General features: G+C 33.8%; 8 protein-coding genes across 11 annotated transcripts; 4 read left to right on the top strand and 4 right to left on the bottom strand.

Moving 5' to 3' along the window:
* Nucleotides 1–22,962: 22,962 nt before the first annotated feature.
* Nucleotides 22,963–24,809, top strand: LOC126738110 (glutamate receptor ionotropic, delta-2-like). The gene is made up of 6 exons (XM_050443260.1): nt 22,963–23,059; nt 23,350–23,591; nt 23,652–23,752; nt 23,818–24,004; nt 24,362–24,518; nt 24,581–24,809. Exons 1-6 carry the CDS (start codon nt 22,963–22,965, stop codon nt 24,700–24,702), a joined length of 906 nt encoding a protein of 301 aa, XP_050299217.1. The 3' UTR covers nt 24,703–24,809.
* A 1,084-nt stretch (nt 24,810–25,893) lies between these two features.
* Nucleotides 25,894–28,627, bottom strand: LOC126738389 (L-2-hydroxyglutarate dehydrogenase, mitochondrial). The gene is made up of 8 exons (XM_050443697.1): nt 28,352–28,627; nt 27,644–27,819; nt 27,441–27,590; nt 27,181–27,371; nt 26,995–27,127; nt 26,723–26,927; nt 26,258–26,478; nt 25,894–26,179 (listed from the first exon to the last, which is right to left on the bottom strand). The coding sequence occupies exons 1-8, from the start codon at nt 28,465–28,467 to the stop codon at nt 26,010–26,012; spliced, it is 1,362 nt and encodes a 453-aa protein (XP_050299654.1). The 5' UTR covers nt 28,468–28,627; the 3' UTR covers nt 25,894–26,009.
* Nucleotides 28,628–31,136: 2,509 nt separating this feature from the next.
* LOC126738940 (uncharacterized) lies at nt 31,137–34,640 on the top strand. The gene is made up of 5 exons (XM_050444436.1): nt 31,137–31,455; nt 32,877–32,999; nt 33,149–33,247; nt 33,724–33,807; nt 34,386–34,640. The coding sequence occupies exons 1-5, from the start codon at nt 31,447–31,449 to the stop codon at nt 34,569–34,571; spliced, it is 501 nt and encodes a 166-aa protein (XP_050300393.1). The 5' UTR covers nt 31,137–31,446; the 3' UTR covers nt 34,572–34,640.
* A 1,593-nt stretch (nt 34,641–36,233) lies between these two features.
* On the bottom strand, nt 36,234–37,929 carry LOC126738337 (NPC intracellular cholesterol transporter 2 homolog a-like). The gene is made up of 4 exons (XM_050443609.1): nt 37,714–37,929; nt 37,528–37,641; nt 36,882–37,057; nt 36,234–36,502 (listed from the first exon to the last, which is right to left on the bottom strand). Exons 1-4 carry the CDS (start codon nt 37,787–37,789, stop codon nt 36,419–36,421), a joined length of 450 nt encoding a protein of 149 aa, XP_050299566.1. The 5' UTR covers nt 37,790–37,929; the 3' UTR covers nt 36,234–36,418.
* Nucleotides 37,930–38,849: 920 nt separating this feature from the next.
* Nucleotides 38,850–57,345, bottom strand: LOC126738332 (transcription factor SPT20 homolog). Of its 2 annotated transcripts, XM_050443602.1 has the most exons (18): nt 57,197–57,345; nt 55,345–55,472; nt 54,866–55,290; nt 54,638–54,803; nt 53,419–53,769; nt 52,467–52,652; nt 52,245–52,386; nt 51,229–51,467; nt 49,970–50,035; nt 49,776–49,899; nt 49,244–49,461; nt 48,928–49,185; nt 47,398–47,658; nt 46,356–46,463; nt 45,996–46,203; nt 45,650–45,774; nt 44,864–44,957; nt 38,850–44,588 (listed from the first exon to the last, which is right to left on the bottom strand). In XM_050443602.1, exons 2-18 carry the CDS (start codon nt 55,381–55,383, stop codon nt 44,479–44,481), a joined length of 3,120 nt encoding a protein of 1,039 aa, XP_050299559.1. In that variant the 5' UTR covers nt 55,384–55,472; nt 57,197–57,345; the 3' UTR covers nt 38,850–44,478. The 2 variants fall into 2 exon arrangements, with proteins under 2 accessions (XP_050299559.1, XP_050299560.1); XM_050443603.1 differs by having other exon boundaries at nt 38,850–44,957.
* LOC126738333 (L-2-hydroxyglutarate dehydrogenase, mitochondrial-like) lies at nt 57,195–62,531 on the top strand. Of its 3 annotated transcripts, XM_050443604.1 has the most exons (7): nt 57,407–57,525; nt 57,590–57,731; nt 59,045–59,396; nt 59,493–59,669; nt 60,245–60,588; nt 60,646–60,772; nt 62,222–62,531. In XM_050443604.1, exons 2-7 carry the CDS (start codon nt 57,637–57,639, stop codon nt 62,474–62,476), a joined length of 1,350 nt encoding a protein of 449 aa, XP_050299561.1. In that variant the 5' UTR covers nt 57,407–57,525; nt 57,590–57,636; the 3' UTR covers nt 62,477–62,531. The 3 variants fall into 3 exon arrangements, with proteins under 3 accessions (XP_050299562.1, XP_050299561.1, XP_050299563.1); XM_050443605.1 differs by lacking the exons at nt 57,407–57,525; nt 57,590–57,731 and adding an exon at nt 57,195–57,335; XM_050443606.1 differs by lacking the exons at nt 57,407–57,525; nt 57,590–57,731 and adding an exon at nt 58,890–58,988.
* Nucleotides 62,532–62,784: 253 nt separating this feature from the next.
* Nucleotides 62,785–65,973, top strand: LOC126738335 (phenoloxidase-activating factor 2-like). Its single transcript, XM_050443607.1, has 5 exons — nt 62,785–63,153; nt 64,220–64,591; nt 64,646–64,932; nt 64,988–65,137; nt 65,735–65,973. Exons 1-5 carry the CDS (start codon nt 62,960–62,962, stop codon nt 65,920–65,922), a joined length of 1,191 nt encoding a protein of 396 aa, XP_050299564.1. The 5' UTR covers nt 62,785–62,959; the 3' UTR covers nt 65,923–65,973.
* Nucleotides 65,913–69,195, bottom strand: LOC126738336 (exosome complex component RRP43-like). Its single transcript, XM_050443608.1, has 6 exons — nt 68,976–69,195; nt 68,746–68,920; nt 67,659–67,816; nt 67,302–67,438; nt 66,269–66,389; nt 65,913–66,208 (listed from the first exon to the last, which is right to left on the bottom strand). Exons 1-6 carry the CDS (start codon nt 68,990–68,992, stop codon nt 65,974–65,976), a joined length of 843 nt encoding a protein of 280 aa, XP_050299565.1. The 5' UTR covers nt 68,993–69,195; the 3' UTR covers nt 65,913–65,973.
* Nucleotides 69,196–69,723: the final 528 nt, after the last annotated feature.

Genomic DNA, 69,723 nt, shown 5'->3' with positions numbered 1-69,723 from the left:
CTCGCAGGGAGCAGTTTGGTGACACATAGACGGAATAAATAAAATTTTGACCTATCTGAACGCATACAAAATTTTCTGTGCTTTCGACTTTACAGATTGAAACTAAATTTTGGCTGGCTCTCGAAACTTTAATCACAGCATTTGTTCCTGGTGAGTTTGACTTGTATGTATACCTACCACTTAGTTTGGACTTGTTCCTATTTGGTTCCTGGATACACTGGATATCGCATCCTAGTTTTTGGGCTACTGCGTCAGCCAAGTTTTCTGAAACAATTTTTCGTGCCGTATTTCCCTGTAATATTTTAATGTTCGGTGGTTTGAATTTATCGTGGGCTGTAAATACCGTTTGCGCCATAATTAAAATTTACCAAAGAAGAATTTGGTTTTGGTTACAGTTAAGTATAAAGGATCACAGGTACGGTTATAGGTAAGTATAAAATATAAAAAGTGTAAATATGAAGACTAGATTAATTATCACAGATGCTTTCCTTTCTATCACAAGTTATTTTATCACAGCTATTTAGAATAACATTTCCGCTATTCTTTCTTCGCCTTTCGTTGGCTAAGGCCTTCTTAAAACTCTTACATTTACTTGCGCCGGCCTGATGTCCGTCTTCATCACATGAGGGACAATATTCCTTTGTTTCCATGCAATCTGCTCTCTTGTGTCCTGTGCCTCCGCATCGGAAGCATCGATTACTCATGTTGATGTCTTTTCTGTTGCATGATTTTATTTCGTGGCCATATTCCCAGCAATTGTAACATCGGCTTATTTTTATACGTTCTTGAATTTTACATTCCGTCAGTCCAATTTTAATTTTAGCGCATTTTGCTAGTTCTGCCGACTCAGATTTAGGGAACAACTGCTGTTTGTCCTCCGAATGGGTTTTTATTTAGTGTTATTTTTACATCTTCGCAGTTTTTTATGATTTTTTCAACGGTAAGCGCATCTTGTACCTCTTTGCTAGTAGTTACTATATCCAGATCCCTTATAAAGTACGTTTCCCTGGGTTCTCTTCTCGTGGCATTTCTTACTTTTGTGTCTCCCAATACTTGAACCCAACCCAACCCAACCCAACCCAACCCAACCCAACCCAACCCAACCCAACCCAACCCAACCCAACCCAACCCAACCCAACCCAACCCAACCCAACCCAACCCAACCCAACCCAACCCAACCCAACCCAACCCAACCCAACCCAACCCAACCCAACCCAACCCAACCCAACCCAACCCAACCCAACCCAACCCAACCCAACCCAACCCAACCCAACCCAACCCAACCCAACCCAACCCAACCCAACCCAACCCAACCCAACCCAACCCAACCCAACCCAACCCAACCCAACCCAACCCAACCCAACCCAACCCAACCCAACCCAACCCAACCCAACCCAACCCAACCCAACCCAACCCAACCCAACCCAACCCAACCCAACCCAACCCAACCCAACCCAACCCAACCCAACCCAACCCAACCCAACCCAACCCAACCCAACCCAACCCAACCCAACCCAACCCAACCCTTTTTTTTTTTTTTTTTTTTTTTTTTGATATAGCGATGGGAATGCCTTTACGCAGACCAGCACCCGATGTTGGAGGTTTTTTTGAGCTGGTACTGTGGGACTCGGTTGGCTCCGCCAGACCAATACCCACTAAACCCACCGCTGGATGTAAGCAATCTGCCAGTCATCCCTTCTCCGGAAACCGCCGCTAGGCATTACTTCGGAGGACATTCTTAAGGCTTTGTTTGTATGTCAAGTTGCTCTCCTGTGTTCTTCTTTCTCTTTTTCCCTCATAATCTCCCTTAGCATTGTGGCGATGGCATCCCACTTTTGCTCACTCTCCAACATAAGTAGGTTGACATTTTCAGCTGTCACGATAGTTGCGCATACCATATTTGCTCTGATCCTGATTTCTTCAAATCTTAGGCATCCAAAGCAGGTGTGTGCCGGTGTGTCGATTTCTGGGCAAAACCAGCATGTGTCGTCATGTGTTTTGCGTATCTTCGCTAGATAAGTTCCGAAAACTCCGTGGCCCGTCAATGCTTGCATCAGATGGAAATCTACATGGCCCCATTTGCGACCAGTCTTTTATGTTAGTGATGAAAGTTTTGGCCCAACCATCATATTGCTCCCATCTACGTTGCCATTTTGCGTAGAGTTCTTTTCTAATTTCCCTGCCAAATTGCTTTCCTCTATTGTGTAATTCTACTCTTTCAGTGACTAGGAGACTAATGGGCGGGGTTCCAGCTATTGCCAGAACAGCTTCAGTGTTTACCGTTCTGTAGGCAGAGGTGATCAAAATTGCGAGTCTTCGGTTAACATTTTCCAGAATCTTTCCATATTTTTTAATTCTTATAACATCACCCCAAATTGGAGCAGCGTACAAAATTGAACCCAACCCAACCCAACCCAACCCAACCCAACCCAACCCAACCCAACCCAACCCAACCCAACCCAACCCAACCCAACCCAACCCAACCCAACCCAACCCAACCCAACCCAACCCAACCCAACCCAACCCAACCCAACCCAACCCAACCCAACCCAACCCAACCCAACCCAACCCAACCCAACCCAACCCAACCCAACCCAACCCAACCCAACCCAACCCAACCCAACCCAACCCAACCCAACCCAACCCAACCCAACCCAACCCAACCCAACCCAACCCAACCCAACCCAACCCAACCCAACCCAACCCAACCCAACCCAACCCAACCCAACCCAACCCAACCCAACCCAACCCAACCCAACCCAACCCAACCCAACCCAACCCAACCCAACCCAACCCAACCCAACCCAACCCAACCCAACCCAACCCAACCCAACCCAACCCAACCCAACCCAACCCAACCCAACCCAACCCAACCCAACCCAACCCAACCCAACCCAACCCAACCCAACCCAACCCAACCCAACCCAACCCAACCCAACCCAACCCTTTTTTTTTTTTTTTTTTTTTTTTTATAGAGGTTAAGGAAAATCTGCGAGCAGACCCCCCAGGCATTGTTGTTCGGGCGCCTGAGGGAGTGTGGGGATGGGGGGCCTGTCTTGGCATGTACCCGACCCACTAAAAACCCTTTCCTCTCTTCGCATTTTGCGTTTTTCTTCTGGGACCGCCCTGAGGCATTACTTCAGAAGAGATGCGGTATGTCATACTGTCATACTGTAGTCCGTTGTTTTACATTTTGTTAAAATTTTTGTCTTATTTTGTTCTGAAAATGTTCCTATACTTCCGAATTTTCATTCATTTTTTCTATTTTTTCCTTTTGCTTCATTATTTTCTCTAGCATTTCCGTTACAGCCGTCCAATCATTTTCACTTTTTAAAAGTAGGTTTGCTATTGTCTCCATAGTAATATCACTGTTACATTTCCTCCTTGCCTCCTCTCTTATCTCTTCAAACGCATTGCAAGAAAAGAGCGTGTGTTCAGGAGTGTCCTGCATTTTGCAGATCCAGCAGAGGTCATCTTCCTGTTTTTTTATTTTGTTTAAATAGGTTTTAAATACACCGTGTCCTGTAATTGCCTGAGTCAGGAAAAAATTAATGTTTCCGGTCCACTCAGTTTCTGTCCACCTTTTTACATCCTTGATAAAAACCTTTGCCCATCCCCTATATTCCATCCATCTGTTTTGCCACTTTCTTAGTAAAATTTGATAAGCTTCCGTTTTGTATGTAGGTCCGTTTTCATAGACGTTTACCCTTTCCTCTACCCTTAAATCCATGGGTGGCAGTTTTGAAAGAATCTCGGCGGCTTCTGTTGACACCGTTCTATAGGCCGAAGTTATCATAATTGCCAGATTTCTGTTTATTCTTGTTAAAATGTTGTTGTAATGCTTGTATTTTAAAACTCTATGCCATGTTGGGGCCGCATACAGAATAGCCGAGGTTACTGTGCTAGCGATTGTCCTTCTAATGCAAGCTTTGGGTCCCTTTGTTTTCGGCATTAGCCTGTACAGTAGATTTATCATTTTAAAAGCTTTTTCCGAGATTTGTTTAATATGTGCTTTTGATTTTATATCCCGGTCTAGAGTGACCCCAAGATACTTTACTGTGTTAGTCGTTTCAATTTTGTTTCCCTGTATGTATAAGTCAATATTTCTTATGTTTCTTTTGCCGTTTATTATAATTGTTTCTGTCTTTTGTGTGGCCGTCCTAATTCCCATGCTTTCAAGGGTCTCTATTATTCTATGTATTGAATAATAGGCTTTATCTTCTACTATTTCAGTACTTTTACCCCTGACAATAATTGCCAGGTCGTCTGCGTAAGCGATCAACTCAACACCCTGTTCCTGCGCAAGATTAACAACCTTATTGTAAAAAATGTTCCATAGGGTCGGTCCAAGTACCGACCCCTGTGGAACTCCACATGTCATATCTATTATATCTCCATAGGGGGTGATAATTTTGCGCTCAGACAAATAGGATTTAACAATTTTCGTCAGATACGACGCAACTTTTCCTGTTTCCATGGCCTCAATTATTTTGTCCCAGGGTGCTGAGTTAAAAGCATTTTCTATGTCAAGGAGAATCATAAGGCAGATTTCCCTATTTTTGTATGCTTTTGTTCTATTTTTTTCAGATATTTCTTTAATTTTTTGTATTGCATTTATGGTAGATCTGCCTTTCGTAAAACCATATTGATTTTGACTTACTAAATTTTTTTCCTCAATTTCTTGGCATAAACGGTTTTTAATAACACGTTCAAATAATTTTCCCGCCATGTCATTTAGGCAGAGTGGCCTATACGCAGTATTACCTAGACTATCTTTTTTGGGCTTTTCTATTAAAACAAGCTTAGCAGTTTTCCATATATTTGGAAAAACGCCCTTCTTGAGGCATTGGTTAAATGTTTTTGTAACTGGTCCAATGTTGTGCGAGACCCACGTTACTAGGATTTCCGGGGTTATAAGGTCAGGCCCTGGTGCCTTTTTTAACTTTGTCTCTTTTATCGCCCTCAGAATTTCCGACGAGTCAATAGGTGGAAAATCTTCCTCTATATCTTGAGTCGCATGCTGCCATTTAATTTTGTTTTTTTGTGGAAATAGTTTTTTTATTTGTTCGTTTACTGTTTTTTCATCTGGTGTTTGTTTTTGTCTTAGATTTAATTTGCACGTAACAATTTTATAAGCTTTTCCCCAAGGATCCTCGTCAAGTTCTCTACACAGGTTATTCCATTTTTCAACTTTACTTTGCCTTATTTCTCGTTTAAGATTATTTTTAGCGATTTTTTGTTGGTCTTGGATATTCTGGATTTCTTCGGTGGAAATAGTTCTGGCTCTAGCTCGTATGAGTTTTCTTCTCCACTTGATGCACTCTTTTCTACTTTCGGCAATTTTATCATTCCACCAGTAAACTGGTTGGTGTTTATTGAAGTTTGACTTTTTTTTAAAGTAAGTATTGCAATCCCTTCTTAAGATTTCCATCATTTTTTCTGGAGTTAGATCAGAAGTAAAGTTATGTTTGCATCCCTGGCTAAATTTTTGTAGGTTTTCTGTAGTTACCTTCCATCTGTATGTTTTGGGGAGATTCCATTTTGTTTTTGTTTCAGAATTTACTTTTATTTCGAACTGTATGTTGTTGTGATCGCTATAGTTCTCTGTAGTTTCGTCCACTCTCCAGTTGTCTATATCGTTAATAATATGCATCGAGGCAGCGGTAAAATCTATGATCGAAGTGCCAGAGGTGTTTGAGAAGGTAGGAGTGTTTCCGTGGTTGAGAATTACTAATCCATTGGCTGTCATTAATTCCTCTAGTATCCTTCCTCTCTCGTTAGAGTCTCTTGAACCAATCAATGGCGTTTTTGCATTTAGGTCACCACAAATTATCAGCTTATTTTTGTATTTTCTTACTTTTGTTTCGATATTTTGTATAAGTGTCAGGTAATCTTCCAGGGTCCCGTTTGGCGAAAAATAACATGACATTATTACAAAGAATGATATGTCAATACATACATATCCCTTTCCTTTTTCAAAGCAGTTTATTTTTATCCCATTTTTAACGTAAATAAAACAATCGCTATCATTATCACAATAGAATGCTTGTGACCTCATTTTATTGGGTTCCTGTCCAATGACAAAATCTAAGTCTTCATCCGCGATTTCCTTCATCAGTAAATCATGTGCGTTTTTGCATCTATTTAAATTTATTTGTAGGACTTTAAATGTATTTAGTGGATTGAATTTTGTGGATTTACACTAGCTGATTTACTAATTGTGCTTGCCTGGACTCTTCTTGCCGGGCTTTTGCCAGATGTTTCCTAAACACACCGCACTTTATGGTTCCCGCTCTGTGCCCTTTCATTTCGCATAATGGGCAAAAGGATTCATTTTCGCACTGGTTAGCAGAGTGCCCTTTTTTCCCACAATTAAAGCAAAGTCCCGTCTTATCACTTCCTGTGCAGTTTTGGGAGATATGGTTATACTCCCAGCATTTATTACATCTGATGATCCTCACTCTTCGTTCGATTCTGCATCTGACAAGGCCTATTTTTATAAACCCCGTTTTGATAAGATTGTCAGCCTCGTCTCTATTTAGTGTTACTGTTACTACCTGTGTGTTTCCGCTGGCAGGCCTAAGTTCACTAATTTTGTAGTCCATGTCATCAATATTGGGTATTTTTTCTTTCAGTGCAGATAAGACTTCTTCCAAGCCAGTTACAGCATCAATGTCTCTAATGTGAATACATTCTTTTTTTTTTTTTTCTTCGAGTCTCCAAATTTTATTCCCTTCGTTTTTGTCTTCCAGTGTTTTTTGTATATTTCTTAGTACCTTTTGGTCTTTGTCTACGGTTATAATAAGTTTTCCATCTCTAGTACTTCTCATTGTCTGAATGTTCTCCCTATTTTGACTCTCCAAGAGTGCATTTTTAACATTTTTTATTGTGTCTTGAAAGTTTGTGTTTTTTCCCTCAACGATTAGTGCATATGTTTTCCTTTCTTTTATTTTTATTTCGTTGTTTTGTTCTTTAGTTAAGATGAGTATTTTTGTATTTGACCCATGAAAAACAGCTTCTGCCATTTTCCTAAGTTTAAGATGTTCAATTTTGTCTAATGCGTGCATCAGAATCGTTTCGTCGTCCCTGCACTCCTCCCTCAGTTTTAATAAGTGTAGGAAGATATTTTCCTCACTTTCGTTATGTGTTATTTTAATGATTTTTGTAATTGTCTGTCCACAATTGTTTGTGTTATTTGTTTTAGTTCGGATCCGACTTCTTTGTTCCAATACACCAAAGTCTTCAGTTATCTCTTGGAGCTGCGGATATTTTTCAATAAAGATTCTTTGAATCCCCTTTTCCATGTTTTGATCAGTGTTACTAACCCACACCGTTTTGACATGAATATCACTGTTTGTTATAGGACTTCCTATTTCGATGGCTGTATTGGTAAATATTTCTTCGTGCCATATTTCCTTCGCTATCTTTGTATACTCTTCGTAGCTATTGCATATTTCAATATGTTTTATTTTGGTTGGTTCTTCCTTCTGTTCCGTCTGTACATCTGCATCTTTCGTTACTTTTTTGATATTTTCGAATTTATTGTCTGCAATCCAGTTTTTAATTTGATCTCCTTCCAATTTGTTTATTTGTCTTCTTAGTTTAATGATATGTTCTTTTATTTGTTTTTTTGTGTTTTGTTCCACATTTTTTTCTAATTCTGTAGTGATTTTGGCAAGGTTTTGAATCACTTCATTTAAAAGAGAAGCGCCCTCGCATTCTTTTTTCTTATTTACCTTTGTTAATTCTTCTTGGTCTGGTGACGTATTTATTCTTTTTCTTTTTTTGTGTTCTTCTTCGGTTATTTGGGTCTTGTTTTCTTGTTCAGTTAATTTCTTTTCATAAGAGAGCTCCTCATATCTTGGCGGTGACCTTGCCAAGCTTTTTCTTCTTCCAAAGTTGTTCAGGAGCTCTTTTTCATAGGCGATTCTATCGGCATCAAATGGGTGATTGTCCCCCCCAGAATCCTCGGGACGGTCCTTTTGATAAAAGGAGTGGGATTCCCCGGCATCGCCGGAACCCACCTGGGGTACTATATCCTTTGTTTTGTCTCCCATTTTAGTGCAGTGTATACCTCCTGCCAGGTACGTCCGTTTTCTTTGCCAGGTCATCATAGTTTAAATCCATTTTTTTTTTTTTTTTTTTTTTTTTTTTTTTTTTTTTTTTTTCTAGGTAGGATGGTGGACAGAAAGGGAGCCTCCTAGCCCTCGTTACCTAATAGCTTCGGAGGGGAGAAGTGGTTGCTGCCAGGCAGCGAAAAAACCGTGGGAGAAAGGATGGCGTTTAAAGGGTAAGTAGGGTGAGAGTTTTGGAAAACATTTTTTTTGGAGGCGCTTCGATGAGGCGCCTGAGCCGTCCTTTGCAGACAGACGTCCAACCCTGCGCGTTTGTTGTTCAGGGCGGGACGGCTGTCTGAGCCCCCTCCACCACCGTCAAGGTCTAGCAGCTCCTCGAGGGGGAACCCAACCCAACCCAACCCAACCCAACCCAACCCAACCCTTTTTTTTTTTTTTTTTTTTTTTTTATAGACGAGGAAAATGCCTTTACGCACGAAGTGTGGGACTCTTCTGTACTGGTTAGGTACAGCCCTACCCACTAAAAACCTCGTCTTTTCTATACAGCCTTTGAGACATAACTGGGAACACCTATCTGGTTTGCATCAGCCATGGCTCAGCTGAGATCTTGTTTGCTTCTATTTATTTTTATCTTTGCCTGTCTTGTAGTTGTCTTTCTTCCGCTTCTTTATTACCCATCACGGCCTTGACCATACCATGTACAATTGCCCATTTGTCCGAACTTTCCATCATTGTGTCTACCATGTTTTCCGGGCTAAGAGCTGTATTTAGTTTCTGCTGTGCTTCTTCTCTTTCTTCCCTCCATCTGCTGCAATGAAATATTGTATGTTCGGGCGTATCTTCCTGCTGACAGTATATACAAATATTGTCCTCTGTTTTCTTGATCTTTTTAGTGTAACTTCTAAAGGAGCCGTGGCCCGAGAGAACCTGTGTAAGGAAGTACTCCGTTGTCCTATGCCTACAGTTCACCCACTTTTCTAGATCTGGTATTAACCTCCTTGTCCATTGGGCTTTTCCGCTGTCCTGCCTCCATTGCTCTTTCCATTGTTCCATTGAATCCATCTTAGCCTGCACCCTGCCTATTCCTCTATAGATGTTGGTTCGCTCCTTGACTATTATGGATAACGGGGTAATTCCCGTTATCACTTGAATGGCTTCTGAGGAAACTGTCCTGTAAGCACAGGCCACTCTCAGCAGGGCTTTCCTCTGTTCCGCCTCTATCATGTTCCTATATTTCTTTAAGCCCAATATACAGCCCCAGATGGCGCAACCATATAGCAGTATCGACTGCGTTACGTTATATAATAGGAGTCTTTTTTCATACATAGGTCCTCCTATGTTTGGCATTATCTTTGCCAGGGCAGCGGTTCTGGCATTAGCCTTTTTGGTTGTTTTTATGACGTGCTCGCTGAAATATATGTCCTTGCCAATCAGGACCCCCAAGTAATTTATATATGCCTTTGGCTCAATTGTCACATTTCCCAGCTTAAATTTTATGTTAGTTCTATCACGTTTTCCATTTAAAATCACCGCCTCAGTCTTATTCTCCGCCAATTCCAAGCCTCTGCTCCTCATCCACCGACTGACCTTCTCTAGCGCCGCATTCGTCTTCCTAACAAGCTCCTCTCCCTTCTTGGCCGCTATTACTAGGGCCAGATCGTCTGCAAACCCTATGGCCTCTACATTTTCCTCATGTCTAAGGCATAACACTGGGTTGTAGAAGATATTCCAAAGGTTTGGGCCCGCCACCGACCCCTGTGGAACTCCCGCTGTGAGTTTCCTTTTGACTCCGTCGTATGTTAAGATTCTGTCGTGTAGGTAATCTTGTATGACATTTATTAGGTACGGTGACAGTCCTATCCTTCTCATCTCCTTGATGATACCGTTCCAGGGTGCTGAATTGAAGGCATTTTTAATGTCTAGAGTTACCATCACTGACCAGCGATCTCCGTTTACCCGATCTGCTCCAAATTTGGTGTTTCGCGCTGTTTGCATCGCTCTTCCCAATGCCTGAATGGTTGATCTGCCTGTTCTATAAGCATATTGCCGATCCGATAAACCCCTTTCGCCAATGTCCTCTAGTTCTTTCACTATTCTAGATTTGATAACCTGTTCGTATAATTTGGCTATCGTGTTCGTAAGGCACAATGGTCTGTAAGAGTTTGGTACATCTGACTGTTTGCCTGGTTTTAAGAGCAGAACCAATTTCGTGAGTTTCCATGCCTTCGGGAAAGTCTGTCTTGTCAAGAGTTCATTGAAAGTTTCTAGGAATAGCTTTGGAGCATTTGCTGCTATATACTTGACAATCTCTGCGGGTATGCTATCAGGACCCGGCGCCTTCCCAGTCTTGATTTTTTTCGCTGCTTCCTTAATCTCATCTTCGGAAAAGAGGTTTGGTGCCTGACCGAGCACCTTAATGTGGTTGTAGACTTGCGTCGGGAACAGTGCCTCTACAACCTCGTTCTTTCTTTCTTTTGTGAATTGTACTGGTTGTGTAGCTCCCTTAAAATGCTTCGTTGCAATCTTGTATGCCTGTCCGTACACGTCATCACTAAGCTCTTCACAAAGCTCCCTCCAGAGTCTTCTTTTTTCTTTGTTGATACTGTTTTTAAGTTGCTTTCTAGCTGTCTTGTAACTGTCCACCGTAATTTGCCACTCCTCAATAGTTTTCCTTCCATTTCGCATAGCCTTATTCATCCTACATAGTGTTCTTCTTGCGCTTATACATATGTCCCGTTGTGCTCTTATGTCTTCATTCCACCAATATGTTGCGTTTTGTCTGTTCGGGCCCATTTGTCGCGGACAGGCATGATTGTATACTCTCTTGAGTGTGTTTGTTAGGTCTGATGCAGTGGTGGGCAGTTGTATTTCCATTAAAGTATTAGTCATATCTTGAAGTTTCTGTTTGTCTATGTATATTTTGTTTGTTAGTTGCATCTTCTTTCTATTTTTTGTATTAATTTCTATAAGAATGTGTCTATGTGGCGATAGAGGTTCATTGTCTAGGACTCTCCATGCTTGTACTTTGCTTATAAGATTCTGTGTCACAAAAGTTAGATCGATATGCGATTCAGTGTCTCTTCTTATGAATGTAGGCGATCCGTCGTTTAGTACAGTCAATCCCAACCTGGCTCCTGCCTCGATCAGATACTGTCCTCTCGCGTCATCCTGTGGTGAGCCCCATTCGCAGGATTTCGCATTGAAGTCACCCAGTACCATGATTCGTCCTCTCGCTTGGTTTACCATACCCATTATCACGTCAATTTGTTGCTCATATCTCTCTTTGCTTGTATTTGGTGATATATAACACCCGATTATGGTAAACTCTTCTAACTGTATCGCCACTGTTCCTTCGCCTTTACTAATTTTGTGCGCTCTTATTTTCCAATTAGTAACCTTTATCGCCACACTTTCCGACTGATCCACCACCCAATTTGCCTTTCTTACCAACTTCTTGTTTGGTTCGCTGGCCACCACTACATCTATCACTTCTTCTTCTACCACTTTCGCTGCCATATCGTGCGCTTTTACCGATCTGTCCGCATTTATTTGCAATATCTTTATGGTAGTCATTTATGCGGTGAAAGTATCTTCGCTAGCCGCCCCTGTATTCTTATCACAGTCGATTATCACGTTCGTTTCCTTATCACAGATAGACATCACATTAGTTTTATCACAGCTGTATTCGTTTTCTATCACAGACGTTTTATCACAGTCGTTTTCGTTTTCTATCACAGTCATTTTGTCACCGTTCTTTTCCGTTGAATTTTCATACTCTTTTACCCCTTTCTCAAGCGTATCATGTCTTTGTCTAGGGTAGTTTTGTCCTCTAATCGTGCTTAGGGCCTTCCTGAATATCGTGCATCTTCCTGTTCCCATTTTGTGTGGTGCTCCGTTACACAGCGTACACTTTGGGGCATTCTGGCAGTTGTTCGCCACGTGGTCATGACCTCCGCAGTTATAGCAGAGGTTTCTGCGGTCCGGCCCTTTGCAGTTTGACGCGAAGTGATCATACATCCAACATTTCGTGCACTTCGGTATATTATGATATCTTTGTATGCTGCATTGTGACATTCCTATGTTTATATAGTTCTTGAGCTTATCACCAAGGTTTCTTTCAATTCTCATGGTTGCGTTCTGCATTCCCCCGCTTGCACTTGGCCTAAGTTCCCCTATCTTGAAACGCTCTTCTGATTCATTAACCCCCGTAACTCTTTGTATTGCTTGTACTACCTCTTGTCTGTTTGTGACTATGTCCATGTTTCTTATGATGTAAGTGTCCCATTTTTTCCTTTCTGTTATTGAATGTATTTTAATATCGTTATTGTTGTTATTAGCTTTTAAGATGGCTTCTATGTTTTTGACTGCTCTATCATCTTTTTCCGTTTCTATTATTACCCTACCGTCCTGTGTTTGTCTTACTGTCTTTATTATTCTTTTTTCTTCCGAATTTTCCAGATTTTGTTTAACTCTCTCAACTATTTGTCTGTATTCTCTGCCTTTGTCTTCTACTATTATTGCATATGTCTTTTTGTTTTGATTTTTACTCTCATTTATGTCTTGTATGTTGTTTGTCGATGTGTATATAATTGCTTGCTGCTTTTGTCTATGAAATATCACCTCTATCATCTTGTGCAGGTATTTGAGTGGGAGCCATTCTACGTGGTGAAATGCCACATACTCAATTTCTGTTGTTTCCTCTTGTACCCTTTTTATTTTTTCGAAAAGTTTTTTTGTGTTTTTATCTGGGATTGAGATTTTGATCACCTTTTGGTTCTGTCTTGTTTCGTTCTGAGACGCTATCCTGCTTGAGACTTCTAAAGTATCATATTGGTCCGTAATCTCTGCTAGTTCCGGATACCTATTTCGGTATGCAGCCTGAATGGATTTCTGCATTTTAGGGTCTTCTGGGTCGACTATTACTACTTTGGTGACATCATTCTTCGTGTTTAGTGGGCTGCCTACTTTTATTTCTGCGTTACTAAAGACTTCCTTTGCCCATTCTTTTTTTGCCATTTGTTCAAAAGTCTCAAAATCTTCTGTTCCGTCCAGGTATCTCACAATCTTAGCATCTCTGTCTTCTGTCTGTGTTGCCACTTCAGTCGTTTTCTTTTTGTGGTCCCCCTTAAAATGTCTCTCTTCAACCTGTGTATCTTTGTCAATCATCATTCTCTCAATGTCACTAAATCTGTGTTCATCATACCATTTCTGTATAACGTTACCCTGTAAGTTGTACACCTGTCTTCTTAGTTTAACAATAAGTTCTTTTATCTCTCTTTTCGTGTTCTGCTCAACATATTTATCTAAGCTCATGGATATGCTCGTGATGGCTTTCATGGCCTCCATGATTACATAGGCCTCTGGGCTTTCTCGTTTTTTGTAAGGACTCTGCGCATCCATTGAGCTTATAGACCTGTCCAACATCTTCCTCTTTCTATCAAAACCTTCACTTATCGAATTTCTTCTCTGTAAGCCTTCCATCGTTCCGAATTTCTTGATCATCCTCAACGCACTCTCCGTCAACTCTTTCTTTTCTCTTGTGTCTAATGGTTGATTGTCCCCCCCAGAATCCACGGGACGGCCCTCCTTAACAGAGGGGTGGGATTCCCCGGATCCACCGGAACCCACCTGGGGTAGTATATTTTCGTTTTTGTCTCCCATATTGCACTTTGCAGATTTATACCTTCTGCAAGGTTTTAATTTTGGTTTTATTTTATTTATTGTTTTTCTATTTTTTGGTTTTTTAATTTTTAATTTAATTTTAAGTAAGAAAGTTTAGTTAAATTTAATTAACCTCACTTCAATTCAATTTAATCTACTTTGTTTCTGTTTCTTTCAGGTAGGAGTGTTGGAGAAAAATAGGAGCCCCCTAGCCCTCGAAACCTAATAGCCTCGGGGGGGAAAAAAAGTGGCTGCCACCATGCAGCAAGCCGTAGGATAAGGATTACGTTAAAAGGTAAGTAGGGTGAAAATTCAGGGTAACATTTTTGGAGGCGCCTCCATGGAGACGCCTGAGCCGTCCTTTGCAGGCAGACGTCCGCGCCTAAGCACTTTACGCTCATGCACGGACGGCTGCCTGAGCCCCCTCCACCAGCGACAAGGTCTAGCGGCTCCTCGAGGGAGAACCCAACCCAACCCAACCCAACCCAACCCAACCCAACCCAACCCAACCCAACCCAACCCAACCCAACCCAACCCAACCCAACCCAACCCAACCCAACCCAACCCAAACCCTTTTTTTTTTTTTTTTTTTTTTTTTTTTTATGGGGTGTAAAATACCTTTACGTAGACTTGTTATCAAGTACTGTGGGACTCAGAGTCTTTGATGGTTTAAGATCTCCACTACCCACTAAACATCACCCCGTCCTGCACCTCCTCGCTCCGGCACTGTTTCCTAGGAAATATTCCTCAGAGTGAGGGTGCTTTCGTCTTTTTTCTCTCTGTTTAACCTATTTCTTCCCGTTCTTCCTTCTCTTTTATTTCTACCATTTTTTCCATCATCTTCTTTATATAATTCCAGTTTTCTCTATTTTTTAACATCGTCTCTATTAAGTTATCCTTTCTTAGGATTGTGTCTGTTTCTATTTCCGTACTCGTTCTTAGCCTTGAAAATCTTTCGCAATGAAACAGCATATGTTCAGCGTCATCCATTTGTGCGTCTCCATACATGCAAGTTGGTGTTTGTCTTTTTTTGTATTTGAATAAATAGCTCCCAAAACAGCCGTGCCCCGTCAGGAACTGTGTCATACCATAAACCACCTGTCCGTGTTTCCTATTCGCCCACACCCTGATATCCGGCATCAATTGTCTTGTCCATTTGCTTTTTTCATTCGATTGTTCCGTTGCCGCTGACCAGTTTCTTTGCCATCTCTCTAGCGTTAGTAATCTTTCCTCTGAAGCTATTCTGGATTTTTCTACTTCTGTTGGATTCTCTGCCTTATTTCTTGCATAGATATTAGCTCGCTCTTCTGCTAAGAGGGTAATTGGTACTAAGCCTGCAATAGCTAGAGCTGCGTCTACGCTGACTGTGTGGTATGCGCTTATGCACCTCAATGCAAATTTTCTTTGGCACGACAGGAGTTTATTTTTATTTCTAGCAATTTTCGTGGCTTCGTGCCATGCGGGGGCCGCGTATAGAGCAATGGACTGCATGGACATAGCCATGACTTTCCTTTTGAAGCTGGATGGGCCTCCTATGTTTGGAAGGAGCGCTTTTAATGCCTTTGTTGTTTTCTCAACCTTTTCAGTGACTGTATTAATATGTGAGCTGAAGGTCAGGCAGTAATCCAGTGTGACTCCTAGATATTTTACGGTCTTCTGGGGAATTATGTCATGGTCGTCCATCTTAAATCTGATATCTCTTCGGTGTACGTAGCTCCAAGAGAATACGACAGCCGATGTTTTTTCAGGTGCTACGCTTAGTCCGTTTTTTGTCATCCAGCGGCTAATTTTTTGTAGTGCCCTGTTCCCTGCCTCAATGGTTTGTTTAACTGTTGCCGCTCTAATCAGCACCGCTAAATCGTCTGCGTAGCATACGGTTTCTACAGGGATATCGACACATTCCTGCATGACGCTGTCGTACATTATATTCCAAAGGGTGGGTCCTAGTACGGATCCCTGAGGAACTCCGGCCCCTACGTCACTGATGCTTTCCCTGGTTATTTGAATTTTGCGATTTTCGAAGTAGGATATAATCATGTTTACTAAATAATTGTCGATACCTCGTCTTTTTAATTTTGTAACAATAATGTCCCATTTAGCCGTATTGAACGCGTTCTTAACGTCAATACAAATTAAGCTCACAATCTCTCTGGGGACCCTCTTGACCTGCTCTATAATTTTTTTTATAGGATCTACTGTGGATTTTCCTTTTGTGAATCCAAATTGGTTCGGGTTTAGTCCGCCGTTTCTCTCGATTTGAGTCTTTAGTCTCTCATTGAGGATGGTTTCGAATGTTTTTCCCATAATGTCCAGGAGGCAAATGGGTCGATAAGTTTTTTCGTTTTGTTCTTCTTTTTTTGGTTTTTCCAATAGAATTAGTTTTGCTTTTTTCCATTTGTCCGGGAAATAGCTCGCCTTTATACATTTTGTGTATAGGGAACAGAAAAAATCTTTATTTTCATTAATTAGGGTCTTGACGTGCTCTGGTAGCATCGTGTCCGGCCCTGGGGCTTTTCTTATTCTTATTCTTCCTGCAGCGTACGTCAGTTCTTCTGCTGTAACTGCAGGTGGAGTGAAAGACGTTTCGCAATTTAATTTTGCGATTTCCTCCGGGGGACTGGTGACGAATAAATTATCAAATATCTGTTTTTTGTTTTCTTCAGTTAATGCTATTTTTGGTGGTTGTCGCTTCATTTGCCCTTTTATTATTTGATAAGCTTGTCCAAATATGTCGTTTTCTAATTTGTTGCAGAGTTCTTTCCATTTGTTTTTTTTTGCCTTTTTTATTTTTTTTGTTAATTCGCGCCTGGCCTCTTTGTATATAGTTCTGAGAAGTTCTCTATTTTCGTCATCTCTTGTTTCTCTCAGGAGACTTCTTCTCGCTTCTCTGGTTTCTTGGATACTGCGACTAATTTCTTCGTTCCACCAATATGGGAGTTGATAATTTTCGTTTGTTCTTAAACGTTTTCCTGCTTTTCCGTATATTTTGTGTATTTTTTCTATTTGTTGGTCTATGTCCATTCCAGAGTTGTTCCTTTTTAGTTCTTCGAAGCCTTTTTTTAGCATGTCTGTGTCTGTGTAGTTTATGTATGTGTGCTTTCTTTCTTTATTTCCGATTTGAATGAATATATAGCGATGGTCACTAAGGCTTTCTTCGTCCAGTACTTTCCAAGTAACCCCTGCTTTGAATATGTTTTCTGAGACAAGGGTTAGGTCTATATACGAGGATCCGTTTTTGCGGGACAGAGTTGGGAGTTTTCCGTCATTTAGGATAATTAGACCTTGGGACATTATTGTTGTATGTAGTAACTCTCCCCTCGCGTCGGTTTTGTTGCCTCCCCATGCCGTATTTTTTGAATTGAAGTCTCCACACACAATGACTCCCTTTGATCTTTGGGACAGCTTTTGCCTTACATCAAGAAAGAGTGTGTTAAGGAATTCTTCGAAGGTCTGGATGGAACTGGCTGGTGATATGTATACAGAGTAGACAAAATTGTTGCCTGTCTGGATGCAGGTAAAGTTGTCAAAACTCTCCATCCTTGAAATAAGCGTTTGGTTTCTGCTTGTTTTTGTGATTCTTATCAGCGTATTTATATCGGGTTCATTTGATTTGTAGGTATAAGGTCCACTTATTTTTGATTTCTTCTTGTTCGGTTCCTGTATACATAAAATGTCGCAGTCCAATCTTTGAGCTATCGCTTCTGCCAGATTCTCTGCAACAACTTTTCTTTGCGTATTTGCTTGTAGTATTTTGATTTGTAGTGGGGACATTTCTTAGTATTGGCAGAAATTTTCACAGGTATGTTTTCTAGCACCAAACAGAAGTTATATCGCACAGGTAAGTTTTCTACTAGGAAGTAGGTATACGTTTTCACAGGAAAGTTTTAGAGATTTATCGCAGGTAAGTTTCTTTAAATATTACAGGTAGGTTCAAATAAGTAAAAGTTTTATACAGGTAAGTTCTAAAGTTTTAAAGTTTTTTAGGTTCTAGAGTTTATATCACAGGTAGGTCCGAAAGACTAGTATCACAGTCGCTAGTCCCCGGGTTATTGCAGGTTCTATCACAGTCGGTTGTTCTATCACAGGTGTTTTTAACAGTATTATCGGTTTGATTACTGTCATGTATCGTGGAATTATCATAGTCGTTTATCCGAGTCTTTTCATTCTCACTGCTGTGTATTCTTTGGTTCTTAGCGTATGATGATCTTCTTATGGTAGCGAGGGCCCTTTTGAAGGCTGTACATTTCCCTGTTCCATACTTGTGTCCCTTTGTATCGCACAGGGGACAAAATTCATCCTTAACGCATGTTCCTGACTGATGACCTTCTTCTCCACACCTGTAACACAAGTTACTCCTGTTTGGCCCATCGCAGTCCCTCACGTGATGTTCGTAGGACCAGCACTTCGAGCATTTTGTAACTTGCAGCCTTTTTTCTATATTCCAGTTCGCCATGCTTATTCTTATGTATCGATGCTGTGCTAGTATTGACGCCTTCTCCTTACTTATGTTAATAGTTGCTGCAAGGGTGTTATCACGATTTGGCCTGAAATCGCTTATTTTTATTTCGTCTTCATTTAGATCCCCAACTTTTCCCTCTATTGCTGTCCTAATCTCGTTTTTCGTTGTGGTAATCTCCATGCCTCTTACGTGAAAGGTCTCATTTAAGTTTGTCTCCCTCACTCCACTAACACGAATTTTAGCATTTGTAAACTTTTTATTTACGGCTTCTTTGATGTATTTCACTGCCTCCTTATTTTGTTCAGTAACGATTATTAGTTTCCCTTCCTTTGTAGTTCGTAGGGATTTTATTGATTTGCTTGCAGCTGTATTTATTAAATTTGTTTTAATACCCGTCACCAATGTCTTTATGTCTTCTTTATCTTCAATTATTAGCGCACACGTTGAGCGCTCTTTATTTTTAGTTATTTCAGCCTCTTTTACATTTGCGCTTGTCGTGTATATCGTCAGATTTGTATCCGTATCGTAGAAAATCATTTCACACATTTTTCTGAGAGTCTCCAGGTTACATTTCTTGATATGATGTAGAGCTACGTGTTCATCGTCTGCGGTATCCTCTTTAAGCCTGATAAGTTTTTCGAAAAGGTCCTCTTCAGTGCCCTTTAGTGATATTTTTACAATTTTCTGGCATGATGTGTCCACCCGGTTTGTGTACTTCACCTTCGTGATTCGCTTTACCACTTCATATTCTTCCCCGATTTCACGTAGTTCGGGGAATCGGTTTCTGTATAGTCTCTGTATGTATTTGTCCATAGGAATATCATCATTTTCCACAAGCACTACTTTTACCGTGGTGTCTTTTGTGCCTAGCGGGTTTCCTATCTTAGTTTCTGTTCTGTTGTAGCATTTATTTGACCATTTTAAATTTTTATATTGCCTCCATGAGTTTAAGTTCCTTTCTTCCGGCATTTGGGTAAGTATATTCTCCTTTCCCGTCATCCACGCTCCTGTTTGTGTGCCTATGTTTCTTGTTTGTGTTCCTCCCCCTAGGTCTTGTGTATTTGTTTGTGTGTCTGCGTCTAATATCAAAACTTCTGGTTTGCTGTACCTATGTGCCTGTAGCCATTTCTGGACTGCGGCTCCTTGTAGTACAGCTACCTGACGTTTTAGTTTGATCGTTAATTCTTTTATTTCTTTTTTTGTGTTTTGTTCAATGTAGTTTTCCATTTTCTTGGAGATTTGTGTAATTGCTTCTAGTGCATCATTCACTACAAATGCCTCCGGGCTTTCCCTTTGTTTGTATGGGCTTTTTTCTTCTTCCATTGAGAGCTCTAGCCTCTTTCTTTTTGCCTGCTCACAGCCTTCACTAATTGAGTTTCTTCTTTGCAAGAATACAGCTGTCAGAAATTTATTTTTCATTTCTGCTGTCTGTCCTTTGTCTGTGTTTATTCCAGTATCTTTGCTAAGTATCCGAGCCTGGTCTCCTACCCCTGATACTTGACGGTTATTGGCTGACGGTCGGGGAGGGCCCGCCCTAGCACCCCCATCACCGACCGGAACTGGGGATCCGACCCCCTGCTCCGTAACTTGGATTCCTTTGTTTGTATCTGTCATATTTTTGTTTGTTTTTTTTTTCCGTTTCCAGCCGGGTCATTATAGGATAGGTCCAATTTTTTTTTTTTTTTTTTTTTTTTTTTTTTTTTTTTTTTTTTTTTTCCTTTTTAGGTGTGGAAGGATGGGGAAGAAGAAGGAACCTCCTAGCCCTCGTTTCCTAATAGCGTCGGAGGGGAGAAGTGGTTGCTGCCAGGCAGCGGACCGTGGGAGAAGGATTACCTTAGAGGGTAAGTAGGGAAGAATTTAGGGAAGCATGTTTTGGAGACGCCTCAGTGAAGCGCCCGAGCCGTCCTTAGCAGACTGACGTCCATCCTTGCGCTTTTGTGCTCAAGGCTGGACGGCCGTCTGAGCCCCCTCCACCAGCGTCAAGGTCCAGCGGCTCCTCAAGGGGGAACCCAACCCAACCCAACCCAACCCAACCCAACCCAACCCAACCTAACCCAAACCCAAACCCAAACCCAAACCCAACCCAACCCAAACCCAACCCAACCCAAACCCAAACCCAAACCCAAACCCAAACCCAAACCCAAACCCAAACCCAAACCCAAACCCAAACCCAAACCCAAACCCAAACCCAAACCCAAACCCAAACCCAAACCCAAACCCAAACCCAAACCCAAACCCAAACAACCAACCAACAACTATGGATTATGTTTAAAGCATATTTTATCAGGTTTTTTTAGGTATTTTTATTGGATGTGCAATAAACTCCTCGTGCAAGTTTTCTTTCTTTGAAACTATATTGATTCAGGTTAAGGATTATCACACAGGTAGTTCGTGCTTCCTTGGTATAACTGCTGTAGTTTTTTCCCAAAAACCAGATGTATTAGCTCACTAGCCAACTACAGAGTACTATACAGAGGTAATGCTTACACAACTTAATTTTTCGGACCTGTTTATGATCCTTTATGATTTTCTCCTTTCTCTTTACTTTGTATATCTGGTCGTCCTGAAGAAGCCAAAAAGCAGAAACGCGTGGCGGCAGCTACCACCTTGAGTTCTTCTGGTACCTGACTTATGGAGTTTTCCGATAAACCTATTTTAAAATACTTTGTATATTTGTGAAAAGACAAAATGTATTACGGGCATTTATCAAATTCATAACATTATAAATCTCTAATAAAATAAAAACTTACGCCAGGAAAATAAATAGCAGTTGATTTTCATATAATAAGTAGGTATTTAGCACCTTAAATATCGATGTGTACTGTTTCTTTGTTTCCCTTTCTTATAAAAAAATAAATAAATACTTCAATCAATCTAGTTTAACATTACGAAGAAACGATATTAGAAAAACTACTTTACTAAGATAACTAATAATATTAAATTAAAATAAATATGAATATTTATAAATGGATGACTTTCATACATCTAATTCTTTTACGAACAAGTTTAGGTATTGAAAAGCATTCATCGATTTTGAAAATAGTTCTTAAATTGGGACCACACTTTAAAATATCTTTTTTTGGTTGTGATAATATGGGTACGTTTCCTGGGAGTGCTTAAACTTCATTTAAAAATAATATATAAATTCACTTTTTAGATCCAAACTCATTCTCAAAAATGTTATCAAATTATACGTATCTTAATACATGTACGAACAAGTTTGATAAATATTTTTCAGTAAGAACCTGGCATCGCCAATTGTTTATAATCGATTTAAGTTGTGAAAATATCCCAATCATAATTAAAAAAGTAAGTATGTACCTATTTGTATAAAATGTAAATTTTTGGTAAAACTTTCATATAAAATGAAATCATCTTATTAAGCTGTTAAGTGTTTCATATAGAATAATTATTTTTAGGCCAATAATGAAAACCTATATGCATATCCATTCACGTGGCTAGTAGTCTATGAAAATAAATCCTTACAGCATTTGATGAAAGACATATTTTATAATCTTAACATATTGGTTGACAGCAATTTTTATTTAGTGGCGTTACACGAAAATAGAACTGTCTCACTTTGCAAAATTTTTAAAAGTCATAAATTATCTAAAAGTTATCGAATTGAGAACTTAACTACTAAATTACTTGACGACCAGGAGAATATCATGAACCCGTTAAGAACAAATATTGGAGTAGTATTAAATGTGTCTTCTGTTCTTAGAGTAAATGATAGTTTTAATCATTTAACGGATAAAAGGTAAGACGATTTATGTTTATTATCAAGAGATTCCCCACAAATGTATTATTTAAAAAGTCAAAAAATTTTGATATCAGGGAACTATATGCATAAAACTTATTAATGTTTACTTACAAAAAATAAATAAATCTGAAACTTCTTAGGATTTTCTCCTGTTGATGTCGATCTTAAAGAGTCGCTCATTGATCCTCTCGATCACCTTGTGTGGCCCGGAATATGGGTTGTCCAGGCAGGTTGTTTTGGTGCATCTTGCCCTAGGAACACGTGTGAACAGATCATTATGGACGAAAGTATAGGACTTACACAAATAGAAATTTACCATCCCTAGAAGCTGACGGAATTTCATGTTTTCTGGTTGGATTGAACTCCTATTAACACCAAATGACTTGGAATAAGGTTTGCTATGTATCGGTTGGAAGTGTGAAATCACTTTATGGAACTTGTCTCTTGTTTTTTACCGTATCTCTTGATTTTCGCTTGCCGTGGGGTATACTTATTTGTCACCAGAAGGTTAGTTATGTTCCCTATTGCTCGGATTGTATCTAGTCTAGCTAACGCTGTGCCATACTTCAGCGTTGGAGGTAATCCGGGCGCTATGGAACTGTGTATATCAGTTGCTCGCACCTTGAAGTAGGATACCTTAAGGCTTGCACGTAATTTAAATATATTTTGAGACAATGCCTTTTCCTAATTATCCGCATATTTTCCCGATTTTGACCTTACTCTAGTTAAATTAAATAATCTTTTTCTTACATTTCCATACAAGCTGCAGGCTTCTGTAATTAATTCGTTTGGTGGTTATAAGATATTTTACTTTAAATTTGTATTATATTGTGCACTTTTATTTTATGTATAATTACATCCTTAACGATTTTAGGTTTCAAGTCTTTAGTTATGATTCTTATATGTACACAAATTTTAGGGATGGACATGTAGATCCAACAAGCAAGATAAATTTTAGTTTACTGCCACTTATGGCTTCTAAATTTAACATAAGTCTAAATTTTATGTTTTCTGATAAATGGGGCACCGAGATTAATAAAACCTATGGATTTTCAGGCTTGATGAGGGACATTATTACAACAAAAACTGCAGAGCTTTCCGGTGAGTAAAATTGGGGTAAATAGGTAATTTTTAATTTACTCAATCTAAAAAAATATTAAATATTTTAAAGTGTAATTCATTAGTTTCTGTTGAATTTTTTAGTAGTAAATTCTCAATTCATAAAATTGTATTTTTAATTTATTTAAATTTTATTATTGAAATGATAACATACAATAAAAATTTAAAAAATATGTTTTTGATCTATTAATTAAAGCTGATTTAGACTTAATTAATAGCTTGATAGATATGCTATCAATTTATGGTTTATTCCATCCATACACTGATTTCAGGTGCTCCTCTTTTTATGTTCAAAAAACGAGTACCCGTCATAGACTACGTGGCAGTAACTACACCTACAATCATAAAATTTGTTTTTCGTCAACCCAAGTTGTCTTATATTTCTAACCTGTATATTTTGCCTTTTGCCAATGAAGTTTGGTTAGCATTATTTGGATTAACTATACTTCTGATTTTCACCACTTTTGCTGTTAATAAGTGGGAACGAAAATTAGATAAACTTTCTACTGCTGAGGTAGTTTATTGTTGTTAAATGTGCAATAATATTGGTAAAAAACGTTCTTATAATTATTAGGACACCGACTTTTTAACCAAAGAGGGTGCAATATTTACTGACGCAGCATTTTTAACCATGAGCGCTTTTTGTCAACAAGGTTTTAATAATTTGCCAAAGAGGTAATCATTAAAAAAGAAATGACACAATATACACACATTACATTATTTCTTATTCTTATTTATAGAACTCCAGGAAAACTTGCCACGCTTATAGTATATTTATCGTTGATGTTTATATTTGTATCATATTCTGCTAAAATACTAGCGTTGCTTCAATCATCCTCAAATAGTATTACCAGCCTAGAAGACTTACTAAATTCGAGAATGTTGTTGGGTGCTCTGGAAACCGATTACCATAGAATTTTCTTTTCAGTAAGTCAAAAAATTTATTGATTTATTGTTGCAAATACAGTAGATTTGCAAAGTAAAGATAAAAACTGCCACATCTTGCAACATATAAAATTATTTAACAATTATTACCAGGACCATTTATATTAAATTTCTTTTTATGGTGTAACACAAAAAGCTATACTAAAATACTTCTCTATAAGAAAGACGGGAAAATGCGAACGATAAATATGAAAAAGCTTATATTTGTACTTTTGGTACTACATAATCGATTGTTTTATTGTTGGCTAAGACATCGTGTATAGATCAATATTAATATCACAATAACTTTTCTTCATTATTGTTATTATTGTAATAACAATACATATATCGTTTTGCTAGACTGTAAAAGAGCCTTTAAGGAAAGCAATAGTTGAGAAAAAAATTGCTCCACCTGGACAACGCCCCAATTACCTGGATCTAGAGGAAGGTATAAAACGTGTTAAAGCAGGACAATTTGCATTTCATGTGCAACTCGGGGCAGCTTATTATGTGATAAGTAAGAATATTTTATGTTTTTATATTCTGTCTACCTAATATTCATTTTATTCCTTAACTTAGGCAAAACATTTATAGAACAGGAAAAGTGTGGTCTTCACACTATTGACTTTTTTAACTTGGGAAATCCATATATCGCTATTCAAAAAAACTCGTCATATAAGGAATTACTTAAAATTGGGTAATCACCCAATCTTTTACAAAAATATGATTGTTTTTTAAATGACATTGTTATTTGTAGATTTCGGCTGGTTCAAGAGATTGGCATTCAAAAAAGGGAAAACAATCTCATTTATACCAAAAAACCGATATGCTCAAATGCAGGAGGAGAATTCATAGATGTAACGATTATTGATATTTATCCTATAATAGTTTTCCTTCTGGGAGGATGGTTACTTTCCATATTTATTTTTATTCTAGAAATGTATTATTATTACAAAACGCATTTCCCGAAGGAAAATTCCAATTACTTTCAATTTGTAAGCAACAAATCACATAACTGATAAATAAGCATTTCGACAAAAAACACGTATTTATATGAGACATAAATTTACAATAAGAAAAGCACCTGCACAGGATGTAGTTATATTATTACCTATTACGCACGCTTGAGTGGGGGCGAGGCGAACAATAGTTAAGAAGGAGATATATGACTTAGTGGAGATAGAAAGAGAGAGTAGGAGCAAAAGAGAACTGTGCGCGCGCATATTCTCTTTCTCTCTTCCTCTCATAGGCAGTGCATAGAATATATACAGGGTGACAATTTCAAAACGCACCAGCATTTTATATTGTCTCTACCAATGATAGTATGAAAATTAGGCGAAACATGCCAATTTACACATCAAGGGAGACAATTTTTGAGGCATTTGTTGTCGTGTTACATTTAACCCTCTGCCCCCAGTGCAACCCCTAAAATTTGAAATGGCAACGCTAATTTCTTTTATCATTTTTGTATTTCTTATAAAATTCTACATAAAATACATTAATTTTTTTTACAGTCGTGACTTAACCTCACAAATAAGTGAAATGCAATGTAATATCTAATTTTAAAACAGATTGTACTCATCACCTCATAGCACTTCTGTGAAAGTTTTCATAAATAATTTCTATAGTTTTCAATTATTAGTGTCGTTTCTTAAAATGGGTTACACTAATATTGCTGAACACGTAGAAATGATTTTCATTTATGGTGCTTAAAATCGTTGCTTTTCAACAACGGCGGCCATATTCAAACGTTAACTGTATCTTGGTTATCGGTTTTCGGATTAAAACAATTTGGTTAAATCGTAATATTTTGTAGCGAAGAATATTCTGTTGCTCTGTGTCCACTATTTTATATAACACCTCGGGTATAAGGATACTACGAAATACTAAGATGTGAGAAAATAATTATTATTACCATCAGTTTAAGCTTAACATAGTCTCATACATTTCAAATGTGTTTCTTAAATATTTTTAAAATTTGAACTTATGACATTGCTTCTCTAAAGACTTAAATTTTAAATTCTTCTTCAATTTTATCAGCCATCATTTTGGCGATGGCTAAGGAACTCGTAGCACCTGGACTAGGCGCATTTCGGCAGTGAAGTATTCTGCTTCCAATGGAACTAGAATCCTTATTGCCTTTGTACATATCAAAAACAAAGTCTTCAATCAGATTACCTAAAAAATATTACTGTTTTCTTAAACTCAACTATCGTTGAATGAGCTTAAAGATGTATTCTTAGTTTTTACACATACCGTCACGATCTAACGCCTGAGCCCTGACTCCTGCGGGTCCTCTTTTAACGTCATTCCGGGTTATTTCAGGGATAAATTTTTGCAAATGTTTTACTTGTAATGAAGGAAAGGCTGATTTCAGTACTTCCTCCGTACCAGCAAGAAGGTATTTAAATGAAAGCTTTATAAATCCGATGTAAGTTACTGCATCGTATAATTCAAAGAGGTTTATATCGGCCCACCTGCGAAAAAAAAACACTCTAATCCAAAATTAACTATGATTATACCATACATTTTATATTAAAATACGGAGAATATAACTTAAGATGCTTATAAAAATTTAAATACATTCTATAAACGTCCTGAAAGTCATTATAAAACTTGAATATTTATTTAGATAGGAAATCCCTCCTAATTAGGAAATTGTACAGGAAACGTACCTGTACAATTCATTTTTTTAATAAAGATTTACTAAATTAAGCTTACGTATATCCTTCTCGTTTCATGGCAGGTACAGCATTTGGTCCTAACCAAACACTACCATCCATTCTAGGAGTAAAATGCACTCCCAAAAATGGGAAGCTTGGATCTGGTACAGGATAAATATTGCCCTTCACCATATGGGTCTTCTTAGGGTTGAGTAATAAGTATTCACCCCTAAATGGCACTATTCTTGGATTTCGTGGACAACCTTATATATTTTTAAACAGAAATTATTTAAATGTTCAGAATCTTAGATATTTTAAATCTTATATTACCTGACATTTCAGCTAGTTTGTCTGACTGAAGACCCCCGCAGGTAAGAACATATTTGCTCTTAACGCATCGTCCATCTTTGGACTGAATTATTACGGGATATAATTTATCTTCTGACGTTTTAAAACTACTAACCTATAGTAAAGAAAAAATATGTTTATTAAAATATTTAAAGAAGACGTCCTTGCCTCAAAATTGAGATGTATTTGTCCTCCTTCTTGTTTAAAATCTTTCCCAAAATTGCTGGTCACCAAACTATAGTCAATAATTCCAGTATGTGGAGACCAAATGGCCTCTAGCCCCACACAAAATGGTTCTATCTTTTTAATTGCATCGACTCCTTTAATAAGCTTTATATCGGGTACTTTATTTTGTGTAGCTAACAAAAATATGTGCACAAATTACTTCTCCATTTTATAAGTAATACCTTAAATTTATCTTACCTTACCTCTGTTATACAAGTCATGAAGCCGTTCAATTTCTACCTGATTTGTAGCCACTATGAGCTTCCCTACTTTTTTGTATGGAATGTTTTTCTCATCACAATATTGGTACATTAACTTCATGCCTTCTACACACAGTTTGGCTTTAAGTGATCCTATAATTACTTATTATCGTACCGACCCGCAAAGAAATTATTATTAAACAAACCTGGTTTATAATAAATTCCAGCATGAATAACCCCACTATTATGGCCAGTTTGATGTTTTGCCAATTGATTCTCTTTTTCTACAATAGCCATTTTTAAATCTGGATGCCGACATTTTAATTCTCGTGCAGACGCTGCCCCAACAATCCCTCCACCCACTATAACTATATCGTATTCCCTAAAAAAAAAATGTTTGGAAAATCAATACGGGAGTTCGAGGAGATTCTGGACAGAGAGAGACTTTGGACACGGTCAAATTTCCCACTTAAAAGTAACTGAATGCCGAAAATTAAGCTGGGTTGCATTGGACGAGGAGGTCCGGTTAACCGGCCTGCAAACTCACCCGATATGACCTCTCCAGATTTTTATTTGTGGGGTTCTTTAAAGAATGCCGTTTTACAGTAACGACCTACGACGAGATTCGTCAAGCATGTGCTTGATAATTGACTTCAAGGTCAAAATGGTTAAGAATTTTTTTAAGATGTTTAATTAAAACAGAAACATAGATAGATATTGATTTGACATCAAGGTTACGATCACAAAGAGTGAAAAATCATTAGGTATAAATTAATAACTTAATCATTAAAAATTTATTTAAAACAATATTAAGACGTTGTAATGTGGCTAAACAATTTTACATATTAGCAATTGATGAATGATTAGGATTATTTTAGTAAACATTAATTTACATAAGAAATAATTTAACTTACGTAGGAACCTCTGTTGCCATTGTTCTTTGTACCGTTTTTCCTGTTTCGCACAGCACAAACCGGGATTTTCCGCTGATGATAAACAGACCACCAAGAAGTCGACTTATTTGTGCCATGTTTAAAGAACTACTAAAATACTTGAAATAATTGGTATGCAGTAAATATACTTAATGTAAAATAAGATTATTATACACTCATAACCTAATTTAAAAAATCATAACAATATAAATGTGGGTGTGGCTAGTGTCCGATCAATTGCCAGTAAGCAAGTCGATCGAGAGCGCAGCATTATGTCGTTGCCAGCAACCTATTCGTAATCCGCGCCCGCTGTTTTTGAATCAATATAATGCAACACCCACTCAAAGACAGTTTGTAGAGGTGTTATTGTATAATGCCGAAAATTCCAAGAGATTTTATTAATTTTTCGTCCAGATATTAACATTGAATAAGTATATGAGGAGAAGCGTCGCCGCTGGGAGAAAGTTGAACAATTTATTATTCCTCATTTCTTTGAGGTTTTCAATTTCAATTGAATAATTATATCGTTCGAAAAAAAAAGTTACGAAAAATGTGTATAAAGAAGGCTACATAAAATAGTTAGTGATATGGTCTCTTTGTTCAATATTAATTGTGTAATATTATTACTCTCATAATAAATACCCAAGCGGTACACCTCTGCCTCTGAGCATATTACGCCGCTTAGCACCGCGGATAAGTAAAATAATTCGTTGAAGTAACTTTCACATTTCTCTTTAATATACAATTATACGGATCTTTTGCCTTAAACGTGTTATTGACATTAATTAAATAATGGAGCTTATGCAATCAGAGGCTGGTTAAAAGAGAATTATTGTCAGTTTATAATACGTAACAACATTAATAGGATATTACTTCCTTAAGAATGTGTTTCTGTTGGTGGTACATTTATCAGATGATGCGGATAGCTATTAAAAATTTCTTACTTGTAATAATTAAAAATAAATTCGAGTTCGAAGAATGTCACTTATTACTTATTTAATATGCTAGGTCATATTTTAAGCAGGAGTACCTTTTTTACTAAATTCTCCATAATAGTTTATGTAAAAAGCGTGTAAAATTTCATGAATAAAAACGGGATTGTACACAGGAGTAACCTACAACATTTTTTTGACTCGCAATGAAAAAAACTTGAGAGGGAGGGATTACGTCTTGGCACTTGGATAACACTTTGGAAATCCTGGATGGATTGAAGATCTTTTCTGACTAGACCTGAAAAGGGGCAACTTGAGTTGGCCCCTGAAGATCAAGAAAAGACGGCTTACTTCACGGTCGATGCTAGATTATGGCAATTGAACGAGATGCCATTTGGATTCGGCTAATCCCCTACCACTTTTGACCGGCTGATCGACTTTAAGACGACTGTCTTAAAAGACTTGCCTGGTTTATCTTCATGACATTATTGCGGTAGGAAAATCGTTTGAGGATCACATGAAAAATCTAGAAGAGCTGGTTTCAAAAAGCTGTGCAGTATCTACGTCACATCGCTTCCAGTCAAGAAGTTGCGGTTGACAAGGCAAAGGTTCAGACTGTCAAAGATTAGCCAGTTCTCAAAGAAGAAAAATTATGCAGTTCCTACATACGCTATGTGAAGTATGTATTTACAAACATCGCAAAACCAAAGGCCAGGCTGACAGAAAGAGAACGAAAATTCCAATGGTCCCAAGACTGTCAGGAAGAAAGGAACTGCACCTATCCTGAGGTACCTCCTACATAAGGGAAAATTTGCATTATTTGGATACTGACGCTAGCAATGTAGGCATAGGAGCCGTGCTGTCCCAAATCCAGGAGGGCCAAGAAGAAAAAGTCATTGGCTATTTTAATGAAACGCGGTGCAAGCCAGAGTGTAACTATTGCGTCATTCGTCTGATGAGGCCATTACAAACACAAAAATTTAAAGGAGAAATTCATAGAACTATAAAATTGTCAACCTGAAGAGTATCAAATGACTACTGTCACATTTTTATTATGTCAAGTCACTTTAAGATGGCGACCACCCAAAATTGCACTTCAGTTTCTTAAGTTTTATGAGCCTGATTGTCAGTAGTGATAATGATAGAACTGAAAATACCTCATTTTTCCAACGTTAATAATGATAGTTTAAGTGTTGCGATTCTTCGGTAGTTCTAATATCCTTTTTTTCATTCAAAATTCAATAGTTTCTATTATTTGTTGTAACTGCTTCGTTAATCCATTTATATAAGGAAACCTGAAAAACATCCTTTCTAACAATTTTTTTTTCTCAGTCTTATAACTTGATGTCATTTTCTGAGATGGTTTATATTTTGTATAAAGTATTTTTTCATCAAGTTATTATTTGATAATTGAATTTTCTGATATCAAAGTACATGTACCAGAATTCTTGAATTTATTATGAAATTGAATTTATTATAAAACTAACAAACTAAGATGAAAATGAAATCATTGACCGCGCACTCCCGAGAAGTGCTCTTTGATACCATTAGAATTTTCGTAATGTTCGTGGTGGTATTTTAAAAAGTACAAAAATTAAATTGAAGAAAATTGCCAAGCCATTTGTCTTAAATGAAAATCCTAGCCTATTATTACAATTCTATTGTCACTGTTATATTTAAACTTTAAATAAAGCTTTAATTCTGCTTTGTGTTGTTTAATTAAGTTTTGCCAAGAAGAGATCAAACAATATTATGCGATACAGTGGTACTAACTGAAATGCACGCCACTGTAAACCAATCCGTTTAAAGTAGGAAAAGTTGTAGATACATCAGTTGAAACTGAACTGACAGGGGTTCCAGCGGCAAAGCGAGGCGAGTCGGCATTTGGGAAAAAATCTTGGTGGTACTCTTATAATATAGGACCACGATGTTTTTGAACGCTAACATTTAAGTTACCTTTTCACATCAAGTCGGTTGCATTTCTGTTTGTTTACATGACACGAAATTGGCGCTAATTTTATTTATAAATATAATTTGACGATACAGTTTTTCATTGTTTGCGTTTCGTTTATTTTTTATTAATTTATCAAAAGACTACCAAAATTAGTAGTGTTGAAGGCAATTGTCTACAAATTGAGTTCCAACATGAGTAAGGTAGGTTTATTTATTCTAATAACGTAATTTTTAAACTATTTTTGATTTTATAAATAAAACTCACTTAGTCATTTTTCTATCACTATTATTTTTTTTTCAAAAGCTAAATACACATATTATTACATACACACAAATTAAATTCACATATTATTTAGCGAATTTGGTATTTTGTTTACCATTCGGTGGACTAAATATAAAACAAACGAGAAAAAAATATTTATGTTTGTTAATATAATATAATATTGATAATGTTTATTATATGAAATGCCTATTGTCTAGAAAATTTCTTTTTATAGATTATATATTTAGGTATTTTTAGACTTATTATTCAACATTTATATAAACAAACACTGTAGAATGTTACATAAAATTTGCATATGGTGCCGTAATTTACATAGTATACTTTCTTCAGCTATTACGGAATCGATGCATACATTTATGAATATTTAGTGAAAGTTATGAGAGATAACCGAATTTTTCTTCTCATTTAAATAATGATATTTTCTTAATAAATAATGGTAAAACTGATAGAGTCTATTACCAGTTTATCTTTTTCGCTCTCACAAAAACAAAGTCATCAAATTAAAAAAAATATACTTATAATTCTTAGACTTTTGACAACTTCAGACAAAGCCAGCCTCTTTTAGACATATCCGGAGTAAAAGTTTCCAGGTACTTTCGACTAGTAGATCACTCAAGAATAAATTAATATCTGGGGTCAATGGAATACCTACTAGGCTGCAAATATAATTCTTAGCTAAAAAGCTAAGGGACCCATAAAGATTAAACAGTGTGTAGCAAGAGTGTGTGTTTATATATAATGTGGTCCAATTGGTCGTGTTTTAATTTTTTTAAGGAGCGAAACATATGTCACCACTTTTCGTTTAATTCATTAATAAAATTTTTTGAGGCCGAGACCTTGTGTTGTTCTCTTTTGATATGGTTATTGTTGTAAAATATAAAATACACACGACTAATAATAAGAAACCTTTGAGATTACGGACCACTTCTTTCAATACTTTTATTCTCTTTTCAATTCTGAGTATTTGTCGATCGGTCATCAATTAGCCTGTATATAATACTTTAGTCGCCCTTAATGTTATTATTATTCTACTGAGTCCATTCCCCTCCTGAATAAAACTGCTTTTGATCTATTAATTCTCTAGAAGATAATTACTTTTGGGTCTAGTTTTTTTTAGTCTTAGAAGATTCTATAGTGTGGCGTTTTTCCCGTTTCGTTAGATGTGAATTGATTAAAAAATAATCAAAAATAGTCAACTAATTCATTTACATACTTCACTATAAAAACGCGATCACTCACGACTACTATAAATGTTTCGCTTGTCATAATTCTTAAATTTCCCGAAATGATTCTATTTTTCAACACCCATACATAATATATATTCTTGTATTAATTTTAGATTGTAGTTTATTTACTTGACAAAATAGTATGGATTTTGCTAGCTGCAGTAGTAACTGGACAAGCACTACAAATTGCTGGACTTATGAGTACACCTAAAAGTGCAGGTGCTTTAGAATATCAAGTAAGTATTAGGAAAAAAATTGTTCTGATATTTTAATTTACTTCCTATAAATAAAGCTAAACAATAGAAAATTAAAATTTTAAAGTTCAGTTTAGTTTTTTTTGCACTTATTGAGTTACTTGTTTTATATTTGTTTAATTCTATCACAGAACTCTTTATCGCATATCCATCACTTTTCTTCACTGAGGTGGCGAAGAGATACGACTGACCTTCCTGAGCGCAACCAGTTTATTGACATGCTTTTCAATGTAAGTATGCAAATTTTAAAACAAGCCAAAAGAATGCTAAGGGGCAAGTGGCATCACAATTGGCAGCCAGTTAGTTCCCCAAGAGGTGTCTGGTGAAGTTAAGAGAGAAATTGGATAGGAAGAGATACTAGAGGTTTTGGCTAATCAAATATACACAAAGGTTAACTCTGGGTGAGGTATGTAAGCTTATATTACACTCTTTGGTTTACATTCTAGTAAATATATTTAAAGGTTTTACAATACTTTTAAGTAGAAATGGAAGTTCGCCTTACTGCATGTAAACTTCTTTTGCTTTCAAAAATTATTAGAAATATATTGAAAACTATACTAATCATAAGCAAACAGGTGTATTTTTTCTAAAAAAATAATTTAGCAGAAAATATATTTTTATAATTATGACTACTAGCATTTGAGATGTATTGTTATTTTTTGAAATGAAAAGTATCTAAAGAAATAGTTAATTTTTTCAATTTTAGAGGAAAAAACAAATTCAGCCAAAAGAAACTAGTTGGACGCAAAGATTACAAACTGCCATGTCTTATTTCAATAGTGCGGCTAAGGTATGTTTATTTGTAAAATTAATTATTTATTGAATGCATCTGTAGTATCAACTTCTTTTTCTGCCTTTTCTTTTTTATATGTGCCATTTTTATTAGATATAAAAACCTTTATTTTAAATTGATCGTACCACATTCTTTAAAATAAATTCTTATTCTGGAGACTGCATCAGCATTTTTACTTACGGACTGGAGAGCATGTTATAGAGTGGGGAGTGTTGTTTACACTTATTTAGGTTATTATTCTAAGTGTTAGTTTTTTAGAATATTTTGGTAATCCCTTCCATTCTAAGTTGAATGTATTAAAATGAACATATATTCTGATTTTATGTCATTATTCTAACAGATTACTTCTAATTAGTTCAACAACGACGTAAATCTGTTGCTTAATTAACAACCGTGTCTTTTAAAGGTTTCTGTCATTTTTTCCATCAGTTTATCAATTATCCATATTAGGTTGAGTTGGCACTTGGCTTTTAGCCTATTTTGATTTCGACGTTTTGTCGTATTATATATAAAATAATTATATTTTTTTTATAAAGTAAGTATAATAATTGACCCTAATAATTTTTCTTTTTTAGATTCCAATTAAGACTCTGACTTCGATAAACAATTTTATTCAGAACTCCAGACCCGCTATTCGTAAATTTCGAGACGTTTTTACTAAAAGATTTGAAAGGACCACCAAAGCACCCGACACCGATTTGAATACGATTCAGAAAAGGTCATATCCTGTGTATATTAGGCCTGTAGGTGAACAGAACTGATATAAACGTTTAATTAATTTTAAGAAATATTTGTTAAATATTATAGGATAAATATATGACTAAATAATATTTATGTAATATATACATACGTTGACATACTAAGATTACTAAAGACATCACTCTTCGCAATCGATGAATTAGATTACAATTTACTTTACAACTAAGTTAATTGTGAGCGGTTACAGGCCAAAATTAATAGAAAGAAGTAGTTTTCAGGGTAGAGTCCCTACTCTTAGAAAAAAAATCAAAATTGTGGTAATTAACTAGTTAGTTAAAAGAAAAATGACATTTCTATTCCAGTAAATCATCAGCGACTCAAATTTTTTTAGAACCACAATATACCTTTTTATCATATTTATAAAAAAATATAATCCTTTTTTATTTCATTTCTTATTAAACGGTTTTGATATTAGATATTTTCCATAAATTTTTAGTTAAATAACAGCTAATAAATGTTATAGGATTAAATATTTAAAATAGAAATCTATTTTATAAAAATAATTAAACGTTAACAACAATACTATAGTAAGAAATGTGTGTATAGATAACATATGTTTTATGTATAAAATGTAAATAAATATAAATAAGCCGTTAAGAATTCTTTTAAAATAAAGCGAACTATACCCAATCCAATTTAAAATAGGCAATTAAATACCAAAAAAAAACAGGATTTATGTAACATATATCCAAACCAAATTACATTCGTTTTGCTCAAAAGATAACGAAGTCATCTTTGATCAAATAGTTTACTTTAAAAAATAACGGATAATTTAAAAGATATTTATAAACACTATAGTCTTCATATTTTAATGTATTGGTTGTGTTCTTAGATCTGTGCTCTTGGTTACGCAATCTGCGATATTAAGCAATTAATTCCGCTCTCGACTCGATGTAAATTTGGTGTAGCTGTTCCCGGTCTCGATTACAAAAAAATAAATTGTAGTGTACAAATTGAAAACTGTAAACTCATGTAAAACTCGGTATGATAAACTTTGATATGATTAAATTAATTCGGTATTAATTTATTTGATCTTATATCTCTATCCAGCTAGGAAAATTAAAAAAAAAATGGCAATTCGGTAATCACGTATTTACAATGAAGGAATCCATAAAGTCTCTAGTGTAATGGTCCAGAAAAGTTTAAGGAACTAGTAACGGAGAAGGCATCAGCAACACGGTCAATAGTCTCAGTTCTAAAGTCACTAGCAGAACCCCAGGGCTATTGGCTCCACCAATTTTGCTGTCAGCTTCAACAGAGATTTTTCTAAGTTATTATGAAAAATTTGCTTTTACTGGAAATCCTTGTACATTTCATGCGATACTATAAGAAATTTATTATATAGCATCTGTTCGGATATAGAACATCAAGATTTAAAAATCTCTTGTATTTAGTGAAAACCGATTAATACACAAACTAAACAAGTCGACGAAGTTCCTTTTAAAAGACGTTTTACACACTTTTTTGAGAGTTAAAATTGTAACTTAATAAAGTGAACGAATAACGGAACCGCATTTATCTTCGACTCAGGCGTAATGTTAAATCTAATTATTATAAATTTTCATTCATACTGCTAAATATGGCTATTCTACATTATTTGTATAATCTGCGTATATGTTTTGAGAAATTTAATATAAGGTTATTAATATCTTTAATGAAATAAATTTTGTTTTATTAAAATATATATTTTATATAACATGTTTTTAATTCTAAAAAGAACTTGTAAATTTTCAGAAATTGTCATATTCGAAAACTATGTATTTTTATGTATAGTCAATATTTATTACATTATGTATTATATTTTATCTATATATATAATCTTAAATCACAGGAGTTTTTCAAATTTAAATTATTGGAGTTTAGCTGGAATTAATGCGCAGATAAGGTTTTTTCCAATTGAGTCCTGAAGTTCCCATTTAATATCAACCGTCACCTAAAATGAAAGAATAAGGTATTCGTTACTATATATGCGCAAATAGGGCGATATAAAATATATTAGTGTAGGCTTATCCGGATATTAAGGCATATCCTGTAATATCGTGGATTATTCTTGGATATTCCCGGAAGGACGTTTGTCATCAAAATAGATGTTCCTAAAGCGCAGTTATAATTAACGCTTGTTAATAAACATGTTGCCAGAACAGAACAAAAATTATTAAAAAATAATGAACTAATGAAGAAGTTTATAAAAAAATATTGAACATTTTAAGTTCTTTATATTCATTATCATTTTATTATTTTTGTAGTTACAATTATAGTTTCCTAGAGGAAAAGAATATATTTTTTAAAGCTTTCAACAAAGATTCACTTACCCTAGGATATTCATTTAAAATAGGCATATTTGTAAAATATTTATATTCTCCGTCTGCTTTAATTGGGCATTTTATTCCTGAGTTTAGGCAGCCATCAGAATTGGGCAAATCAAATGGGACTGGTACACCCATAATAATTCCATGAACTACAGCTTTAACGCTATCTGAGTCGACTTCTGTAAAACAGGTTTATTACTTTACTTAAACTGTTTAATTCAACTAATTGATCTCCATAATATTATATATATTTATTAAAAACATAGATAGCTTATTAACTTTTGTGGTTAGGTTAAGGTAATAATGTAGATAACTTATAATAAAAACCAAGGGTACATTTATTCTGAGTAATATATTATTATTAAACTTATTATATTTCGGATGCTGAATAAAATTGACAACGCCTAATTATTATTTGTTGCACGTATGTGTATTTCCTGTAGATACTTATTAAGTCTATGTCAAGGTTTAAAAATATAATGAAATTGGATATTTAATAATTTTGCCTATACGCATATTGCTAAAAAAATATTTATGAGTAACAAATAATTATAATAAAAATAATAATAATCTGCAAAATATATTATAATAAGGTTTGTTGCCTCTGTTAGGGTTAGGTTTTTAAATTAAAACTTTTAATATTACTTACTTGGTTTAAAGTCGATGGTCATAGTGGCATTACTACCTCGTTTTAAAATACATCTCCTTGCATTTTGTGAACAGTTACTGACTTGGACTTTTGCAATTGAACCATCAACCGAACCTAAATAACAGCATATTTTTAGAGAACAGAAAATAATTTTAAACAAAGAATACTGAATTATATAGTTCTTACCGCAGTCTGTCCAAGCAAAAATGTGTATACATGTAGTTAGGAATACTAACATAAACAGAAAATACTTGCAAACCATTTTTAAAACTGCGTAAATAAGACAAAAACACTGCAACAAACTGTAATAAAACTCAACTTTGTGAAAAATATAGAACTACACTGAAGCCATTGTTATTAATAAAAGATAATAAGTTTATCTATCGCGGTGTCGATTCATTGGCTACTGGCAAGCTAGTATTACCATATTGTGTTGAATTTCTTAAGAGTTCCAGTACGTTTTTATATAATAAACATCGTAAATAATGCTTCCGAAATTAATCCCTATATGTAAATTATTTTTTGTAATATTTAGATCTCTTAGAGAGAGATTGTATCTCGGGTCATGAGTAGTATTTAAATTTTTTATGTTTACCTAACATAGAATTTTTTGTGTGTTGTTTCTCGTTTTGTAAGTAATGTCTCTTGTTTTGTCAGAGATTTTCAAATATTCAGATTAATGTTATTGTCAGAAAACCTCGTAATTGAGGGAATGTCAGAGACATCGGTCAAATTATAATTTTGTTTGTCGTTATGAGAAAAACCTAGTTACCCTGTTTAAATCTATTTATCTCAATAATTGATTTATCTTTTGCACGGTTGCCGCTCACATCACTATTGTAGCGATATTGGAAACGTCTAGAATAGGTACCAGGTAATTCTTCGTCATTCAAGTCATGGGGAAGGTCAGCAAATCTTCCGGAATCATGGTAAGTCGAGTATCTAAGGAGTCGCATCGCCGTTGGGAATCAGTTGACAATTTAGTCGAAATTCGGATAGGAATATTGGCGCGAAATTTAAATCGGACTTAAATATTAGTAAATATAAATATTTCTAGAAGAGGTAAGTAATCGTTTTCAGTAGTGTAAATAAATTAGTTCAGTATTTCTGTGCAATCGAGTATTCACACCTAACAAACGGTAAAAACGTTACAAAATCACAATAAAGGTATAGCCAAGCAGTTGGTTTTGTTTTGAGGCTATTTCTCACTATGAGGTATTTTCATCGAGAATTTTGCCTTTATTTTGTTTTGGTTACTTTTTAAGCGTTATATGGTATAAAAGTCATGAAGCTATTTACTTAAAAAAAAACCGCATCAAAACTCAGTTTTTAAAAAAAAATATTTATTGTATTAATCAATTACACAACAACATATAAATAGTCCGCCTTAAATTATCTATTATCTAAAAATATTATTTAGAAAAAATCGAGCTATATAGGGCGTTTCTATATCTTGAGCGAAATGCTTCTTAAATATCATTACAACTAGAACGAGATTAACAAATACAGACTTTAATGCATTAAAAACAGTATACTAAAAATAAGTCAACTCTGAAAAGTTTGCTTCCACTGGACTTTGAATCGAGAGATATTTTTACTCTCTTGAGTTCTGAATCTAATTGTTTAAGTAAAGTATTTCGTCTCAAATGTTTGCACGTTCAAGCGACACGGTTAGCAATACAAATATTTTGCTAAGTGATAAAGGTCTTCTATCTTTTAGGACAGCTAATAACTGATGATATCTTACCGACAAAAAATCACAGCATGAATGAAGCGGGCCTTACCACCGTCCAAAAGCCAGGAACTTTGCAGCTATACTACAATACTGGTTACATGATCGGTGACTTATTTGTCAAATGGAAGAAACATTTTGTCAGATCTACTGCCTGTAATACTTTGATCCTCGAGGGCCACAGTAGCCACAAGAACATATCAACAATCGTATTACTGTGTCTGCCGCCGCATTGAATGAAACCACCTTTGGGTTGACGTGTCATTAAAAAACAAACACTGGAATATCTTACACAATATTGCTTTTTGTTAAATTATATTAAGAGTTTGCATTCTATAATTTTAAACCTTTATGCATAAATAATTTAATTTAGATAATAGAAATGCCCGATATAATAATTTAATGAACTAACAAACATGTTTGTGAAAATATTTTGCGTATATGTACATATCATGGGAAAACGGATCATGAAGTTGATTCAGTATCTCAAAAAGATTTTAATAAAGAAGTAGGTTTAATTCAAAAAATAAAATAATAAAAAGTTAAATAATGTAAAAAATTACTATTAATTAAAAGAAATCACCAATGATAATATATTTTACGCAACAAATAAATAAAATGTATACAAAAATTATGATATACTGAATATACCTCATTCTATTACATTTTTATTGGTATAAAATTAAAAATCGTCTGGCAATATATTAACTAATGTCAGCTTGACTCAAAGCAGATTGCTTATAAAGAAACAATAGTCTAATATCTTTACAATATATACAAATATGTATCCTCGACTTTTGCTACAAGTATATCATAATTATTCACATTTAAAAGTATCCCAATCTACAATCAATTTTAGTTAGTATACTGATATTTGTATATTAAGCTTTTTTGAGAACTATTCAAATTTTTGATACAAAAAACCATATTAAAGGATTTTCTAAATACTATGAAATAAAACCACCATGCCACAAAACCGATACTAAATAAGTTTTAGTTATAGTAGGAACGATTATTCGTTTAGCGCGTTATTAATGCGCATTAGATTCAAATAAGAAATGTGCAAATATATTTTTAAAAAATCCTCGTTGAAAAATAATTCAACATTTATGCACTATGTAACTATAAGGTTTTTATTTTACATATAATATTTACAAAAGTGGGGTTATATTAATTTCTAATTTAACTACTACAATAGAATCTCTTCATAAAAACATACAACCGATCTTGCCCCTAACTATTATTTTGACTAAAATATTCTTCCAATTAACTCTAAAATACCTTATTATAACTTTAAAACAAAACTATAATATAAATCTCACTAATAAGCACTTTTATTTCGGATATTATTTTTCCCCGTTAAGTTACAAACGTTTTCTTTCTCCAGTATGTCACTTCTAAGAATATAATTTGGGGACTCATTGAAAACTAAAATAAGTATTGTCGCATATGATTTTTATAAAGAAAAGACGAGCAAATCAGGATATTTTTGTGGAAATAGTGTTACTAGCTATGTATATTTAGGCATAAAAATTATGCTGACACAGACCCCGCACCAAAAAATGATTTAATCTTGCATCACAAAGATTGACTTGATTAAAAATTAAAACTTTCGACGCATTCGCGAAAACCCTATTTCAAAATTTAAAAAATTGATTTTTTTTATGAGTATAAAACAAAAAGTAGCAAATGCGGTATCATTATTCTTAGAATATTATTTTCTATCACAATACGTAATAACATAACAATTGTCCCATTTAAAATAAAATGTTAGTGTCAGTTCTTGTTAAACCGGAAGTAACGAACAATAACAGAAGACGTCAAAAGATGCTCTTATAATTATTCTATCAGTATATTAAACTTCATATCTTTATCTTAAAAAGTAAAAAAGTTATTAAGTGTTCCATTTTTCCTGTGTCACGTAGTATAATTAACAAAAGAAAAAACAAACTACAAACCTTTTTTCTTTTAAATAATTACTTTTCAAGAAACGTAAACTTACAAGAACTAACTCAATCTTGACATAAGTATTCCGCCAAAGATAATAAAAAAAATATATAGACCATGTTAGAGTTAATTAGAAAATGCTCTTTTCTACTCAACGTCTTAATGTTCATATCATCATAATATTAATAGCTTGTGGCAAATTTTAAATTTATAAAAGAGAATCTTACATTGCAATAGTTTCAAATACCTAACCATAAAATTTACAAGCAGTACTAAAATTTCAATATACCTACCTTAATTTTAAATTTACTAATTCATATGTTACTAAGCCAATATACAAATAAGAAATAAATTAAACTATACTAACAAGAAATTATATAAATAGGTACATGTTAAATGACAATTGGGTTGAGCTGCAAAAATGTTTCGATCCAAATAAGTCATTTGAGTTTATTACTAAATTTTTTTTTTAATAAAATTCATAATAAGTGAAAAAACATATGTGTAAACTAACATAGTAAAATATTATAGCATAAAGTATTTTGAGATCACATTGTGTTTTATTTATCTAGAAAATCCATAATATTAGCCTTCACGCCTGTATTGGTAATAAAGGTATTTTTTGTTTTTGTTTGATGGTTGTTATTTTACGAATTAAACTTTATAAGCCACTTTCAGTTATTACACGTCCTGCTATATGCAACGTATCGGAAATAAAGAGGACCAGGTTAAACGATGTATCAAAGATAAGATGCTATTTAGAAAGTTTAAAAATTTCTGTAGAAGCGTAGAAGCTGACTCTGCATTCTATTGTAACAAAACTGATTTTATTGTAGTTTCTTCACAATTTTCTTTTAAAAAGGCCTTTCGGAAGTTGAGAGAGGTAAGTGGCGAAGTCGATAAGATAGTCCGACTTGATCGGTTATCAGTGTATTGAATATTAACAAATGTTCGTTTTAATGCTTAATGGGACTATATAACTTGGTGAAAATTAGTTGGAAATTTTTGCAGCAAATTATCATTTAATTACTCTTGAAAGACATTTGGAAAAAAACCCCAATACATAAAGGAACATCATTTAAACTATTTGACATATGAAATAAAAAAAAGTTTAACAATATGGTCAACGCTTTAAACTGTTGTCGTGCTTTATGCTATTCGCCGAATTTTATTCGCCTGTATTTAGACAAGTATCCAAAAAGAAAGCAAATAAACAAAATAACATTTAGCAATGTGGTGGGTATTCTCAAATAATATTGCTTTATATTTGCAGACATACCATGGAGATTTAAAAAATGAGCGATACTTCTACTTGGATCAACAAGATTATAAGTAAGAACTTTTAGTGCAAATGTGAAATGAAATGGCCGGCACGCTTGCCCCATATAATGCCGCTAGATTTAATGGCGATCAGTGATATATTATATTTATTAGTACAAGAACGTTAAAATATTTATTAATATTATTGATTTCGTATATTTGTTTAATTTTTTTGCCCGGCTTCCTTGCACTTTATCTGCTATAATGAATTGAATAAACGTAGGTACATATACAGTATCAGACAAAGATGGCTAGATGAAAATATACCAGGCGTGACGGCTTTCTCATACAACTTATACAAACCAAAATAAAACTTTTACGGTATGATTAATATTTATTCTATTGTGTGCTTTTATATACGACAGGTATAAAAGTATGTTTAGTATTTAAATAGTACTTTTATATCCAACGTATAAAGCAATAACAGTCATCTTTCGGGCAGTATATGTTAGGTAGAAAATTAACAGTTAATTACTTTACTAGACATTTTCAATTTTTAAACAGGCACAACACTATAACGGTTTGTAAGTCTGTATTTTACATGATACAGTATGGCATGATGATAAATTCAAGTTCTCGACAAATCGTTACGTTAGGATATTTTTACCGTTTTATTACTGACTTTTTTACCAATAAGAAACCTAAATTTTATTAAATTTATTAAATATTTTTTTGATACAGATAATTTAATCATTTAATAGTCACTTTTATTTATCATTATTTGAATCGTATATTTCAGAAACCCGCCAAGCGCTAAGTACGCGAAAACGAATTAGATTTTTTAATCTTTTAAGGTGAGCGTATTATTTAGTGCAAAAACTAAAAAAACTCAAAAGACATTGTGCTAAGGCTCTAGACAAACCATACTCCAACCTTTATTACTTTGTTATTGTTTTTTTCCACCAGTCAGTTTGGCTTTTTTAGAATAAAAGGTAATTACCTTATTACGTTATTGACTTTTAGAAGGCGGTTAACATTAAAAGGCGAAGATTTTACAATAACTCCAACTTTATCTTATTAGCTACACTATCTGACAAAAGTAAAGCAGTGATTGCAATTGGAAATATTTCTAAGAAAACACTGTAGAACTCTGCAAAATAATAAAATTAGAAATCACAATTAATATACTATGTGGTGCAAAAGTAATGTCATAATTTGAACCGGCTGCCATTTTGTTATAAATTGAAAAAAAAAAGTGCTTTGTTTTCAAAAAAAAGTTCATTTTAAAGTGCAAGATTGATGAAATTAATTGAAAAAAAAATTATATCGCTCAAGTGATCACCTCTTGAGTTCATGCATAATAGCGCTTGTTTTAAATTGCACCAAATTGACGACCTCATCTTCAATGTTAGCTTTCAGGGCTTGTAAGATACGAAGTTTGTTGCGATAAACGGGAGATTTTAAAATGCTCCAATAGAATAAGTCTAGTGCTGTTAGATCTGGCGATCTGGAGGGCCTGTTGAAATCTCCAAGACGGGAGACCACTCTGGAAATTGGTGTTTCGAAATCTCAATCGTTGCTCGAGCTGTGTGAGATTAATTATTCGTCCTGTGGGAAGCAACAATGATCGATAACCAAAGGAGCAACTTGCGGGAAAAAAATTGTTTGCCTGATGCCTCTAACGCTCACCAGTTACGATTACGCTGGTCCCATCGACGTCTTCGAAAAAATTATGGCAAATACCGCCCCTTACTTATGCATTTAACGTGGATTGTCTGTGCCCCAGAAACGTCAATATTCTAATCACGTAATCACTTCTATTATGCTATCTATTATTAATAAATACATAATAGCAGTTATGCTTATTTAGTAAAAAAGTCAACAATAAAACAGTTTCCTAATTTTCCAGAAAAAAATGACAGAAGTAAATATCTTATATAACCAAAAACTACATTTACAAATTATACTATTGCATTACCTTTCATCGCATAGTTAATAAGAAGGTTGTTTGGTTAATCATTGCTGGTTCTTCTTAATTTTTCAAAAATAGTCTCTAAATTTCTTTGCTGAGTTAAGCGGAGCTGCTGGTGGTGCACCCCTTCCATTCCAGCTGCGTTTTGATCTACAGGAACAAAAGTAATTTTATAATTTTGCTTTTAAGACTTCTTATTTTGTATTTTAAAATAACATCATAACAATCTGGATTTTTTCATCTTCATATTCTTCTTTCTTCGTTCTTCTTATCATTTCAAATTACTTAATTGAACATTTTGAATTTACAGGAAATACTTGTTTTATGAGAAAAAAAATGTAGATTTTTAAAGCTTAAAACATAAGCACTGTCCAACATAACACAAAATTAATTATCTATATTGAACTGAATATCTGTTAACTGACTTGAATTTGGCGCCATCTTGATCGTTATCGGTGTCCGCTGTATCGTCCTACCCGTGATGGTGCTTTGGCTTTGGATATTTTGACGAGATGGCCTCTAAAAATAAAAAGATTATTTTTTTAATTAACCTTTTAAATATTTTTATAAAAGCGCGTAAATACTTTGAATTTTGGATTGGAACACTTATTTGGAAAAAGAAAACTCTGGATTAAGTGAGACTAATTTGTGCCAGATAAAACTAGTTTTTTATATAAAACCTTAGTAAATGTAAAAGTGATTTGTAAAACGTAAAATTGATTAATAAGTTTAGCAAATTTAGTCAAGTTGGCTTTGAAATTTAAAATAACATTTAATAATAATAAATAATAGGTACTTCTTTGAAGACGAGGCAAAAAATGCAGTTACGGTAAACAGCGAACGCTATCGCAACATGCTCACTACATTTTTATGGCTTCAATTGGATGGTATGGATATGGAAGGTATGTCGTACCAACAGTATGATGCGACATGTCACACTACACGAGAAGCTATTTAGTTATTGCAAGGAAAGTTGTCCGCTTGTGTCATTTCTCGGAATGCAGACCAGAACTAGCCAGCAAGTTTGTGCAGCGATTTAACGCCTTGTGACTTCTTTCTTGAGTTTTTTAAAAATCCATCGCATATGCTAATAACCCAACAATTCCACAGTTGAAGAACAAAATTAAACGTATTATTAGCGAAATTCACCCATTTATCTTTTTATTCACATTGCAAAAATAAAAAACATATATTCAAAAGACGAATATTACCTGCAACTGCGAAATAAGTTGAAACTGAGGGCTTCCTTGAGTTAGTTGTAGTGTCTGAGACCCAGATGCTGTTCTTAAATTGTGATGGGTAATATTCTTCACGCTTCCTGAAGTTACTAAATGAGCTAAGGAGAAAAATGTGTTTTATACGCCAAAGAAATTTCTTAGATCTAGAGTAATTTAAAAAAAAAGTGAAAAAGTAAAATTAAAACATTTTTTAATTTTAATTTTAATATATTTTCTAGTTTTTTTTTAAATAGAATTTTTCCTAGCTAAATGGCTTTAGCTTGGCTCGAATATGATAAAATATCAGTTAAATTGGTTTTATACAGTTTATTAAGTTTACCTAACTGAGACGAGCCAGCGGTACCACCTCCTGTATTCATAACAACTTGTTGCACCTGTTGCGTACCAGAACTTTGCGCAGACGCATTCTGAGTTTGCGCACTGGGTAAAGACATGAGCAGCTGACCTTGAGACGATGTCCCACTTGAAAGTTGACTCGCTACGTTCAATGCCAAAGAGATCGGTTGGGAAAAATTTTGCAATTGAAACTAAAAGAAAATACCAGCATATACATACGTGCAAATACATAAATTAAAAATATCAGATTACAGTTCCTAATAGTAAAAAGTGTTGCTACGAGATAATTATTAAGTTGATAAAGTTCGGTTTTAAAATTAAGCTTACCAAAATGTCGACTTACCTGGACATTATGTAATCCTGGAATGCTCTGTAACTCGGTTAGGTTTAAGCTTTGTACATTCAGAGTATTCGAAGACTGAGGTGGAGGACTAGACATTGGGGATATTACCTATAATATAAACTACTTTATTGAATAAGTCGAAGGTGAAGTGAACGATTAATAAGGACAATAAGGACGTATTTTCTTCATAAAATAAAATGCCAATAATAAATATTATTAAAATGGTACGCAATTTAAAAAGACAATAAAAGCCAATAAATCGAGCAAAATAATTTTGTGGGATACACGTCAAAAAATAAACTACTTCAGACGATTAATTATATATTCTGTGGACCACCCTTAGGATTCTAAACGAGACACGAAAAATCCAAATAAAATCACTGAATTAAAAATCATTACTTTAGACGTATGTGAAAAACGGAATATAGCATTTTCGGAAAATTTACTAGCCATGGTAGCAGATAATGCTCTATAGGCATCAGCATTGCAGAGTTGTCGCTTGTATAGAAAAATGGTAATACTTTTGATTTTTTAAATGGAACACGCTATATATTTGTAGATTTTTTATTCTCGGTTTTGAGTCTCTCTTAAAAAGTCTAAAATGAAAGATATTAACCACTCAAGTGAGATTTTGATGAGGTGATGTTTATTTTCCATGAACAATGTGATCAAATAATAGCAAGAACATGTAGAAAATGTAACGAAATGTATCGATATCTACCATCATTGGATTAGTAAAATATATTTGGCATATTTTATTACATATCCACAAGCTTATTTAATCTACAAAAATGTTCAAATTTAAACACACTGTATAATATATCAAAATTCAAAATGCATATAATTCAAAACTTAGTACGCCGTCTACATCCTATTACGTAAGTGTAAGAGCTATTTGTAAGTCCGATGAGGTCCTGGTCAAAATAAACGTTTTTTATGGTGCTGTATATTTTAACCGTTTTTAATCTGTGTTTTTGCTACTATATGGATTTAAATTCCAAATAAATTTTGTATATATATTACTCTATTTTTGGTTACTTACAGTATTACACTTCGGACTTTGCACCACGTATTGCGCGGTGGCCTGAGAAGTTTTAGACGGTTGAGCGAACGGATTTTGACCTCCGCTAGTGCTGCTCGCCGCCAGTTTTTCCAACAGAAGCGAATTGGTTTGGTGCGGACTGGCAATTTCCGGTCTATCGGCAGCCGGAGTCCCTACCAAAAGTGCTCCGAGCGCTGACTGAGACGAGTCGCTTCCATCACTTTGCGGAGAGAACGGTACTAATCTTTGGTGATGCCCAACCTAATGTAAAAGCATAATAAGCCTAACTGCGGACCATAGGCGAGGTATTTGAGTTCACCACCTCTCAGTGAATTTTTTATTATGAAACTAATGATAAAAGAAGAATGGCTTCGTTTGAAGTTTTTCTCTTTAATAATAAGTACTTGTAGTTCTATTTTTAGAAGTGCTTTCTTTAAGAACGGATAAACTTTAACTGTGTCAGAAAGCAATTTATCTGGAAAACTTTTTTCATATTCAATAAAATGTTCTTTTATAAATAATGTGGTTGCTCTACTTTTTTTATTCGTTGAAACAGAAAATATATCGAAACGAATATAAGGTTTAGCAGCTCATTTGGCTACTATAAACTGTATTAACTCTACGCCGTTGAAAATTCCATCTAGTTTTGTGATGATCGTGGTAATCGTTTCTACGTTATCTCATCCAATACTTTTGCTGTTTAAGGTGATATGATAATAAAGGAAAAAAATCCCTGTTAAATGTATTTATATCTAAGTGATAACTAAAATTTATTAATTCCCGAAAAACCTTTTTATGAAATTTGTAAATTCTGTTTCTTATTTTTTGAAACTTGTAAATAGAGTCATCGTAACTTCGCAAGAAATAAATAAATACGAAAGCCTTAGACAGACAATAAAACGCTGCTAGCTATAGCCTTACCTCTATTAAGCTCAGAGTATACCCTATCCAAAAAAGAAAAAATCACATCATATCTACTTTTAGAGAATTAGAATCCATATTGCTTGAGTGTTATTAGCTTATATTTAATTAAATATTCCAACATGCGTTTTATTCCCACCATTTCAATAACCTTCAAAAGTGTAGGTAGTAGAGAAATTGGTCTGTAATTTGCAGGCCCACTTGTAGCTCCACCCTTGTAAAGCGGGATAACAATCGACGAGCACAGTGAGATAAGCGCATCGTATGGTAGTTTCGTGAAGATTTTCGTCTCAATCATCATTGCCGCATGACTTTTTATATCATTGAGAGCTTCTAATAACTCCCACGACTCAAGATTTTCAAATGGAAAAAAATTTGGAACAAATATATTAGACATAAACTCTAACAGATCCGTATCTGACAAAATATTACATATTATTATATTATATATTTAAATTTATTTTATATAGAAGCAGAATGGTAAAACTATTTGTTTTTTTTAAGAGTTTATTGGTTATTGTTGAACAGTTATGTGTAAATATTAAAAGTAAAAGATTACTTATTATTAAAACTGATTGAGTTAGTAGTTAGGATTTTGAAAAATGTTACCTGTTGTTTGACAGGCATAGCGGTGTAACTATAACTGCCTCCACTACTATTAACCGACGTCAATGTGACCATCTGAGGTTGCGCGGACGCGGCCAGCTGCGCGCTCAGATCACTTAAATTGACTCTTGTCGCGTTATTAACCGGAGCTGCTGCAAGGGTCACCGTCTGCGAGGGTGCGTTGCTCAGCTGCGCATTCAACTCATGCAGATTGACCCGATTGTGATTGTTGAGGGCTATAAAGTTGCCGTGGCTCAGAACCTAAATTACCACAATTTAGAAATACTGAATCTACCTATTTATTGGAATTATATCTTACTCTAGCTCCGGCTGCGGTGACATTGCTAAAGGTCATTTTTCTAGCCAGCAACCTCTGTTGCGGCACAACATTAGGATTGTTGATCGCATTCGCTACTGCCGCGCTAGTATCGCTATTTACGCTACTTGCTGGAGAGCTATTAAGTAGACTAATAATATTACTGTTCGATAATAATTTTTGTTGCTGTGCTGCAGCGGTCGCTTGAAGCTTCGCTTTTTCTACGAATATGCAAGAATATTATGTTAATACTTTGACTACAATAAAAGTTATTAAATATAAAGGATGTACATTCAGAATTATTTCAAAAAATGTATACTAAAATATTTAATTTTTTTAATTAATCCAGATTTATTTATGCCTAAATAATATTTTATTTCGTTTGCCGCGGTGAGCAAATTATTATTTCTTCTATCTATTGTTTTTTAAAGCATAATTTTGGTTTGTACTTTATTATTTTCATAAAAACTTGATAATTTTATATTAATTTAAATATTTATTTCATAAAAGTAAATAAATACATCATCCAACGTACCAGCAGCTTGAAACTCCTGCGAAGAAATCTCCAGTTTTGTAGCTAAGGCGTCGATCTCCAACTCTTGACTGGTGATCGCATAAGACTTTTGAGGTTGAGCGGAAGTCTGTGTTACGTTAGGTTGCTACAATATTTTAGGTTTTAAAAAGTGCCAAAGAGTGTGTAGAAACGTTAAACGCGAGATAGTAACGCACCTGTACTTGGTGTATGCTTTGTATAATGCCGTTTGCTATAGGCTGTGATGTCTGTTGACTTTGAGCCTAAAAGATGTTAGTAATTTTAGGTGAGTAAATTATATATAGGTTAATATTATATACTGGGTGGTCCAGAACTCAACCAAGAAATTGTAATCACGTTTTCTACGAAAAATAAGCCCTAATGAATTTTAATAGGTAAGAAAAAAGATTCCAATCAATATAGGAATAAGGCAATGAAACACTATTTTACTAAAACTTTTTACCCTTGCCTTGGAGGATGTCTTCAAAAAATGTTATTGGTAGAAACCCGGGATTGCTGATTTACCGACAATATTGTGGCCATTTCTGACACAGACGAAGAGGTTAAAAACATGCTTTGAGAACTTCATCGAACAACGCTACAAAATGGTCTTGAAATGAACGAAATAAAACAAACATCACGACTTAATACATTGGGATTTAATTTTCACGAGGTACAAAGAAATAAACTATTTATTCGATGGTTTTAAGCGAAGTGCAACGTCTTTATTAAAAATAAAATGTACCAGCAAAAATCATCTACCATTTTTTAAATTTAAAACAGATTTTTAATTTTGTTTTAAATGTTTTTTCCTTATTTTGCTTTTGAAATTGCTGCATGAATCTTCAAAACCTACTTTTGAAAATGTCAAAATCATTATTTTCGCAAGAAATTTGATTCTTTGTGTCAACAAACTTATTGTATTTTACAGGTTGCTTACCGCATTTATTGTCTCAAAAGATAGAAAGTAGTAGTAATGTCTCAACGACCAACCAGTTAAAGACCCACCCCTAGAAGTTGGTTCGGAATATATTTATTTAAAGAATTTCCTATAATCGCCGTCTCCATTGCTCCATTGCAGGAATGGAGCAATGGAGACGGCGATGATAGGAACTACTTTAAGAGGTAAAGTTCGCAACGAGGAAATTCGTAGAAAAACTAAAGTGACGAATGTACTGCTTGTGGCGCAACAGAAATAGAGATGGGCTGGTCTGAGACCAAATCGGTCAATAAGACCTGGAGTTGACCCCAGAGACCATGACGAGACAATATCCAAAATGTTGCAGGAAGAAATTGGATGAAGACTGATACAGATAAAAGAGCGTGGAAAAATTTGGCAATGGCCTAAATCCAGGAGTAAAAACACAGGCTAAGAAGAAGAAAAAGAAGAATAATATTATTATTCGCATAATTTAATTTAGTTTGTTTCAAAACAAAAAAATATCTGTAATTTTACCTGTAACCGTTGCGCAAGTCGATCAACCTGCTCTCTAGGATTCGGTAGTTGCTGTTGAGGTTTTGGTGGCTGGGAAGAGGGCGTAGGAGCTGTTGTTGTAACTGGTCGACTGGAAACCCCTTGGGTGTCATTCCGCGTTGACGACACCAATCCGCAACTTATTCGTGCCGTTTTTCTACCGCTTTCCGTAAATATCTCTGTAAATTGTCGCACGTACCTGTGTGCGTTTGGTCGAGACCCTAACCAAACGTAAAAATAGAGTTTAGATCAGTGGTGGGCAAACTTTTTTAATGAAGGGGGGGGGGGGGGTCACAACGTTTAAGAATCTCTAGAGGAGGGTCAGAATTATATTAAAAAATGCATTATTTTGTATGAAATAATGCATTTTTAATCACAATATTATAAAAACATTATAGCATTACTCAGAAATGTTACAAATTACCTTAAAACTTAGAACATTGAAAGGCTAGAATTAGTAAACAACAACTTTGTTTGAGTTCAACATGTGAATAGGGGCAAGGGCGCGTTTTCTCTACAAACATATTCATCGATTCTCTATTGCCGAGTTTACAAGCATTTTCAAAAGAGAAAATTTTCAGCCATATATCAATACTTTTAAAATTTTAATTTAAGTTATTGATGTTAGATTTTGGATGAAAAATAAAAAGTAAAAATAGATATATGTTATTGTAAGCGCAAAAATAATATCTGCAAAACAAAACATAAAATTAACATTCTCAAAATGTGTTTTTCTTTTGCCATTTCTATATAAGCATTTGGCATCATTGTATCAGAGATAATACAAGCAAACAACCGCCCATGCTCTGGTAAGCCATACGCTGGCACAAGTGCGTTATATATTATTCAATTATATTCAAAACAATCCCTTAGTTTTGAATAAATATTAAAAAAAAAAGAAAACGAAAATTCACGTTATTTCCTGAACTCACTCCGTAAATAAGTAATAAAAAAATACTTAGAACATTAATCTAACGTTCATTATACCTTGTACTTACCTAACGAAAATCTACATGAAACTCCGTTTTTTTGGTCCTTCTTGTGGTCTCGATCCAAGTAAAGCTCGCCGAGGAACTCCATATTGGCAGGCCGTTGAAATATCGACAGTTTTATGTGATAAACTCGAGGTTTATCCTTATCCTAAATTAAAATAATTACACAGGGTAATGTACACATAAAATTAAAAAGAATTGATAGAGAAGAACAGTGATATGACATGCCTTTGAGGTAATATCAGTCTCTAATGTGTACTCTTCCATGAGATGTGGAGAACAGTCACTGGTGTCGTCAGGCCAGGCCATCGGTTTAAATTTATTGATAACTATTGGGACGGGGGGAGGGGAAAGCGCCGGCCCTTCTAGATCGGGTACCGGAATCACAGTCTGTGCTTTTTCTAAAGTGGCAGCCTGAAAAAATAACAATTAAATAAAAATTACAGTTTATTGTTGCGAATTGGTGAATAAAGACTGCGTAATTTGAAGTGGTGTTTTATGGGTAAATTGGTCAATTACTGAAGAAAACTAAGCATTATTGCGATATTCATAATATTAACATAATATTCCGCATTTCTCTTCATTTTACACAAATGAAGAACCAGAAATTAATTTTATAATGTTGCTTCTTCTATTAATGTAATTTTGTATATTTTAAAGTTTCTTAGCAACAAAATAATTGCAATCACGTGCAGACTTGGCCATCTTATAATCGTCTATAATACAAGCCAAACAACCAGATCATAAACATGAAACTAAAATATTTCAGAAACATGGGGCCCAAGGGGTGACTCAATCTATAATCAAAATATGGTGGTTGTAGTTCCCCCTACCTGCATAACATTTTTACCAAATTGCGCTTTTATGAGTTTTTTTTTTTAAATATGTTTAGAATGATTTCACCTATCGCCCCCTTTCTTATATACGTCGGTGAACCAAACACCCTGTATAAACGTTACCTTATGCCTTTTTAACAAATATTAAAAACGTTTTTTAAACATTATTCCTTTCTATTTCTTGTTGAGTCCTAAAGATGAATTAAGTATAATTCCAAACGTTGGCTAGAAACAAATAGTGTTCAGAAATTGACAAATTTACCCACAAAACACCATCAAATATTCTAATTAAAGTCTATTTTATATAGTTACATAAAACGTTAAAACATAAAGTAAAATTTTACCTTATTACTTTTAGCTGGTAATGAAGCCGTCGGATGCTGCGACGTCCTGCTCTTCTTCGCTTTCGAAAAGTCCAACAACTCCAACCCGTGACGGTTGGCGAAATGGTTCAGTTTCCGTTTGCGATTGGCGACGACCTGCGACGCTCTGCTTGACATCTTACGGAACGGGTGCCCGTTCCATAAACGACCGCGCGTCTCGATTTTCGTTAAACGACTTTCCAGGCCCGGATCGGGATCGAGACAGAGATCCGGCGTATGTGCCAACACTAGTTGGCTCTCGATTGCGTCGCGATCCTCACTACTCAGATCGGAGCGATCACTAGTTAGTGTTGTGATATCGGCTAGTAGAGTCTACAAAAAAGACAAATTTTATTGTCATAAGACCGAAAGAAGATTTACTTTTTAAACTATATAAAATGTTCGCAGGGTTATGTAAATAAAATGGGTTGTTGGGTACTGTTGCCTCTTATTGCCATAGCAAATTGTTTTTACAGAAATTAAAATAATTAAGGTGGAAGTTTTCTTAGTTTTAGCGGCGCCAATTAGTTTTTCTTTATATACAGACTATGAGTATATTGAATCCGAACATAAGAACGTCCAGCCTCTAATAATTCTGACGTACCATCTGCAATACCTATGTACAATTTAAAAAATTATGCCGAATTTCAAAGTAACTGCTTATGGTACTAATTGAGTGTTGTAATAGTTTTGTGTCGCAAAAGTTTTAAGAAAATAGGCTTATCATTACGATGAGTTTTTCATTTTCTTACTGATGCTTTATTAGCGAAACATGTAACCTCCGGGACATATATATAGGATGTTTTGAGACAGAGGTTTTCATTTTTTCTCTACTTACGTAGGTCTCTTTGAGATAATGGACGAGTTGTTTCAATTTTATATGTTTTACTTAGTTTAAATCTGTTAAGTATAAGCCGAGATATGATTTTTAACCACCCGGCCCATAAGCTCAATTCCCTTGCGTTGGCAGACTTAGCAGCAGTTTAAGTTGATATGTAAGGTAATGTTATATTTTTATCATATACATTTCCATGTTTGTAATTACTTTTAAGAATATGTTAAAAATACCTAATAAATAAATCATAACTCACTTAGGGACTTATTATGAATGAAAAAAAATTAGTTCATATAGTTTTTTATGTTTTTAAGCTCCTAAGTCCATTAATGTAATTAACAATATAATGGAAAAAATATATTTTACCTTTTGTGTAGGCCTAAGTAAAACATGATGAATGTAGCATTTATTTTCTGGGTAAGCCAATCGATAATTCCTTATTTCTGCTATAACACAGCCACTATAAAATAAAAAATCAAACTTATCCAATGCCTCCAAAATAAAGGCTGGTATTTCCTGGTTATCTATACATCTAAAAATTAAATACATGTATAAATAAATTATGCAAAGTTAGGCGAAATCTGTGACACAAACCTTAAAATAGTGTCCTCCTCATAACCCCTTGCCATTGTATTAATAAGTTCCTCACTACACTCTTTAAAACACATAATGGTTGAGTTTCTATTTTGTAATCGAAATGACAAGGAATACCCTTTATTTCCTGGATACAAATTTAAAATAATTGTGTTTAGTTTTTCCCGTTTTACGACTGATTCTAACACAAGTGATTTGTACTTGGTTGTCTTCTTTAAAAAATCCTGCTCATCCCCACAAGAGTCATCACTACTAGAATAGTCTGTATCATCGCCTTGTAATCTCCTAAGTTCCTTAAAAATATCAAAACTAGATTTTGGTAAGGGTCTGGGATCGAAATCGCTGCACGACGCCTGGTTATCGTATCTAAGGCTGGCAAGAGGCAGGGTAGCAGCGCGAAGGGATTTTAACCTTTTCACCGCACGCTAATTAAAATAATTTATATAAGAAAAAAAAAATTTTAATTTCACCATACTTACTTCTCCCTCATCGCATACCGCCTCCAGGCTTTGCATCATTAATTGCAATTAAAATCTGCATTCAGGAAGCCACATCTTCCAGTTTATACATAAATTTGAAACCTAGGTTTCCCGTACTTCTGTGAAACCTAAAAAAATGCCTCTGACTACATACAATGAAATATAGATAAAAATCCCCAAATTAGGTTGTACCTTACATAAGAGTTAAAAATACATTACATAAAAGATTCTTTTAAAATAATAAAAATGGTGTTTATAAAATAAAAATAGCTAAGGCTAATGGCAATTTTATATATACAAATACAATGGCATATATACAAATACACTCCTTGAAAAAGCTGTATTAACTCAAACTTGACACACTTGATTCATCAAGATCTAGTAAACTAGCAACTGTTAAATATTCTTCATTTAAATAATAACATTTTCCCAAAAAAAAAATGGTTTATTAAATATTTATTTATTACATTTTTGAAGTATTCCACCATTTTTTGATAATGTGTACACAGAGGACAATAAATAAAATTAAATGTGAAATTTCTCAAGGAGAAACTTATCCGGTTTATAGGGTCCTCTGTTTGGTAAAGTCAGTACTGCTTTTTATAAATGTCACTACTCCACCTCCTCTTTTTCATTGAAATCAAAACCAGAAAAAGAAAAATGTGTTTTTTCTAAGTTCATACTTTGGTATAAATAAAACCTATATTTTTATATAACTTTGAAGCAAAAGAGGTTACCCATGAAAGAATGATTTATTTTTTTGTTTTAATAGGAAGAAGTTAAAATACCATGAAGCCAAGTAATATTAATGAAAAGTTTGTCTTTTTTTTACAAAGAAAGAAAGAAAGAAAATGAGGGGACAAAATCTTATGTACAAGTATCCTAAAAACAAAAAAGTTACAAATTTACAGAAAAACCAATACATATATCTAAACTATAACATTTTTCAAATACATATTATAAAAAAATAACAAAACAGGTTTAAAAATAAGTAAAAGAAGTTAGAAGAAGTGAATTAAATAATAATAGAACAAAACAAAAGGTATTACAAATACAAACATAGTGTTAGTGCACAGGTCAAAAGTTATTAAAAAATTCATCAAAGCTATAATATGTCTTAGTTAATAAAAGTTATTCTAACTCGCTTTTGAAATTTTTAATATCTAATGTTTGTGTTAGTATACAGAAGAACATGATCATAATTTTTTTACTAAGATATATAAGTGAGTTTCTTGTAAGGGATGCTTGGTAGGGGATCATCAAGGAGGTCAGGAAGATTTAGGACATTTATGAATAAAAGTAGGTGTTTCTAAGTGATGTGAAGAGGGGTTTACAAGAATCTCTTAACCCCTACGTATCTAACTATTTTTATTTGAAAAACACTTAGATATGTATGGGTTACACAAAAATAATGTTCACTAACCCCTTGTTGCTTAAATCGCAAAGTGATTTTGTTTTAAGTGAATCCTAGACATATCATATTCATTCAAAGTCAGGTTGAAATTGTTTAGTTATGTTAATAATTACAAAGTCACTACATTGAGGTTATATTTAGAAATAATAAGTTAGAAGTGTTTGCAATTAATTTGATTCGACATTTGTAAGTTTAGCTTATGCTTTTATTTTTGTGGGAACTTTTATTGCATGCATTTTGGTCAATAATAAAACATACAACTTAAAGGATAAGCAAGATGTAAATATTCCTGGTATTCATACAACTGACAAAAAATGACAACACAGGTAAAGTGGAGATTGTTGACCATTTTGTAGGTCAACATTACACAATTTACCTAAACAACTTATTTATCAACAAGACTTATCTAAATCAAAAACACTAGCTCAGTTTACTTACCATATTCTACCAAAGATGTTGAGGAAAACTACCCTTTAAATGTCCATGTCTTCAATCCCATTGGTGGGACACACATCATAAAAATTGTAACCAAGGAAGAACTTAACCTCAAACTTATCAAAAAACCGTAGACGCTGAGGTAAAGTACATTACAACAGAGGGTCCACTGGGCTCTTGGGGGTAGTATTTACCAAATAGTTTGTTTGGTTTTATTAAAATTTTGTAAAACCTATTTACAAACAGTCTATCAGCCGTCCATACGGGACATCTGACATACGTCGTTCTTGTCAACCAATCGGAATGCCATATGTTTGACGTTTATATTAGCGGTAATTTTTAAACTACATTTATATTTTGATTTCTATTTTTTTTTGTGGTTACTTCATTTTGTAGTCTGTCGATGTCTATTATGACAAAGTTGTTTGTCACAGTTAAAAAACATGACATATAACAGTAGACTAATAGCCTTTTCTGCTAACTATTGGAAATTTTCTAACAATGGGAAATGTATTTGGTCTTATTTTACTGGAAACAGGTGAGAAGAACGCTTTATATGTATTATGTTACTATTTTGTTGAATAACGAATATCAAATAATGTTCTGAATTACTGAATTAGAAATTAAATGTACAATTTTATTCTTCCCGCAGAAATCACAACTTATCTGCTCACATTTCTAAGAAGTGGTATTTTATACATTTGACACTAAAAATCCATACAACCATCAATACGATTTGAAATTTTATTTAAAACTAAACTAATTTTTTAAAATAAAAAAATATATATATGAATATAAAACTTTAAAATAAAGTAAACTTCTATATAATATCACGAAATAGGCTCGATTGAGAATAATCCAACATCTCATGTCGATGCCTACTTACGGTTGTTGGGACTATCATAATTGATATAACAAAATGAGGAAACTTTATTCAAATAGTACCACATTTTCGTTAATTTTTTATACTTTAAGTAAACTTACTTAAGATTTTAACTACGCACATTTGATCTGAAATGATGTAGGTATTTAATATCTACCTAGTATATAATAAAAAGCATTTATTTCCAATGTTGTTACTCAATGAAAGGCAATAATATAAAAGATAATAAAAGTATGCTAAAGTCCTAGTGGGATTTATTTAAAATAAACCAGTCACCAAAACAGACCAGTCAGGTAGAACAAGCACTAATTTCAAAGGTGTATATCGAATAATTTTTTACGTTTATTCGTGCTTTTAATATTAATTATATAAGTGGTTTTATAATAATAAAATAACATTAGTTTAAAATCTTTAATAAAAAGTTATCAATAAACATTTTAAGTGACGATTTTTGGATTTGTTAAAAACCTTCCTTTATTGATGTGACTTATCAGTATATTGTCACAAATCAAAATTTACACACTTCATTAAGAAAACACGATCATTCATGACTACTAAAGATGTTTATTTTTACTGTATTAATTTAGAACTATTTAAATATCGCGCCAATATTCCAAAATTTACTTCATTGAATTGATAAGTGACTACTATCGACCATGCGGCTCCTTATATACTCAGCAGAACGCTGTTCCGGAAGATTCTCGCTTAACCTTCCAGATATCTTGCGGCGTACCACTTGTGTCATTGGAGTCAGCTGCTTTCTCGGTGTTTACGATATCGTATTCGTTACTTCTATCATTCATATCGATATTCGTTACTTCTATCAGGAGAGGATCGCAGACTAATTGATTTGGCAAGTCCTACACTGCCAAGTAGTTGTATAAATCGATCCAATTTAATTTAAACTAATAAGTTTGATTTTATAATACATATTTGTGTCACCCTTTTACTTATTTTAAAAATTCTAGGTGTTGTCATACAAAATGTGATGTTGCTATTATCGGAGGAGGTATTATTGGAACCGCAATAGCTAGGCAATTAAAGTTAGACAACAAAGACTTAAAAATTCTTTTAATAGATAAAGAATTCAGTCTAGGAAAACATCAAAGCAGCCATAATAGTGGGGTAATGCATTGCGGGATCTATTATACACCAGGCAGCTTAAAAGCGAAATTTTGTGTGGAAGGAATAGATTTATTACAAAAATATTGCGATAATCAAGGAATAAAATATAAGAAAACTGGGAAGTTAATAATTGCAAAAGACTGTAAGGAAGTTGATGTCCTAAATGAGTTATTATGTAGAGGCGAGAAAAATGAAGTAATGCAGTTACACTTATTCGGTCATTATTTATATTCTATATTAACATGCGTCAGATCATAATTTTATAATCATATTTAAGGATTTTTTTTTTAGGTAAAAGATATTCATTTGTTAGATTCTTTATGTGAAATTCAGAAAATAGCCCCAGGATGTCGTGGAGTAAAAGCGCTGTGGTGTCCAAAAACTGCTAACGTTGATTTCAAAGACGTTATACAGCACTTGTCGAAAGATTTTGCAGACTCAGGAGGAGAAACACTACTTAACACTAAGGTATATTAATAAATGTATCAAGCCGGGTTTTTGATCTGAAAAGGATATATTATTAGGCATAATATAGGTAGATTTAATATAATTTATTATGTATGATAAAATATTAGATTAGATTTAAAATATGTTAGCAACTATCATCTTACGCCAAAGTAATTTATCGTTTTTTCCCTTTGGTTAGGTTCGAATTAAAATAATCGAAAATAGTCAACTCATTTATTTACACATTTCAATACGAAAATACGATTACTCACGACTACTAGAGATATTTATTTTTACTATATTTATTTACAACTATTTAAATTTTGCGCCAATATTCCGAAATTTACTTCACTAAACTGATCACTGACTAGTACTGGCGATGCGTCTCCTTATATACTCGGCGGAACGCTATTCCGGAAGATTCTCGCTTAACCTTCTAGATGTCGTGCGGTGTACCACTTTTGTCATTCTGGAATGACGGAGAATCAGCTGGTTTCTCGGTGTTTACAATATATATGATTATAGTTTTATATCAATTTTATTTATTGTTTTTTTTTTTAATTATTAAGATTTACCTATTATTATTTCTATTTTAGATAATTGACATTGATTTTTCGGCTGATTGTAACTACCGTCTCAAAATCATTTCAGAAGAATCTCCTAAAATATTATCAAAATTTGCCATAACTTGTGGAGGCTTACATTCTGAAGAATTAACCAATCTTCTGCTTGGGGCCTCGCCCACTAACGAGCGTTTCATTTCTCTGAAGGCTGTTTATCAAAAAATTAAATCAAAATATTGTGAAAATTTAGCTACAAACGTTTATCCGGTACCTGACCTAAGTATGCCGTTCTTGGGAGCTCATTTTAGTTCACAAATGAATGAAAATATCTTGTTGGGCCCTTTTGCTATCCCTGCTCTAAAAGTAGATGGGTATGGGTAAGTTGAGAATAGATCTAACGCTTTTTTGTATATATTAATGGTTTAATTTTTTAGCAATGATGAAGTCAACATAACTTATCTCTCAAAAATTATAACTTCTTGTGGGTTTCGAAATATGGTGATTAAAAATTTCTCTAAATGCGTAAACCAACTTAATAAGGCAATCTGCTTGGACAATCAGGTAAAATATCCATTTATGTGATTAGGTAGTTACTAGGGTATATCTTAGGTACGCTACGAATAAGCAAAATGTATAATATGATTGACAATAGGTAATTAGGTTGATTTTAATCATACATTTTACACATATAACAAGATTGAAAACCTTTGTAATTTTAATTAGCTTCACAGATCCACCTTTATTAATTCTCCTTTTTCAAACTATGTTTTATATGCATGTTTCTTTAAAAAACACCTACTTAAAAAAAATCAAGTTTAACAGTTTTCGAGATATTTCCATCCAACAAAATCATGATCATCATTTTATAACCAAAGTTATGTCTAAGGATGAAAAAATATTTATGTTAAGAATACCCGTAGCATAAAGAGAAAACCAGACATCCTGAGAATAATAATACCACGGATTCAAGTTACAATAATCATAATTTATTAAGTTTTACAATTAATTTTAAAAATATTATTTTCATTCATTTATGTCAGATATTGACTAAAATTTAGAAATAAAAGATTTACTCAGTTTATTAAGAAATTCCAATATGACAACTCAAGTTGTCTATGATATTGCAAGTTCAAGTCTCATCCAATGCTTCTTAGATCGACTCGACCTTGACTCTTTGATTCAGGAACTAACTAAAGCAAGACCCTTTAAAGGTGAAAACCTCTTAAATGTTGGTAATCGTTTGCAACTTCTAAGACACCGTGTTGCTCAAAGAATTAGTAACGATTTAACAATATCTGCTCAACAAAGAACCTACCAAATCAAACCTCATCAAAAGAAAGCCTTGAATACTTTTATTGCTGGTTGTACCGGAACAATTAGAAATAACGTGCATTTAAAAAAAGCTAGATTCGTTAGAAGATGTAATGGCATACGTAATTGAATTTGATAATTTCAAAGGATTATATGGTAATATTAACATTAATAATTAACCATATTATAACAATCAGAATAATTATTTAAAACATAATAATAATTTTGCTAACAATAATCTTAATGAAAGTAAACAATTTTCAACTAATTCACAATAACCCTGTCAACCTGTTGATATTAGACCCAGAAGTCTACCACCTCGAATTATACCGACTGCGCCAATTATATGATTTGTGGTGAAATACTCCTTTTAAAAATTATATTTAATTTTAAAATACAGAATAATCTGTGACTGCTGATATAACGAAGTACTAGCAAAATGGAAGGTTGTCGCTTAGTATAAGTAATACTGGGCGATATATATTCATCTCTCTTCTTTTCGTGTGTTTTGTATAATTTCTTATTACATTTATGTATGTATTGAATTTTTCTTTGTAGCTTTGTAAATGAATTTTTTTTATCTTTTTATAATAAAGCATTTTTTGACTAATTGATAGTAGTAACTTTATACATAAAAAATGTTTTCATTATTATTTATATTTTCTATACCGTATAAAATAATTCGAATTTCTTTCTCAGATTAAAGATCTTCAGCAGCTGCTGCCCAACTTCTCTTATCAATATGTGGAAAAGGGCCCAACAGCAGTACAGTGCCAAATATTGAATCAAGATGGCACATTTATAGATGATTTTGTTTTTGACATCTTTGCCTCTAAAGGGGTGGGAGAAAGAGTAATTAATGCTAAATTCACACCAAGTCCTGCAGCGACAAGTTGCTTGGCTATAGCTAATTTTATTTCCTATGAATTCAGTAAGAAAATTAGAGATTGTTAATTAATTATATTCTTTGTATTAATTAAATAATAAAATAAATTTGCGATATAATTAATGTTTGAATTTGCAACTTATTTAAGCATCAAAAACCAAACCGGTTCTTATATAGTAATTCGTTGGAAATTTTATATTGTACTGGTTAATGGTGAACGAATGAAACTGGTTATCAATAAAACCATAATTACCAAACCCATGTAGATATATTTATATTTTTCCTTAAATACGTATGTTTAGTTAGTCCTGTGGCTGTGATTTGTTACTTTGCGCCGTTTATTTTTGGCTATAGAAATAAATTAAATATAAAAAACAAACTCGTCAGTATTAATAAACATTATCAAGAATAATAATTCATAATAAATTATATTATGAGACATACTATTAAGAATCAAATACGATAACCTTTTGCAGCTTAAGTCAATAAGTTGTTTTAACGGTTTTGGCTATATAAAACTTATATATTTCTTAGTCAATATTTGGATTACAATGGATATCAATTCAATAGTACTTTTGGTTTTGTTTGGTATTGAATATGTGTTTACACAAAGAAATGGCGCTGCAAATTTAACCGATGAAATCAATGTTATTGAAGTTCTTAATGACTGCAAATGTGTGTATAATTATCAGTGCGATCCAAGTGGGTTTATTAGGTTAAATGGAGAGGGTTTATTTGATGTAAGGTAAGTGTATTAACGAAAAAGTATCTTATTTGAATTGCACAATTAAATGATTATTCAAATAAAACTTAAACGTATAGTTTGCATAGAATGACCATATTTTGTTCACCTGCCTGGCCTGTACGTTAACCTGTATGTAACCCTGTTATGTACCGGAAGGAAATATTGGTAGAAAAGCATCAAAAATTAAAAAAAATATTATGAACTACAAAAATGTATGTCACTGAAACTTTAATAAAACAAAGATACACATAGATACAAAATGTTTCAAAGTCAAAAATCCTTCTCAATTTTTCAGTTTTTTTATAGACAAAAATAGAAACTTATTGATTAGTTTTACATTTAAAACCACTAAAATGCTTTAACTCTTAATGATATTTATTTTCTCGTCGAATGGTTATGCAAGTTTGGCGAAGATATACTGAAAGAAAAGTCTATACTGTCTATAAGATTCAAGATATACCATATAAATATTGTGCCATTCTTCTCGAGCAGCATAAACAACCTCTTGTATACGAGGACTATAGTTCTAGTAGGTTTGTGCGTACTTCCACTATCTTGGAAAGCATGTCACAAGCATGTTCTATAGAATTCATGTCTGGCGATAGTACGGACCAGTCCAAATGATTGATGCTTTACGATTCCAAATACTCATTTACAGCACTGGTACGGTGAGGTTCATTGATAAAAATGAAAGCTTTATCAATAGTTCCTTGCCATAGTCTGACGTAAGGGCATAGAATCTCTCTCGTGTATGTCACCAGTAATTGTGCCTTAAATATTAATTAATTCTGTGCAACCATAAGACATAATACCAAAAATGTGTAATAAATCTCAGTTCAAATCCTCTCATGTGTCATAAAGATATTTTTTTTTGTATTTTAGTAGAATCTAAAATAAAATTGTAAAACAGTGGAATCATTTTATGAACTTTTTTTTTTGTAAATTCGGTATTCATTCTACAATAGATTTCGTCGCCAGAGTATACTTATACAAACATATTTTTATTTAAGTAAATACTTAATTGAGAAGAAATTTAATAAAAAATTAAAAACAAATTATTTTTCAGGTTTGGGGAAAAAAGCAGTGAAGACGAAGTTAGTGAAAATACACCTAATTGCCCTGGGGGCAAATACGAAGGTGAAATAAAATGTTGTAAGCTGACAATTGGACAATCCACACCTCCTACAACATCAACTACCACAAAACGAAGTGGTAGTACTTTAAAAAATAGCACTAGTCCAAAGTGCGGAAGACCACGACATATTATAGATGTCAGGGTCTTAAATCCTGATGCGGATACGACTCCAATAGAAGGAGAGTTTCCGTGGTTAGCTGCTATTTTTCGAAAGAACAAATGGACTGGTCAATGGAATTTTAATAAACTGGGCTCCTTAATACATCCAAAAGTCATTTTAACAGGAGCTCATGTAATTCTAAAGTAGGTATATAAGATTTAGCACTTTAATTTATAAAATAAGGGTTTTTATTTAAGTTCTAAGCCCAACGAGCTAAAAGTCATTGTGAATGCTAAAATAGAAAGACCAGAAGTGGGTTTTAATTCGAGACAGGAGCGAGATGTCGAGGAAATTATAAAACATCCAGATTATAATTCAGGAGCCCTTTGGAATGACGTTGCGTTACTGATCCTTAAGGAACCCTATAATATAACAAACTCGTACGAGGAAACTCTTAATACAATTTGTTTAAAGTCAAGTGTTTCCTATGAAAATAAACGTTGTTATATTGCTTCTTGGGAGAAAACCAGCAATGGAAACTCAGGTATACCAGGTTGTCAAAAAATGTAGAAAGGCAAATTTTGTTGGTTGATTTATAGGAAATGCGATACTAAAGAAGGTAGATCTACCCACGCATTCACCAGAAAAATGTCAAGAACTGCTCAGAAAAACAAGATTGGGTGAGAGCTATATTTTCCACGAGTCTTTTATGTGCGCTGGTGGGGAAGAGGGGAAAGATGCATGCATTGGTAAGAACAAATAAAAATTAAATATGTAGTTAGTAGTTATGCACGCACGACAGTTGACAGACATGCTATATAAACATATTTCTCAAATATTGTACGAATATTTTTCTTACAAACCGACGTTGTATTTATTGCTCTAAAAACGACTGAGACATGCGGGTAATCGTCTGCTTTAAAAAAAAAATGGCACGTCACGATAAGATATCTCAAATTAAAAATCATGCTTAAATTCGTTTAATTTGTGATTAAAAAATTTCTTACGCTTTTTTCATACAATTAAGGGGCCTTCCTCATGGAAAAAAAAATCTTGACGCGTATTTTTCATTTCTTTAACTCATTGTCTAGTAGGCTACTAACATTGAATAAGAAATATAAAATTCACGTTTCTTTATTATTAAGTCTTTAGTTATGAATACCTTCATGTATTGCTTGGGTAAATTACCAAAGATTAAATATAACTAAATTAAAAATGAAATGTAATTAATATAATCTTTGATATTGGTTTTAAAATATTTTGCATTTTACTGTGGACAAAACGACAGCCTTGCTTAATTTTGATGAAAATGTATGTGAAATTTGTGATTTTGTTTGTATTTTTAGGTGATGGTGGTAGTCCACTGGTGTGTCCAACAGAAGAACGAAATGCTTTTTACCAAGTAGGTTTGGTAGTTTATGGTGTACAATGTGGTAAAAAGGACGTGCCCGGAGTTTACACGAATGTGGGACACTTTTATAGTTGGATAAGTGAGAGATTAACAGAGCATAATTTAAAGATTGATCATATTTAATTATTTTTAATAAAAAGTCTTAATTCTTATATACAAAACGATTCACTCTAATCAACTTATGTTTTTTTGACATATCATATCCCTTAAGGCCGCATCAATCAATTTCTTAACGCTTCTTGACCTAAGTTTACTCTTTTCAATACAATCCATTACTTGTTGCTCGCTAAGGGGACTTCCCCCAGGTTTGTGAACGCTACACAACTCTTGATCATTCAGCACTGCCACACTCACAGTTCCGGTACATAAGTTTTCTTCTTCGTTACTTGGATCTGACAGGATAATTTTGCTGTAAAAATAACGTACCAATGATTTTTTTTTGACCCAATAACAATTTTTTAAAACTTACTCATCAAAAATTGCAAAAGTTGTAGTAATTGGGGTAGAATATACATTTAAGGGTTTTCTGTCTTCTAGGTTTGCTTGTTTAATGTCTAGAGCTGGATCATAATCAATATGGGGAAGAGTAACTGAAAGAATGCAGGAAAGTTATTCTTAAGTTCAGTAAATTTCTTGAAGAAATAAATATTCAATTTTTTCTCTCAGAGACCCCTGTTTAAATTAAATTCCAAGTCATAGGTATCAAATATATTGGAATATAAGATAAGAGAATTACATGAGTTTCGCCTATCTAACAGATCTTCCATAAAAAAGAAACAGGATTAATTATTTTACCAATACTTACTAAATTAATTAAACAACAACAACTGTTTAATGTGTTAAAGGTTAGAAGACTGAAATCAAACCAATTCTTTACCCTTTAGATCATTGACTCCACCAGCTGATATCTTTAATAATTAGGCAAGTATCATCTGCAAAGCAAACTGCCCTTCTATCCCTTGGAATTCTCAAAAACTAATCACTAATATACAGTGTAAATGATTTCGTTTCAAAATCACACAACAAAATCAACTTTTGTTAACTATCTATCCATAAGATATTCTACTACCATACATAAAAATGTGACAATATTATATGAGTGTTCTAAAGGTAAAAACTTGAAATAGTTCTTGTTCTAGAAAAATTGTAAATAACAAAAGCCAAGAAAAGTCCAATGCTCAATTGTGTGAACGACATTTCATGTCATTTGATCCATAAAGTTTGTAATTTTAGTGTAAATTGGGTTTAATTAATAGGTGTTTGAAAAGCATATCATTCCCATTTGGATTATGTGTAATCCTTTAACCTTATATTCCAATATACTTGAGACATGTGACTTGGAATTTAATTTAATAGTACAAACTAATTCAGTAAATATGTAAAAAAAATATGCCCTACAACAACAAAGACAGGAGGACAAGGCCAAAAATAAGAGAGTTTATGCCTCTATAACTATGGATTTAAATAGGTATTTGAGTTAACCACATGTAAAATATAAGTACCTGATTTTAAGCAAGCCATAAGTGCTATCAAGCAAGCGTCCAGTACAGATCCATCATAATCTAAGCAAATCAAATCCGTGTATAGGCACCAAGCAAGTTTATCTTTAAGTATACAGAGTTCTTCCAGATTTATACACCTAAAACACAAAAAAAGTTTATAATTAAATCAGTGAAATTATGACTATCAATAGCTCAAATAATTTAGATTTTTTATATTTCATTAATGTATAAGTTTAAATAATTAACAGTTTAATGAACTTCTTGTAAAAATATGTATGGGTATTTAAAGTTTTCTCAAATTATCTATAGGTTTCTCAAGCTGCTCATCAAAATATACATGTAAAACCTGAAACTTACTTTGAGTTTTCTATGATATTTGCTATAAGTTGTGTTAAGACCTGGGCTTGTTCATTACTACTGCCTGGTTTAAATTTGGAAGAACACAGAGATGGTAGCTCCAAATTTGTTATCAAAAATCCTTCTTTGGGTGACTCTGGCTTTGGTCTACATAGTTCCTATAAAGAAAAAGAAAAATATTCAATTTTTAACTTAAGAGAAATAATAGTAGTAGTAGTATGTATAATGTAAGGTCATAATTACTAGACTCAAGTTAATCATAAAGAGTAAAAAGACCAAAATCTGTAATGGATCTGCAGTTTATTCTGAGTTTAGATTTTTTACTGTATTGTTTGCATTTGAATAATATCCCAAATCTAAAGAAATTAGGTATCTAAAAAATAACAGCAGCCCTGAAATTGATAAAATCACTGTAAAGATCCTAAAAGACAACCTCAAATATTTACTTGATCCACTGACTCATATAATTATATTAATTTTGAAGAACTGTACAATTCCCAAATAATTTAAAACATCAGTAATTACAAATTACGAGACAGTTTTACCACTTTATATTACTCTCGACACATGTTTTGCTAATGATGTTAGCAATAAATTAAAACTACTTACAAGTAATGAAGTATGGCAGAACAAATCGTAAACACTAACTAAAATATACAATTGACTATAAAGGATTGAACATTATTCACATATTTAGAAGGAATATAAATCTTCTATAACTTTCGTTATATTTAATGCAATCTAAATTCAATAATTCTTTAATACAATAATTTACTTGAGGTATAACAGATTTTTTAAGATGAACTGAGGTTTTATCCATCTACATTTTTCGATATCCTACCTAACTCAAAAAACTTATTTATTTAATATGACAACCTAATTTAAAGCAACATTTTGGTAGTTAATAAAACTATTACCATTATCAAGGTAAGTAAAATAAAATATATAAAATTACTTATCTTCTTTATGTTCATTAGTTTGGAACTTTGATCAAATGCAGCAAAAAGTAACAAACAAAAACAAATGTTACTTTAAATAATTCAGTAATGAATTATAATTTATTTAATTTTTTTTTTAAAGAACTTACAGCTTTTATTCCACAAATAACCGTGCTCTTGCCAACTTTAGCTATGGCAGAACCATCTGCTGTTGTTATGGACCCTACATTTACTATTATGGGTCGAAAGTCGAAGAATTCTCTGCCATCAGGTCTTATATCATGGGAGTAGTAGTCCCTGTAGTATTTTAATGGGTGTAATGATCTGAAAAATTATGAAAATATATTTATTTTTAGGGGTTATAGTTTAGGAGATTTACTTGTATTCTTCAGCCATTCAAGTGGTAAATTTATATTAAATTAATAATTAGATTCTACAAAAAATCTTTTAGATAAAATAATAATTAATTAACTAAAGGTACAATTATATTATACATTCAATTATTGAGTAAATTTGAAATGAATAAATAAAATAAACAATAAAGAAAAATCAAGCGAAATTTTCTTTGGAAACCTAACCACAAACAAAAGACAGTGTGTTTGAAGCTAACTTCCGATTAGTTATTAGCAAATTAGTAATCAAAATCGAGAACGCAGCATATGTCGTTTGCGAGCAACTCTTTTATAGTCCGCGCCCCCTGTTATTTAATCGATATAATAGCCGTTTATACCAGAAATTCTCACATTTTAATAATTTTTTGCCTTTATAGTAAGAGTTCGCTAATTTTCTTAATAAATATTATTATGAAAATGTAAATACGTTAATTATTCTGCTAGTTTTTGTATAATTTTATTAGTATTCTGTAGTTAAAGTTGATTCGTAGGGTATCTTTAGGGTTCTACTTACGTTTGGTTTATTATTTTCATCTATAGTGTTTAGTTTTTAAGTAGTTCATCTTGTTCGAGAGCCCCATTTTGGCCCCAATTTAGGTTATATTATTGTAAATCCCTGTAGTTCTAATTTTCTAGAATTTGTATATTTGCTTGCTTTGACTGTCAGTATTCTCCTAAAATTATTGGTCTCTTTGGGCAAAAACAATGAAGATAATTCTAATTATCGGGTTTTAA

This window comes from Anthonomus grandis, chromosome 7 (genome assembly GCF_022605725.1).
Source record: "Anthonomus grandis grandis chromosome 7, icAntGran1.3, whole genome shotgun sequence".
Lineage (NCBI taxonomy): Eukaryota > Metazoa > Arthropoda > Insecta > Coleoptera > Curculionidae > Anthonomus > Anthonomus grandis.
Note: the sequence above shows the minus strand (reverse complement) of the source record. Positions and strands in the feature narration are given on the sequence as shown.

What these genes read in the sequence shown, in the direction of transcription:
- LOC126738940 (XM_050444436.1), top strand. An exon ending in CAGGTGCTTTAGAATATCAA is followed by an intron (nt 33,000 to 33,148) that starts GTAAGTATTAGG and finishes ATTCTATCACAG; the next exon opens with AACTCTTTATCGCATATCCA. An exon ending in TTATTGACATGCTTTTCAAT is followed by an intron (nt 33,248 to 33,723) that starts GTAAGTATGCAA and finishes TTTCAATTTTAG; the next exon opens with AGGAAAAAACAAATTCAGCC.
- LOC126738332 (XM_050443602.1), bottom strand. Translation starts at nt 55,383, where the DNA reads ATGATGCAAAGCCTGGAGGCGGTATGCGATGAGGGAGAA. An exon ending in TACCAGCTAAAAGTAATAAG is followed by an intron (nt 52,653 to 53,418) that starts GTAAAATTTTAC and finishes TTATTTTTTCAG; the next exon opens with GCTGCCACTTTAGAAAAAGC. An exon ending in AAAGTCCGAAGTGTAATACT is followed by an intron (nt 46,464 to 47,397) that starts GTAAGTAACCAA and finishes TTTATATTATAG; the next exon opens with GTAATATCCCCAATGTCTAG.
- LOC126738335 (XM_050443607.1), top strand. Translation starts at nt 62,960, where the DNA reads ATGGATATCAATTCAATAGTACTTTTGGTTTTGTTTGGTATTGAATAT. An exon ending in GGAGCTCATGTAATTCTAAA is followed by an intron (nt 64,592 to 64,645) that starts GTAGGTATATAA and finishes TTTTTATTTAAG; the next exon opens with TTCTAAGCCCAACGAGCTAA. An exon ending in GGGGAAAGATGCATGCATTG is followed by an intron (nt 65,138 to 65,734) that starts GTAAGAACAAAT and finishes TTGTATTTTTAG; the next exon opens with GTGATGGTGGTAGTCCACTG.
- LOC126738110 (XM_050443260.1), top strand. Translation starts at nt 22,963, where the DNA reads ATGTTTTCTGATAAATGGGGCACCGAGATTAATAAAACCTATGGATTT. An exon ending in TTTAATAATTTGCCAAAGAG is followed by an intron (nt 23,753 to 23,817) that starts GTAATCATTAAA and finishes TCTTATTTATAG; the next exon opens with AACTCCAGGAAAACTTGCCA. An exon ending in GGCAGCTTATTATGTGATAA is followed by an intron (nt 24,519 to 24,580) that starts GTAAGAATATTT and finishes TCCTTAACTTAG; the next exon opens with GCAAAACATTTATAGAACAG.
- LOC126738333 (XM_050443604.1), top strand. Translation starts at nt 57,637, where the DNA reads ATGACATATAACAGTAGACTAATAGCCTTTTCTGCTAACTATTGGAAA. An exon ending in AAACACTACTTAACACTAAG is followed by an intron (nt 59,670 to 60,244) that starts GTATATTAATAA and finishes TTTCTATTTTAG; the next exon opens with ATAATTGACATTGATTTTTC. An exon ending in CAATCTGCTTGGACAATCAG is followed by an intron (nt 60,773 to 62,221) that starts GTAAAATATCCA and finishes TTTCTTTCTCAG; the next exon opens with ATTAAAGATCTTCAGCAGCT.
- LOC126738336 (XM_050443608.1), bottom strand. An exon ending in TATGGCTTGCTTAAAATCAG is followed by an intron (nt 66,390 to 67,301) that starts GTACTTATATTT and finishes GCATTCTTTCAG; the next exon opens with TTACTCTTCCCCATATTGAT. An exon ending in ACTTTTGCAATTTTTGATGA is followed by an intron (nt 66,209 to 66,268) that starts GTAAGTTTTAAA and finishes TTATTTTTACAG; the next exon opens with CAAAATTATCCTGTCAGATC.
- LOC126738337 (XM_050443609.1), bottom strand. Translation starts at nt 37,789, where the DNA reads ATGGTTTGCAAGTATTTTCTGTTTATGTTAGTATTCCTAACTACATGT. An exon ending in TTTTGCTTGGACAGACTGCG is followed by an intron (nt 37,642 to 37,713) that starts GTAAGAACTATA and finishes GCTGTTATTTAG; the next exon opens with GTTCGGTTGATGGTTCAATT. An exon ending in TTTTAAATGAATATCCTAGG is followed by an intron (nt 36,503 to 36,881) that starts GTAAGTGAATCT and finishes CTTTCATTTTAG; the next exon opens with GTGACGGTTGATATTAAATG.
- LOC126738389 (XM_050443697.1), bottom strand. Translation starts at nt 28,467, where the DNA reads ATGGCACAAATAAGTCGACTTCTTGGTGGTCTGTTTATCATCAGCGGA. An exon ending in ATGGCAACAGAGGTTCCTAC is followed by an intron (nt 27,820 to 28,351) that starts GTAAGTTAAATT and finishes TTTTTTTTTTAG; the next exon opens with GGAATACGATATAGTTATAG. An exon ending in CAAACTAGCTGAAATGTCAG is followed by an intron (nt 26,928 to 26,994) that starts GTAATATAAGAT and finishes AAAATATATAAG; the next exon opens with GTTGTCCACGAAATCCAAGA.